Below are 72,089 nucleotides of genomic sequence, written 5' to 3' on the forward strand. Positions count from 1 at the left end.
CTTGGTCTAAACATTGGCAAAAGAAGTGAACTCAAGAGATGAGATGAGAGTGATGGCCCTCGACCTCGGTAGGAGTGTGGGAACCAGGAGATAATATCAGAGAGGAAAACCAAAGAGCATAAAATATTGGGAAAGATAGATAGGACTAGAGCAGGGAATGATATGTTAATAGGTGTTGTCAGAGAAAAAAAGAAAGCAATAGAGTCTAAATCAGACTTACTGTGCACGTATGTGAATGTGATTAATAAGATTGGTGAGTTACAGGTGCAGATTGCCATGTGGAAATATGATGTGACTATAACAGAGAAAAGGTAGGACTGGTGTTAAATTGCCCTGGATACAAGGTGTTCAGGAAAGATAAGAAGAAAAGGAGGAGGGATGGCGGTATTGGTAAAGGAGAATATTGCAATGCTTGAGAAAGAGGATGACCCCATCAAGGGCAGAATCCATTTGGCTACAGCTAAGGAGCACAAAAGGTGCAATTATATTGCTCGATGTAGTGTATAGGCCACCAACGAGTGGGAAGGATGTAGAGGAACTGATTTGCAAGGAAATTATTACAGAGCGGTGCAAAAATTATAGAGTACTTATAATTGGGGATTTTAATTATTTAAATAAAGACTGGGATAGTTTTAGTGTGAAAGGCAGAAAGGGGCAAGAGTTCCTAGTGTGTGTTCAGGAAAATGTTCTCAAGCAGTATGTTTCCAGTCCAATGAGGAAGGAGGCACTGCTAGACCTGGTTCCAGAAATGAGGTAGGCCAAGTAGATCAAGCGTCAGTAGGAGAACATTTAACAGACATTGCTGAAAAAAAGAGACATGGTGAAGCTTTCTGTCCTCATTGCCTGGCAAATTGAAGATGGTTGGGCCTAGTGCACTACTTTGAGGGACTCCGGGAACTACAATAATTGAACTCCAGTGACTGCAAACAATTTCCTTTATGATAGGTATGACTCTAACCAGTGGATAGTTACCCCCCACCCAAACCCCCGATTCCCATTGACTTCAATAAAAGCTAAATACTGCAGATGCTGGAAATCTGAAATAAAAATAGAAAGTGCTGGAAAAGAAACTCAGCAGCATGTATGAAGAGAGAACAGGGGTAATGTTTCAAGTCCAATATGACACTTCTACTGAACTTCCAAAGAGCCATATTGGACTCAAAACATTAACTCTGTTTTTCTCCACATATGTTGCCAGACGCAGAGATTTTTTCCCTGTACTTTCTTTTTCTATTGACTTTAATTTGCCAGGCAATAAGGGTGAAGAATTATGAACTGGGAGGCGGTGAAGAGAAAACCGCATCCACGACTTTCTGTTTATCATCACCCTCCCGGCTCCAAACGGCGAATTCAGCATTTGCTCGACAGTGTAAACGGAAATTCTAATGGCGGCCGCCCTGACCCAGAATGCGTCGCCGTCGTGAAATTGCCCTATCCACAGCAGCAGAGTGTTAGCGGCCTTGGCCAAATAAGCCGGCGGGACTGGATTCGGAGCGAGAGACAGCGGCTGATCAATGGTCGCGAATGCAGAGGCTTCAGAAAAACCGAATGCAGCCTCAGGACCCAAATAAAGAGATATATGTCACCCCCTGGGCTGGTCTCGCCACTCGACTTCTTTCCACCGTTTGCTCCCGCACAATCCACAGCCCAGGATGCAGTTGTGATATGGCGCATGCGCGTTCAGGAGACAATAGGGTGGAGTCTGATACGCAGGGTATCATGGACATCATAGCCACCATTACCGGTGTTTTATATCCGAGCGCAGAATCCGCACTTGGAGCTGAAGTAACGGAGTCAGTATGCAGTAAGTAACACAGAGTGACTGAGTGACAGTGTGAGAGAGTTGGATTAACAGTAACAGAGATATTGTAAATTACAGCGAATTAATGCGAGTGAAAAAAAACTAAAGGCTTACATTTATATAGTACCTTTCACGACCTCAGGGAGCCTCAAAGCGCTTTGACTACACATCAAAAGTGCGTTATTGGTTGCAATATTGTAATGTAGGAAACAGAAGAGCCAATCTTGTGCACAGCAAGCTCCCACAAACAGCACTGTGATAATGACCAGATAATCTGTTTTTTGTGATGTTGGTTGCAGCATAAATATTGGGGATATCTCCACTGCTCTTCTTCAAAATTGTCATGGAATCTTTTACACCCACCTCACTGGCTAGCCCTCAATTCAAGGAGGATGTCTACTCAGGGCCATGAGTTTCTGCCATTGCTCTTTATGTGATTGAACAAGACGATTCTCAATCCATAGATCTCTGGGGCACATGGAGCAGGATGTCCCATGAGGTAATGGGATCCAGAGTGCAGGATTTGCTTCCTTTTCTTCCCTTCTCTGCTGCTGCTCTGCCTCATCATTAAGGCATTGGGACTCAAAATGGGACAAGTTGTTACCATTTTGAAAGATTGATAGCAAGCTCCTCCCAGTCATTAAGGTTAGTGCTATTGTACTTCAAGAACTGAACAAAACCAAACCCATTTGGACCCGCAATCCAGATGATATCACGCAGGAGGAGTATGGCGAGTTCTACAAGAGTCTTACTAATGATTGGGAGGACCATCTTGCTGTGAAACATTTCTCTGTTGAGGGCCAGCTGGAATTCCGTGCTCTCCTGTTCATTCCCAGACGGGCTCCCTTTGTTCTCTTTGAGAACAAGAAGAAGAAGAACAACATTAAGCTGTATGTTCGCAGAGTCTTCATCATGGACAGCTGTGAAGAGCTGATCCCAGAGTACCTTAACTTTGTTCATGGTGTGGTGGACTCTGAGGACCTGCCCTTGAATGCTGCAACAGAGCAAAATCCTGAAGGTCATCCGCAAGAACATTGTCAAGAAGTGCATGGAGCTGTTCTCTGAGCTGGCAGAGGACAAGGAGAACTGCAAGAAATTCTATGAGCAGTTCTCAAAGAACCTTAAGCTTGGTATCCATGAGGATTCCCAGAATCGCAAGAAGTTGTCTGAACTGCTGCGTTACCACACCTCACAGTGTGGAGACGAGCTCACCCCATTGGCAGACTATGTCTCCCGAATGAAAGAGAACCAGAAGTGCATCTACTATATAACTGGTGAAAGCAAAGATCAAGTAGCTAACTCTGCCTTTGTGGAGCGTGTCAGGAAGTGGGGCTTTGAGGTGGTGTACATGACTGAGCCCATCGATGAGTACTGTGTGCAGCAGCTGAAGGAGTTTGATGGTAAGCAGCTTGTCTCTGTCACAAAGGAGGGCCTTGAGCTGCCTGAGGACGATGAGAAGAAAAAGCGTGAAGAAGACTGAGCTAAGTATGAAAACCTGTGCAAGCTCATGAAAGAGATCCTGGACAAGAAGGTGGAGAAGGTAACTGTTTCCAATCGGCTTGTCTCCTCCCCATGCTGCATTGTGACCAGCACCTATGGCTGGGCTGCAAACATGGAGAGGATCATGAAGGCTCAGGCCCTGAGGGACAATTCAACCATGGGCTACATGATGGCCAAGAAGCACCTGGAGATCAATCCTGACCACCCAATTGTGGACACACTGAGGCAGAAAGCTGAGCTAGACAAGAATGACAAAGCTGTTAAGGACCTTGTGATCCTGCTCTTCGAGACAGCACTCTTATCCTCAGGGTTTTCATTGGATGATCCACAGACGCACTCTAACCGTATCTACCGAATGATCAAGCTGGGTTTGGGCATTGATGACGATGAGGTGACTGTGGAAGAAACAACCCCACAAACTGTTGAAGAGATCCCACCCCTGGAGGGAGATGAGGATGCATCCCGTATGGAGGAAGTGGACTGAAGCTGCTCTCTTCCTTTCCTGCATTCTTTCTTGGTGTATTCAAATTGGAGTGCTGTATTTAATATGGACTTTCTAAAGGACCTGTTGTGTAGTGTGTGTAAAGTAATGATTATCTGACCTGTCTGATCAGATCAACATGAATTGGGCCTACTCCCTCTGAGGGAGAGAGTCTTGCACTACAGTCATTATCAGATGTTACTGTCCTTTTTTTATTTTCAAATGCATGTCATTTATACTTTTGCAGCGCTGTGGCTGTGAAAATAAATTCAGAAACCACTGGTGGAAAAAAAAGCTTCAGAGCGTCTTTGAAGTGTTTTCTTTGTCTTCCCCAGGAATGTCGCACATTTGAGAGGCGAGAGAACAGGACCTGGTGGGGATCTTTAACATCCACCTAAAAGGGCAGACAAAGCCTCAATTTAAAGTCTCATCCAAAAGATAGCACCACTGACAGTGCAGGGAGAACCAGCATTGATCTTTGCACACAAGTCCTGGAGGGGTATTTGAACTCACAAATGCCTGACTCAAGTGAAAGAGTGCAACCAGCTGAACCAGAACTGTACTAGAAATGACTGAGTGACTGGTGCAGATCAACTAGGGCTGTGGTAGAGAATTTAAACTAATTAGCTAATGGATGTACCATGATGCTACTGGTTGAGATTAATTTTGGCCAGTGTGACAGGTACCTTGAGTCAGCAAAATTCCTGAATTGTTGGACCCTCCTCAGTAAAAAGTGCCCTGAATTGCAAGATTTTTATTTTTTGGTGGTGGTGGTGCAGGATGAAGTCATGCCCACCGTGCCCTGAAGCGGATTCTAAGAAGATGCAGGTGGGTGCTGGGTGGGCTGGTTGGAAGATTTGATTATCATCTCTGGGTATTGTTTTAGAAGATGTTGTGCCCTCTAGCCATCACCCCTCACACACCTGACCCCCCACCCACCCTATTGACCACTCATACCCTCCATGCCAACTCAGTGCCACTTCACCCAGTATTTACCATGGACAGACCTCAGAAGCTACGTGGAGATGAAAAATATAAATTTCTAAAAATCAAATACAGCTCTTACTCTAGAGGCTTGATTGTGAAAAAAATGTCCATTCATTAATGCAGCCAAGATTTTAAATCTCCTCAAGTGGTTGATCTCTTATAAAAATAAACAAACTTATGTTCATACTTCTAATCCTTTAAAAGCCTCTTTAAGCTGTCAATAAAACTGAATTCAGAACCGCACCCCCCCCCCCCCCCCCCCCCCCCCCCCCAAAACCCTGCTGGGATAATTGTAGATTTTGAAACTCAGCCAAGCATTGATTATGAATAGCTCTTAGAGAAATCTCAACAAATAACTTGAAACTGCTTGAATGGATGCTACCCCAGCTGGTCTGTGAATCAAAGCAGTGCAGCAAAGTTTATTTTAAGCAATCACTAATAGCTGCGGCCAGTTTTTCTTTTCATGTTTAACTAGCAAGGGATTTAAAAAATTTCAAACCATGACAGTTAAACAAACCTTCATAAGGTTTACATCTACTCCATCAATTTATTACTCCCACACTACAGGCTAAGGCCCTTGGAACAACCAAAATGGGATCTGTTTGAACTCAGCACTAGGTTCAATTCAAGCTTCATCATCAGTTGAATTCAAGCTTCTCTCTTGTGTGAATCAGAGCTCACCACCTTCCCCGTACCAGCAAAAATGGGATCTGTTGGAAATGGGGGTGGGACTTCTGCATCCAGATCCTGCTCACCATTTTTCAAGGTCCCTCCATAAAAATTCAACCTGTTGTGTTTTATGGACCACCAGCTAGTGGGAAAGATATAGTGGGGCAAGTTTACAAGGAAATTACAAAGAGGAACAAGAGCTACAAAGTAGTTATAACGATGGATTTTAATTATCCTGATATAGACTGCAATAGTATTAATGTGAAGGGAAGAGAGGAGGAAAGGTTTCTTAAGTGTACTCAGGAGAATTTTCTAGATCACTATGATTCTGGTCCAACAAGGAAGGAGGCATTGCTGGATCTCGTTCTGGGGAATGAGGTGGGTCAAGTTGACCAAGTGTCAATTAGACACTTAGGCAATGGTGATCATAATAATATAAGGCTATGGAAAAGGATAAGGAGCAATCCAGAATAAAAATAATTAATTTTTGGAGGGCAGAATTGTAAAGTGATGCATTTTGGGAGGAAGAACGCAGAGAGACAATATAAATAAAGGATGGAATTCTAAAAGGGGTTGCAGAAGCAAAGGGACCTGGATGTATATGTGCACCAATCATTAAAGGTAGCAGGGCCGATTGAGAATGTGGTAATTAAGGCATATGGGATCCTGAGCATTATAAACAGCAGCATTGTGTACAAAATCAAGGAAATTATTCTGAGCCTTTATAAAATACTGTTTTTGCCTCAACTAGAGTATTGTGTCTAGTTCTAGGCACTACATTTGAAGACACCATGATTTAAAGGCATTGAAGAGTGATATGGGAAATTAATGGTTAATACAATTACTGTGAGTTACTCTTATGAAGCAGTTTCACTGTATTTTTCTATGACTCTTAGCTTACAGATCTGGCCTGTTTTTCTAGACACATTTTGATAGTGGTGCAGTCACTATAGCTGATAAGCCCAAGCTGCTTTCTATACTTTTACATTTTTGCATTTTCCCACTAGCTTGCTTGACTGTGAGAATGTGAAAGGACATGCTTGCCAGGCGCGCATGAGTAGACAAAATACACTTTGGGCATGTAGCCAGCTGAAGCTGTATGGTGTATACATGTATGGTATCATAACTGTTCTTTGAGAGATTTTCTAGCTTGAATCTTTCCCCTGCATTCTTGAAATAAAAATTTTCTGACTTTAATCATCTCCAGACTCTGAGTGACTTTTGTCCCACAACAGAATGCAGAAAAGATTTACTAGAATGGTTCCAGGCATGAAGGACTTCAGATATGTGGATAGATCAGAGAAGCTGGGGCTGTTCTCCTTGAAGCAGAGAAGGTTGAGAGAAGATTTGATTGAGGTGTTCAAAATCATGAGGCATCTGGACAGCGTAGAAAGGGAGAAACTGTCCCCATTAACATTACCGGAAGACACCAATTTAAAATTAATGGCAAAAGAACCAAAGGCAACATGAGGAAAAACTTCTATGAAGTGAGTGGTTAGGATCTGGAATGTACTGTTTGAAAATGTGGTGGAGGCAGATTCAATTGTGGCTTCCAAAAGGAAACTGGATTATTACCTGAAGAGAAAAACTTTGCATGGCTAGATGCAAAGGATGGGGGAGTGGGACTAGCTGAGCTACTCTTGCAGATAGCCAGCATGGACATGATGGGCTGAATGGCCACCTTCTGTGTTATAACTAATATATGATTCCATTGTAATTTTGTAGGGGAAGGGCCACCCAGGCATTAAAAAGCATTAGTGATGAGATACAAACAGCTTCAGGTTAGAGAGTAGTTCAGAATTAGGAAAGGATCAGACAGGGGTAAGATGGGCTTAAAGTGCACATGACTAAATGCACAGAGTATGATAAATAAGGTTGTTGAGCTACAGACATGTTTTTTCAAAGAATTTTGATACAATGGCAGTAATGGAGATCAGGCTCAAAAAAGGGAGGACTTAATATTCCTGGCTACAAATTTATTCAGAAAAAACTGGGATAGGAAAAAAGGAGGGGGGTTGTATTGTTGAAAGATACTGTTATAGCACTAAAAAGGGTGTTCAAGTAGAGAATATATTTGGATAGAATTAAGGAACAGTAGAAGAGCATTTATACTGCTGGATTTATACTATAGGTTAGCAAACAGTGGGAAGGAGATAGCACAGCAAATTTCAGAAAGATGCAAGAACAACAAAATAGTGATAATGGGGAACTTCAATTACGTTAATATAGATTGTGAGAGTAACAGAATATATGGGGAGAAATTCCTGAAATGAGCACAAGCAGACTTTTTTGATAAATGCATTTCTAGCCCAACATGGAAGGAAGCAGTACTGGATCTAGTTCTGGGGCAGAAGTGGGGCAGGTGGAGCATGTTTCAGTGGGGAGTATTTGGGGAACAGTGATCACAATATATTCAGTTTAAGGAAAGGACAGGGATAAAATGAAAGTGAAAATGCTCATCTGAGGGTGCCTAATTTCACAAAGTTGAAAGTGAATCTGACCCAGGTGTATTGGAAACAAAGATTGGTTGGCAAAACAGTAATGAGAAATGGAAAGCCTTCAAGCAGGGCACAAAAGCAAAATGCAGTGGAAGCTGGTAATATGAAATAAAAACAGAAAATGCTGGAAGCACTCAGCAGGTATGACAATATTTCTGGAGACAGAAACAAAGTTAACATTTACCATCTGTGACCTTTCATCAAAACTGAGAAAAGTTAGATTGTAATAGGTTTTGAGCAAGTGAAAGTGGAGGGTAGGAAGAAGAACAAAAGGGAAGAAGGTCTGTTTTAGGAGGAAAGGCAGGTCAGATTAAATGACAAAATGTTTTGCGGTAAAAAGCAAAAGGAAGTGGCAATGGGTCAAATAAAGAAACAAAAGATGTGTCTAGATAAGATGTGAACGGTAGGTAGCAGCTGTCCAAATGCAAAGTGAAAGGATGAGAAAGAAACAAGAGAAACAAAGATCTAACTAGCAAAAATGCTTGAAACAAATTGGAGGCAGGGATTATGATCTAAAATTGTTGAACTCAGTTTTGAGTCCAGAAGGCTGTAGAGTGCCAAGTTGAAAGATGAGGTTGTGTTCCTCGAGTTTGAATTGAGCTTTGTTGGAACACTGTAGCAGGCCATGAACAGAAAGGTCAGACTGGGAGCAAGGTAGTGACAGTGGTGTGGTGGTAATGTTGCTGGACTAGTAAGCCAGAGACTTGCTGCCAGGGAAGGAGTATTGAGGATGATTGAAGAGCAGGCCAAGGAGCTGTGGAGGGAATAGTCTCTTTGGAATGCTGAAAAGGGAGGAGAGAGGGAATATGTGTTTGGTTCTGGAATCATGCTTGAGGTGATGAAAATGACAAAGGATGATCTTTTGAATATGGAGGCTGGTGGGTTGGAAAGTGAGGACAAGAGGAATCCTATCATGTTTCTCAGAGGAGGGGAAAGGGTGAGAGTAGAAGTGTGTGAAATAGAATGGATACAGCCAAGGCCCTCTCAACTATAGACACCAAAAAGCTGTCTATCTCAGCCTTAAATATAAATTAAATATATAGTAGAGCAACCACAGCCTCTGAGGTAGACAGTTCCAAAGATTCACATCCCTCTGAGTGAATAAATTTCTCCTCTGAAAAACTGGGACCTCTTCCTGTACCTGTCTCCTCTCTGGGACTCTTCTTTTGTGACCTCTCCCTGTCCCCTCTCCCTTTGGGGCCTCTCCCCAGTCGTCTCTGCTTGTCCCCTGCCTGGGACATTAATCTTCCATGGCACTCCACTTCCAGCCACCTGGCCTGGGTTTGTCCGCTGTTTTTTTCTGGCACACGTGGCCTGGACCCAAAGAATGTCAATCTGCTCATGTGCAGCCTGGTCCTGATCTGTGCATGTGCAAAAGCTCTGAGGCCCATCGGGAGGTGAAGTTCTCAACCTCTGTGCTCAATGTTAAGTAAATTTGACTTCCATAACACCTGTTTTCCCTTGGAAGGAAGAAAGCTTCACTATACAATGGCGTTACAATTTCTTCACAAGAATTACTTAACATCACAAACTGCTAACAAATAGCTTATCACATACTATACAGATGTCATTTTGTTGCACAATTACAAATCTCCTATTATAAAGGTACCAAGGCTCAACCAAAACAAAAGCCATGCATGTAATAAGGAGGAATAGCAGGATTTAAACATAATAGAATTATCATAACTAAGAATCTGCCATTTTGCCAACACTCTTTCTTTAAACTCTGGACAGAGCATTTACATTATATTTCCACCAACATGCTCAATTTTCAGGTTAAAGAGCTGCAGCATTAAACTCCAGCAAAATAGCCGAAGATTTGTCACAGAACTTCTCTAAAAACACCACTGGATTATGATCAGTATAAATTAACCTTTCCTGGATTATTTGAAAGGTATACTTCAAAATGGTGAAGAGCTAAAACGAGGCTTAATGCTTCCTTCTTGATTGTTGACATGCATTAAGTTTTTTCAAGAAGTAACCAACTGGATACTCTACACCAGTGTTGTCCTCTTGCAACAGCACTGTTCCTACGCCTACATCACTGGCATCAACAGTTACTTTGAAAGGCTTATTGAAATCTGAAGCAGCCAAGACAGGTTCGTTCATTAATACACTAAGATAAAAGCAAAATACTGTGGATGCTGGAAATCTGAAACAAGAACAAAAACTGCTAGAAAAACTCAGCAGGTCTGACAGCATCTGTGGAGAGGAAGACAGAGTTAATGTTTCGAGTCCATATGACTCTTTCTTCCAGCAGTTTTTATTTTCATTCATTAATACAACCTTCGATCTCTCAAGGGCGGTCTGACAGGATTTGGTCCAGGTAAACCTCACACTTTTATTTAGCAAGCTAGTTAAGGAAGCAACTACCACACTGAAATTTGGGATTAATTTCCTGTAGAATCCTGACATTCCCAAGAAATGTAAGATCTCCTGTTTTGATTTAAGGACAGATAAGACTAGAATGACTTTAATTTTAGCCTCTTGAGGCAGCACTTTACCTTGTCCCATGACATACCTTAGATAGGTGACTTTAGTCCTGGCAAACTCACTTTGTCAAATTGATCACCAAGTTTGCCCCTTAAAGCTCATTGGATAGTGTACCTAGGTGCTCCACATGTTCTTCACATGTGTTACTATAGATCAATAGATTGTTGATATACACCAGACAAGTGTGTAATCCAGCAGTTACTTGGTTGGTTAGCCTTTGAAAAGTATCAGGAGCATTCTTCATCCCAAAGGTGATGACTTTGCATTGATACAGGCCATCTGGTATTACGGAAATTTCTTTTACCCGATCGGTTAATGAAACTTGCCAGTACCCTTTAAGCAAATCAATCGTACTAACAAAGCTTGAACTTCCTACTCTATTGATGCAATCCTCCAGTCAAGGAATTGGATATGAGTCAGCTTTTGTTGCAGCACTAATCATCCGTAGTCAGAACCTAAGGGATCCATCAGGTTTCAGCACCATTAAAATTGGAGAACTCCAGTTGCTCTGACTGGGTTCAATGATGTCATTGAATAAATTTAATTTTCTTTCATACTCGAGCCAATTTTCCAGGATTGAGTTGATAAGGGTTTTGCTGAATGGTGTAGCATTTCCCATATCTACATCATGCAGAGCTAAGGATGACCATCCTGGTTTATCACTACATATTGATGTAAGCAGTTCAGCTATGTCACTTTCATACTTCTCCGGAAGATCATGTAACATTGTTTAAATTTGCTAACACCATTGCATTGGCCAATTTTGCAAGGGGTGGGGGGAAGTCGATCTGAGAATCTTTTAGATCTGCTTCATCATGTGAACCCTTCATTGTGTCTATATTTTCTTTTTTCATTAGTGGAAGTACAATCACTGGTGGCTAGCTTCCCGGTCATTGCAAGGTTTTAGCGTATTTACATGACATACAAGTTGGTGTTTTCTCCTGTCTGGAGTACTAATTACATAATTTACCACACTGAGTCTCCTTTTAACATAATAAGGCCCACTAAACCTAGCCTTCAGCGTAGCCTTCAGTAGATCACCCAACAAAGGTAATAAAACCAACAACTTATCCCTGGATGGAAAAGATCGAGGTTCTGCTCTCTTAACCACTTAGTCTTTCATCATTCGTTAGGAAATCTTAAGATGTTCCTGAGCTATAGCACAAGTTTTTGACAGCCTCTCTTGAAAACTGGACACATAATATAAAAACATAATTTCTTCTTTCTGGACCATGATTCTTTCTTTAGTTAATTTGTGGGCCCCGCACTTCATGCCCATAGACTAACTCGAAGGGATTGATCCCAGTGCATCGCTGTTGGCAAATAATAAAAATCAAATTCCTTTATAATAATCTTCAGGATATTCCTCGCAATAGGCCCTCATCACGGTCCTTAGGGTTTGATGCAATCTCTCTAAAGCCTCTTGAGACTGGAGGTGATATGCAGATGAGCTAATCTGCTTCACTCTCAGACTATCTATGCATTGCCTCCTTGAACACTCAAGGCATAAAGGTTGATCCCTGATCAGATTGAATCTCTCTGGGCAACCCATACCTGGTTAAAAAAAACCCAATCAACTCATCAATTATCATCTTCGTAATGATTTTCCTCAAGGCGATTGCCTCTGAGAATTGGGTGGATAAAGCCATAATAGTTAAAAGATGTTGATACCATGTTTTAGTCTTGTCTAGCGGTCTCACTCAATCCACCAGAATTACTATATCATTCATCAAAAGCAGTATTGGGATCAATGACTCAGGTCTAGTCGATGGCTGGGGCTTTCCAACTAACTGACAGGTGTGACATGCCTTACAGTATTCAACCACATCTCCATGCTGCCTCATTATTTTGGCCTGAATTTTCTTTATTCCGAGGTGACCAGCCATCAGAATTTCATGGGCAATTCTTAAAAGTTCCCTGTGATGACCAGTTGGGATGGACTGGCAGGCAGTGCAAGAGAAGTGGTGGCCTTGGTAAGATTTAAAAGGAGTGGGAGCTGAGAGTCAGAGCGAAGATTTAAATAGAGCGGGAGCTGGACTTGGGGCTGAAAGTGGCATGAGGACAGAGTGAGAGTTCTAGGGAGAGTCAGGGCTGAAAGCAGCGCAAGGATAGAGCAATAGTTCCGGGGAGATTAGGGGCTGAAAGCAGAGCGAGGACGTCATGATTCAAAAAGTGATGCGACGTAGGGAAGGCAGCTGATTGATAAGTAGGGACAGGTGAGTACTTCTACTTTTTCTACCAATTAAACTGCTGTAGTCCATTAGCTTAAACAAAATAAGGTGAGGACTTTGGACTGTAGTCGGAGTGTTTGGAGTGGAAAAAGGCCCCTAGCATAATTAGTATTCTTTAAAGGGAGTAACTAATGAGTTTAATCTAAAGGGAAGTCATGGCAGCAGAGCTCACACCTGTGATATGTTCCTCCTGTGCTATGTGGGAAGTCATGGGCACTTCAAGTGTCCCTGGCGACCATGTATGCAGGAAGTGTGTCCAGCTGCAGCTATTGGCTAACCACATTTCGGAACTGGAGCTGCGGGTAGATTCACTGTGGAACATCTGCAATGCTGAGATTATCATGGACAGCACCTTCAGTGAGGTGGTCACACCACAGGTAAAGATTGAACAGGCAGAAGGGGAAGGCTGACAACTGGGCAAAGTAGGGGAAGGCAGGTAGTACAGGAGTCCCCTGTGGCCATCCCCCTCTCTAACAGGTATATCGTTTTGGATACTATTGGAAGAGACAACTTCTCAAGGAGAAGCAGCAGGAACCAAGTCCATGGCACCACGAGTGGCTCTGCTACACAAGAGGAGAGGAAGAAGAGTGGCAGGGCCAAAGTGATAGGGGATTCAATAGTAAGGTGAACAGACAGTTGTTTCTGCTGATGCAAAAGAGACTCCAGGATGGTATGCTGTCAGGGTCAAGGGTGTCTCAGAGAGGTAGCAGAACATTCTGAAGGGGGAGAGTGAACAGCCAGTGATCATTAATACTGGTCATTTGTGCACTGACACCAGAACACTAACCATGAAAGTGCTGCCTGCCCCCATCCCATCTGGCCTATGATTGACCCGAGTTCCGCAGTCTGTGGTTGATTCTTAATGCCCCTAAGGGTGCACGAACAGTAAATGTAGACTTGCCAATGTCATCCATATTCCAAGAATAATTAAAGAGGTCACTGACCAGCAGGAGTTTGTGGGTTCATTCCAGCCTCTCAGATAATTTTAGTATCAGTCAACTAAGCATGGACCAAGCAGTTTTCTGGGTCTGGTCTGTGTGGATCAGTAACCCACAACATGTTCCCTTTACTCACTGAGGCATTGGGAAAAAAATCCATAACCTCTGTTGGAAAATGCATGTGATGTTCCTTGTTGGTGTCAACACTCACCATCTGAGCTCACATGGTAATACTCAAGTCTTTGAACAGCATATTAGAGGACTGTAGAACTGCCCTTACCTATGACTGTCCAAGTAAAATAGTTTGCCCCCTTGCCTTATAAATACCTACATTTTAGAAGCTTCTACTAAATCTTGTCTATACTTTCTCTACTCCAGTGGAAGTAGTCTCAGGATCGCAAGTCGCTCCAGATCTAGTTTCTCAAACATGAAACCATCCTGAAGAATATATGCTGTGGATAGCTTTAATTCAGTTTATAATGGGATACCTAAAACTGAACACCATGCTCCAACTGTGACCGAAACAGTGTTTTGTGCAAATTACTCATAACCCCTGCTTTTATGCTCTATGTTGCACAGCAAAATGGGCTCTTGCCTACGTTGGTTTTTATAACTGTAATGCTAGAATCAGCGAGTAACAGATTAAATTCCAAAGTTACATGCAGTATGTCATGAGGCTATGCCTCTTTAATGTTGAAAGTATGATTTTCAAATTTTCAACTGATCGGAAATTTTGCACTTTGAAATGAGAGAGAACAAGCAACATAAAAATGCAAGGCCACTTTCAAAGGTGAAGGTGAAAAACAAACAAGTCCACTTCAGGGGAGTCACTCCTTCTCTCTTGGTCAGAACAAATATTGTTTTCAACAGAAAGTGATCAGCTTGAATTGGTCTGATTGTCTATCGGAGCCCTAAACAGTACTCAAGTCTCTTGCACTGTTGAGACCCTTTGTTGCTAATGTGTTGTTCTGTTTAATTCACACAGTCAGTGGAGAGCCAGGAAGATTGCTAGAGGGTCAGTCACACCAATGTAGAGACCCCACCCTGCCCATAGTCACTTGATTGCAACCTTTTTTATTTGAATCATTTAAACAAGGCACCAGTGCCTTGGAATGACTGCAATTTAGTTACTTGTAAGGTTTCCCTAATCTTCCACTAGAGAATTTTCACAGGAGGTGCTCAATGATCAGTGTGACCAACTGTCCCTTATTTTACAGGATCATCCCGTAACTGAGGCTACTGTCCCACATCAAATGCTGCTGGGATGCTGTTTTTATCGCAATTCAGTCCATTAAATCCTACGCAGGTACAGCACCTGCTCTCCTCCTGTTTGTATGCCCCCCAAAGTACTGGCCGCACCCTTGCTCCTCTCCCCTACACCCACTAAGAGCTCTGGCAGCACTTCAGCCCACCCCCTCAACACACCTCACTTTGGTAGCCCACCTCCCTCTTCCCCTTGCCCCGTCCTCCTCCCCCTCCCGACCCCACTCTCTCAACCTCCACCTCCCCACCCCATTCTCAACCTCCCCCTCCCCAACCCACCCTCTCAACATCCACCTCCCCACCCCACTCTCTCAACATCCGCCTCACCCTCCCGACCCCACCCCGCTCTCTCAACCTCCGCCTCCCCCTTCCGACCCCACCCCGCTCTCTCAACCCCCTCCTCCCCCTCCCCACCCCGCTCTCTCAACCCCTTCCTCCTCCTCTCACAACCCAATCCCCTCCCCTCCCACATCCCCCTCCTCTCCCTTCTCTTTCACAACCCCCTCCCCTCCCTCTCACAACCCCCTCCCCTCCCTCTCACACATCTGGCAGCAGGATCCCACATACCACAGGATCCCTTGATTTTCTTCGCAATAACTGGTCATCTTAACAGTAAATGTAGTCGATAGTCATATTAATTAAAAAAGTTCAAGAGATTTTCTTTAAATGAGATCTGAGAGGGGAATTTGGTAGTTCAGTGGAAGGAGACTAAAATCAGATTAAATTTTTGGTTAATTTTCAGCTTTAACTCAGCAGAGAGAGCGAGTTCCAAAACAAAAACAGAATTACCTGGAAAAACTCAGCAGGTCCGGCAGCATCGGCGGAGAAGAAAAGAGTTGACGTTTCGAGTCCTCATGACCCTTCGACAGAACTTGAGTTCGAGTCCAAGAAAGAGTTGAAATATAAGCTGGTTTAAGGTGTGTGTGTGGGGGGCGGAGAGATAGAGAGACAGAGAGGTGGAGGGGGGGTGGGGTGTGGTTGTAGGGACAAACAAGCAGTGATAGAAGCAGATCATCAAAAGATGTCAACGACAATAGTACAATAGAACACATAGGTGTTAAAGTTAAAGTTGGTGATATTATCTAAACGAATGTGCTAATTAAGAATGGATGGTAGGGCACTCAAGGTATAGCTCTAGTGGGTTTTTTTTTTATATAATGGAAATAGGTGGGAAAAGGAAAATCTTTATAATTTATTGGAAGAAAAAAAAGGGAAGGGGGAAACAGAAAGGGGGTGGGGATGGGGGAGGGAGCTCACGACCTAAAGTTGTTGAATTCAATATTCAGTCCGGAAGGCTGTAAAGTCCCTAGTCGTAAAATGAGGTGTTGTTCCTCCAGTTTGCGTTGGGCTTCACTGGAACAATGCAGCAAGCTAAGGACAGACATGTGGGCAAGAGAGCAGGGTGGAGTGTTAGAATGGCAAGCGACAGGGAGGTTTGGGTCATTCTTGCGGACAGACCGCAGGTGTTCTGCAAAGCGGTCGCCCAGTTTACGTTTGGTTTCTCCAATGTAGAGGAGACCACATTGGGAGCAACGAATGCAGTAGACTAAGTTGGGGGAAATGCAAGTGAAATGCTGCTTCACTTGAAAGGAGTGTTTGGGTCCTTGGACGGTGAGGAGAGAGGAAGTGAAGGGGCAGGTGTTGCATCTTTTGCGTGGGCATGGGGTGGTGCCATAGGAGGGGGTTGAGGAGTAGGGGGTGATGGAGGAGTGGACCAGGGTGTCCCGGAGGGAGCGATCCCTACGGAATGCCGATAAGGGGGGTGAAGGGAAGATGTGTTTGGTGGTGGCATCATGCTGGAGTTGGCGGAAATGGCGGAGGATGATCCTTTGAATGCGGAGGCTGGTGGGGTGATAAGTGAGGACAAGGGGGACCCTATCATGTTTCTGGGAGGGAGGAGAAGGCGTGAGGGCGGATGCGCGGGAGATGGGCTGGACACGGTTGAGGGCCCTGTCAACGACCGTGAGTGGAAAACCTCGGTTAAGGAAGAAGGAGGACATGTCAGAGGAACTGTTTTTGAATGTAGCATCATCGGAACAGATGCGACGGAGGCGAAGGAACTGAGAGAATGGGATGGAGTCCTTACAGGAAGCGGGGTGTGAGGAGCTGTAGTCGAGATAGCTGTGGGAGTTGGTGGGTTTGTAATGGATATTGGTGGACAGTCTATCACCAGAGATTGAGACAGAGAGGTCAAGGAAGGGAAGGGAAGTGTCAGAGATGGACCACGTGAAAATGATGGAGGGGTGGAGATTGGAAGCAAAATTAATAAATTTTTCCAAGTCCCGACGAGAGCATGAAGCGAGTTCCAGTTGATTTTAAAAAGTGTATTTTGAATCTCTATTTTAACTTGCTTTCAGATTAAAGTAAATATGAGAACTATTTTACAGATTGATGAAGTAAAGACCAGTAGGAAATTTAAAAACAAATTGAAAAACTAATTAAGTAAGCATTAAGCAAGATCCTGTAAACAGGATGGAGTGTCCCGCATGGTATGTTGCCTGCCTGGTGCCAGGGTGAGGGACATCCCTGACCGGCTCGAAAGGATATTGGAGAGGGAAAGGGAGGATCCAGTTGTTGTGGTCCACATCGGGACAAATAACACAGATAAGACTAGGAAAGAGGACCTGTTTGGGGATTATCAGGAACTAGGAACTAAATTAAAGAACAGGTCCTCAAGGGTTATAATCTCTGGATTATTACCCGAGCCACGTGCAAATTGGCATAGAGACGCGAGAATAAGGGAAGTAAACAGGTGGCTAAAGGACTGGTGCGGGAAAGAGGGGTTCCATTTCATGGGGCACTGACATCAGTATTGGAGCAGGAGGGATCTGTACCGTTGGGAGGATCTCCACCTGAACCGATCTGGGACCAATGTTCTAGCGAAAAGGGTAAATAGGATGATCAACAGGACTTTAAACTAGAGAGTGGAGGGGGAGGGAAGGGTAAAACTCCAAGAAGTATGACTAATGGGAAACAAAGCAGCAGGTTAGCGTGTGGGGGGTGAATTCAATTTCATGGAAAATTATGAAAAAACTGAAAAGAAAGGAGAGCCCAGGAGAGGATATTAAAGTCTCCAGAACACAAAATAGGACAGAGTGTTTGGAAAGGGCTAGGAATCTAACTTTAAGCACATCAGATAAAGAGATGACAATGAGAAATACAGGACTGAAGGTGTTGTATCTGAATGCACGCAGTATACGAAATAAGGTAAATGAGTTTGTGGCGCAGATTGAAATTGGCAGGTGTGATGTGGTGGGCATTACGGAGACATGGCTGCAAGGAGATCAGGACTGGGAGCTAAATATCCAAGAATATACATCCTATTGAAAAGATAGGCAAATTGGCAGAGGGGGTGGCGTTGCTTTATTAGTAAGAAATGAAATTAAATTGATAGCAAGAAACAACATAGGGTCAGATGATGTAGAATCTGTGTGGGTAGAGTTGAGGAACCGCAAAGGTAAAAAAACCATGATTGGAGTTATGTACAGGCCTCCGAACAGTAGTCAGGATGTGGGGCACAAGATACACCAGGAGATAGAAAAGGCATGTAAGAAAGGCAAGATTACAGTGATCATGGGAGAGTTCGATATGCAGGTAGACTGGGAAAATCAGGTTGGTAGTGGATTCCAAGAAAAGGAATTTGTGGAATGTCTATGAGATGGCTTTTTGGAGCAGCTTGTGGTGGAGCCCACTAGGGAACAGGCAATTCTAGATTTAGTGATGTGTAATGAGGCAGATTTGATAAGGGAGCTTAAGGTGAAGGAACCCTTAGGAGGAAGTGACCATAATATGATAGAATTTACCTTGCAATTTGAGAGGAAAAAGCTGGAATCAGATGTAACGGTATTAAAGTTGAATAAAGGCAACTACAGAGGCATGAGGGAGGAGCTGGCCAGAATTGACTGGGAGATGAGCCTAGCAGGAAAGACAGTGGAACAGCAATGGCAGGAGTTTCTGGGAGTAATTTGGGAGACACAGCAAAAATTCATCCCTAGGAAGAAGAAACATATTAAAGGGAGGGTGAGGCAACCATGGCTGACAAGGGAAGTCAGGGACAGCATAAAAGCTAAAGAGAAAGCATACAATGCAGTGAAGAGCAATGGGAAACCAGGGGATTGGGAAGCCTACAAAGAACAACAGAGGACAACTAAAAAAGAAATGAGGGAGAAGATTAAATATGAGAGTAAACTAGCCAGTAATATAAAAGAAGATTGCAAGAGTTTTTTTTAGATATATAAAGGGTAAGAGAGAGGCAAAAGTGGAGGTTGGGCCGCTGGAAAATGACACTGGAGAAGTAGTAGTGGTGAACAAAGAAATGGCGGAGGAAGTGAATAGGTACTTTGCATCAGTCTTCACGGTGGAAGACGCAAGTAACATCCCCAAAGCTCAAGAGAGTCGGGGGGCAGAGGTGAGTATGGTGCCCATTATCAAGGAGCAGGTGCTAGGAAAACTGAAAGGTCTGAAGGTGGATAAATCACCTGGACCAGATGGATTACACCCCAGAGTTCTGAAGGAGATAGCTGAAGAGATAGTGGAGGCGTTCGTGGTGATCTTTCAGGAATCACTGGAGTCAGGGAGGGTCCCAGAGGACTGGAAAATCGCTAATATAACCCCTCTGTTTAAGAAGGGAGTGAGGCAAAAGATGGGAAATTGCAGGCCGATTAGCCTGACCTTAGTTGTTGGTAAGATCTTAGAGTCCATTATTAAGGATGAGATTTCAGAATATTTGGAAGTGCATGGTAAAATAGGGCAAAGTCAGCATGGTTTCATCAAGGGGATGTCATGCCTGACAAATCTGTTAGAATTCTTTGAGGAGGTAACGAGTAGGTTACAAAAAGGAGAGCCAATAGGTGTTATCTACTTGGACTTCCAGAAGGCCTTTAACAAGGTGCCGCACAGGAGGCTGCTCAGTAAGATAAGAGCCCATGGTGTTAGGGGCAAAGGACTAGCATGGATAGAAGATTGGCTGCCTGGCAGGAGGCAGAGAGTGGGGATAAGTTTGGCGGCCGGTGACTAGTGGAGGTCCGCAGTGTTGGGACCACAACTTTTCACTTTATACATTAGTGATCTAGATGAAGGAACTGAGGGCATCCTGGCTAATTTTGCAGATGATACAAAGATAGGTGGAGGGACAGGTAGTATTGAGGAGGCAGGGAGGCTGCAGAAGGATTTGGACAGGTTAGGAGAATGGGCAAAGTAGTGGCAGATGAAATACAACGTGAGCAAGTGTGAGGTCATGCACTTTGGTAGGAAGAATAGAGGCATAGACTATTTTCTAAATGGGGAAAGAATTCAGAAATCTGGAGTGCAAAGAGACTTGGGAGTCCTAGTCCAGGATTCTCTTAAGGTTAACATGCAGGTTGCGTTGGTAGTTAGGAAGGCAAATGCAATGTTGGCATTTATTTCGAGAGGACTAGAATATAAAAGCAAGGATGTACTGCTGAGGCTTTATAAGGCTCTGTTTAGACCACATTTAGAATATTGAGAGCAATTTTGGGCCCTGTATCTCAGGAAGGATGTTCTGGCCCTGGAGAGGGTCCAGAGGAGGTTCACGAGAACGATCCCAGGAATGAAAGGCTTAACATATGAGGAACGTTTGAGAACTCTGGGTCTATACTCGATGGAGTTTAGAAAGATGAGGGGGGATCTGATTGAAACTTACAGAATACTGAAAGGCCTGGATAGAGTGGACGTGGGGAAGATGTTTCCATTAGTAGGAGAGACTAGGACCCGAGGGCACAGCCTCAGAGTAAAGGGAAGACCTTCACCAGAGTGGTGAATCTATGGAATTCATTGCCACAGAAGGCTGTGGAGGCCAGGTCATTGAGTGTATTTAAGATGGTGTTAGATAGTTTCTTGATTGGTAAGGGGATCAAAGGTTATGGGAAGAAGGTGGGAGAATGGGGTTGAGAAACTTATCAGCCATGATTGAATGGCAGAGCAGACCTGATGGGCCGAATGGCCTAATTTCTGCTCCTATGTCTTATGGTCTTATGGCCTAAATAAAATAGAGATGCAGGGCCAGGCAAATTGTTGTAGCTGCATTATGTGGGAGCTGGTGGACCCCATTGTGGTTCCTAGTGACCACGTTTGTAGCAAATGTTGGTTGCTCGAGGAACTCCTGCTCAGAGTTGATGAGCTGGAGTCTGAGCTTTGGACACTGCGACACATCAGGGAGGGGTAGAGTTACCTGGATGCTGTGTTTCAGGAGACAGTCACACCCCTTAGATTAACTACCTTAAATTCGGCCAGTGGTTAGGGACAGGAGGGTGTGACTATGAGTGAGGTAGGTAGAGAGATCCAGGAAGTAGCACTGCAGGAGCCTCAGGCTTTGCCCTTATCAAACAGGTTCAAGATGCTTGGTCCCTGTGTGGATGAGAGCGGGGACTGTAGGGAGGATGAGCAAACTGGCCATAGCACCCTTGTACAGGGAGCCATTCAAGTGGGGGGAGAAAGGAGAAATGTAGTTGTAATCAGGTATAGTATAGTTAGGGGAATAGATACTGTTTTCTGTAGCCAGGATTGAGAGTCCCGAAGGCTGTGTTGCCTACCTGGTGCCAGGGTTAACGATATCTCATCTGGGCTACAGAGGAACTTGAAGTGGGAGGAGAAAAATCCAGTTGTCGCAGCCAACGATGTAGGTAGAATGAGGAAAGAGGTTCTGCTGAGGGAATACGAGCAGCTAGGGGCTAAAATAAAAAGCAGAGCCAAAAAGGTAATAATCTCCAGATTACTGCTGAGCCGTGAGCTAATTGGCACAGGGTCAATAAGTTTAGAGGTAAATGCGTGGCTCAAAGATTGGTGTGGGAGAAATGGGTTTGAATTCATGGGACATTGGCACCAGTACCGGGGAAAGAGGGAGCTATTCCATTCGGATGGGCTCCACTTGAATCATGCTGGGACCAGTGTCTTGGCGAATCACATAAATAGGGTTGTAGATAGGGCTTTAAACTAAATAGTGGGGGGGAGGGTTCAGTTGCATGGAAATATAAAAAAACAAATTTTAAGGAGACGGTGAGAGTGCAGTTTAGTGATGAGGCTGATTGTTACCAGAAAGTGAAAGGAAGGGACAGAGTGTGTGAACGCCCTATTGCACCAAAGAATCATATAAGAGTAGGGAAAATTGACAATAGGGCAAACTTAAAGGCTTTATATCTGAATGTGCATTGCATTCGGAATAAAACTAATGAGTTAACAGCACAAATAGAGATAAATAGGTATGATTTGGTGGCGATTACTGAGACGTGGTTACAGGGAGAACAGGTTTGGGGGTTGAATATCCAAGGGTACTCAGTGTTTTGTTAGGATAGGCAGGAAGGAAAAGGAGGTGATGTAGCTTTGTTAGTAAAGGAAGAGGTCAGTGCTATAGTGAGGAATGATATAGGCACTGGAGAGCAACATGTAGTCTGGGTTGAAATAAGAAATAGCAAGGGGAAGAAGTCCTTCGTGGGACTAATCTATAGGTCCCAAACAGTAGTTCAGCAGTAGGGCACAGTATAAACCAGGAAATATTGGGAGCATGCAAGAAAGGCACGGCAATAATCATGGGTGATTTTAATATGCATATAGACAGAACTAAGCAAATTGGCAAGGGTAGCCTCGAGGAAGAGTTCATAGAGTGTATTAGAGATTGTTTCTTGGAGCAATATGTTGTGGAATCAACCAGGGAGCAGGCTATTCTGGATTTGGTTTTGTGTAATGAGATGGGATTAATTAATGATCTCATAGTAAAGGATCCTCTAAGGAAGAGTGATCATAGAATGCTAGAATTTCAAGTTCAGTTTGAGAGCGAGAAACTTGAGCCCCACACTAGTGTTCTGGAGTTTAAAAAAGGCTAACTACATAGGCATGAGGGCAGATTAGGCCTTAGTGGACTGGGCATGAAGACTACAAGGTAGGATAGCTGATGAACAGTGGCAGATATTTAAGGAGATATTCAATTCCTCCCAAGTGAAATATATTTCAAAGAGGAAGAAAGATGGTAAGTGAGGGGTAAAAACATTCATGGCTAAGCAAGGAAGTTAAAGATAACATAAAGGCAAAAACTAAGGCATACCAAATTGCAAAGATTAATGGCAGGCTGGAAGATTGGGAAACTTTTAAAAATCAACAAAGGGTTACTATAAAAATAATAAAAAGAGCAAAGGTAAATATGAAAGAAAAGTAGCGCAAAATGTAAAAACTGATAGCAAAAGCTTCTACAAGTATATAAAAGGAAAGAGAGTAGCTACAGTGAATGTTGGCCCTTGGAGGATGAGACTGGGTACTTAATAGTGGGGAACGCAGAAATAGCAGAGATCCTTAATCAATATTTTGCCTCAGTTTTCACGGTGGAGGACACTAGTGCCACCCCAATAGTAACAGGTAATGCAGAGGGTTTTGAGAAGGAGGAACTTAGAACAGTTACCATCACTAGAGAAAAAGTACTGAGCAAACTATTGCAATTAAAGAGTGGCAAGTCCCCAGGACCTGATGGCCTACATCCCAGGGTCTTAAAGGAAGTGGCAGTGGAGTTATTGGATGCATTGGCTATAATTTTCCGAAATTCCTTGGATTCTGGAAAGCTTCCAGTGGATTGGAAAAATGTTAATATTCAAAAAGGTGGAGGGAGGCAGAAAGTAGGAAAATATAGAGCAGCTAATTTAATGTCTGTACTTGGGAAATTGTTGGAATCTATTATTAAGGAGTAGTAATGGGGCATTTTGAAAGTCAAAATGCAATCCATCAGAGTCAGCATAGTTTTAAGAAGAGTAAATCATGTTTGACGAATTTACTAGAGCTCTTTGATGATATGACAAGCAAAGTAGATAATGGGGATCCTGTAGATGTAGTACATCTGGACTTCCAGAAGTCCTTTGATAAGGTGCCGCACAAAAGATTAATACACAGGATAAGATCACATGGAGTTAGGGGTAATATATTAGCTTGGATAGAGGATTGGCTAACCAATAGAAAGCAGAGAGTTAGGATAAATGGGTCTTTTTCTGGATGGCAAGCTGTAACTAGTGGGGTGCCACAGGGTTTGGTCCTTGGGCCCCAACTATTTACAATCTATGTTAATGAACTTGGATTCAGGGATAGAAGGTACTATAGCTAAATTTGCAATGACATCAAAATTGGTGGGAAAGTAAGTTGCAATGAAGAAATAAGAAATTTACAAATGGATATGGTCAGGTTAGGTGAATGGGCTAATATTTGGCAGAAGGAGTTTAACGTGGATAAGTGTGAGGTTATCCATTTTGGTCGGAAGAAATGAAAAGGCGACTTATTATTAAAATGGAGAGAAACTTCAGAATGCTTCAGTGCAGAGGGATCTGGGTGTCCTCGTGCATGAATCACTGAAAGCTAGTATGCAGGTACAGCAGGTAATAAGGAAGGCAAATGGGAATTTTGGCATTTATTGTGAAAGGAATAGAGTATAAAAATAAGGAAGTGTTGTTGCAACTGTACAAGGCATTGGTGAGACTGCACCTGGAATACTGTGCACAGTTTCGGTCTCCTTACTTGAGGAAGGATGTAGTTGCAGTGGAGGTGGTCAGAGGAGGTTCACTAGATTGATTCCAGAGATGTGGGGCTTGTCTTATGAGGAGAGATTGAGCAGTTTAGGCCTATACTTGCTAGAGTTTAGAAGGAGAGGAGATCTAATTGAGGTATATAAGATGCTAAAGGGGATAGACAAAGTAGAGGTGGAGCAGTTGTTTCCCCTTCTAGGGCATTTTAGAATGAGAGGCCTTAGTTTTAGGCTAAGAGGTGGTAGATTTAAATCAGAGATGAGGAGAATTACTTTTCTCAAAGGGTCCTGAATCTGGGACGCTGAATAAATTTAAGGAGGAGATCGACAGATTTTTAATTAGTAATGGGGTGAAAGGTTATGGGGAGAGAGCAGGAAGTTGGAGTTGAGGCCGAAATGAAATCAGCCATGATAATAAGAAAAAAACTGCGGATGCTGGAAATCCAAAACAAAACAAAAACAGAATTACCTGGAAAAACTCAGCAGGTCTGGCAGCATCGGCGGAGAAGAAAAGAGTTGACGTTTCGAGTCCTCATGACCCTTCAACAGAACTTGGAGCAAGTTCTGTCGAAGGGTCATGAGGACTCGAAACGTCAACTCTTTTCTTCTCCGCCGATGCTGCCAGACCTGCTGAGTTTTTCCAGGTAATTCTGTTTTTGTTTTGTTCAGCCATGATAATATTGAATGGCGAGCCTGAATTGCCTACTCCTACTCCTAATAACTCGGATTAATGACGACGTTGGACATCCGCCGAAGTCGGAAGTTAACAGATTTAGGAACCTGACCTCATTTGAATTGTGCGATGTGTCCTTCCGGGTGAGGGGCGGAGCCTGGCTACGTTCGCGCTGACCTTTTTCTTCAGGAGCTGAGGCGCCGCCATTTGCAGAGCCGCTTGGTGGAGGCAGAAGCACATCCAGAGCAGGAGCCGCAGAGCACATAAGCGCCGCCACCATGCTGTCTGCTCGCCTCGTAACCGCCTTCGCCCGGTCTCTGCCCAGGCAGCGAGCTCATGTAAGCAATCCCGAAAGTTCAATCCTGCTTTCGGAGGCTCTGGGAACCGCGAGCGGAGTCAAATAATCTGGAGCCTCCTTTCTCCGCCATTTTGGGAAATTAGTTTTGTGGGGCCCAGAGTGATTTTGAGTAGAAACTGGTTATGTTCTTTGGGGATTTCGTTTAGTGATTGTTGTTTTTTTACATGATTTTCGCACTTATTATAAGAGTTACTGTATTCGTCATACATGGAGGTTTCTAACAGCCCAATGTGTGTGTTTTTGAGAGGTGCACTGACAACGTCCTGTTGAAGGTCAGGTCCTTTAATGTCTCCTTTACTTCACGTCCACACCTTCAGTTGAATTGCAGTTCATACCCTTGATCATCAGATTTATTGTTACAGGTTTTAAAGTGTTTTTTTTATTTGCGAGTCTTATGTTGCGTTCACTAGATACATATTTTTATGGTTGGTTGAAAATTTGTGAAGAACATCGTCAAATTTAACATTTGATTTAGCAAGCTGCTATAGCTTAATTTCTTGTTTGCTGTTGTTGTAGTACCTAGTATTTATATAGAGTAACACTTAAATCAATGATTTTCTTTGTATTTTCAGTTAAATTAAATATTCAAAATGTTCTGTGCAAATGCTATAGTTAGCTACAATAATGTGAGTCTTGTGTTAAATTAACACTAAATTGTACAGTGACATTTGGTTAGTCACTAACAGTTTTTCAATAAAATATATAACAATTTAGATTTTGGCAATGGGTTACTGCTGTAAATGTATTTAACTGGCTGAGTGAAGGTCAGGATAGATGGATTTTACTTCTCTCCCATGCTAAATAGGGAATTGGGATAGTTGAGCAAATGCCTTTTTAATCTTATCCCATTTGTAGTATCAGCCATGGCTCAATTGGTACTACTTGTGTCAGAAGGTTGTGGGATTCATCCCACTGCAGGACTTGAACACTAAAATTAAGGCTGATAGTCCAGTGTAGTAGTATGGAAGGTGGCCTCTTTTGATGAGATGTTAAACCAAAGACCTCTGTCTGCTCGGGTGGACTTGCTCACTGATGCTCATTTTGGGTTCTGCCATGGCCGCTCAGCTCCTGACTTCGTTACAGCCTTGGTTCAAACATGGACAAAAAAGCTGAACTCCAGAGGTGAGTGTGACTGCCCTTGACATCAAGGCCGTATTTGACTGAGTGTGGCATCAAGGAGCCCTGGCAAAAACTGGAGTCAAGGGGAATCAGGGAGGCAGGGGGAAAATCTCCACTGGTTGGAGTCATACTAGCCCAAGGGAAGATGGTTGTGCTTGTTGGAGGTCAGTCATCTCAGTTCGAGGACATCACTGCAGGAACTGCTCAGGGTAGTGTCTTAGGCTCAGCCATCTTCTGCTGGTTCATCAATTACCTTCCTTCCATCATAAGGTCAGGACTGGGAATTTTTGCTGCTGATCACTGGGTCAAAATTCTGGAACACCCTTCCTAACAGCACTGTGGGTGTACCTACACCACATAGACTGCAGTGGTTCAAGAAGACAGCGCACCGCCACTTTCTTGAGGGCAGTTAGAGATGGGCAATAAATGCTGGCCTTGCCAGTGATGCCTACATCCCATGAATTAACTTTTAAAAAAACTTAAAATAACCCATTTAGCGTGGCTGAGCAGTCCAACATGCTGCGTTTAGGTTCCAGTCTCTTTGGAGACGTGAGTGGAGTCCCACTTCTGTCAAATTATCAGTCACTCTGCTTTGCGGACTCTTCAGTTCCTCTGTCCAAACCAGTGACAGGTCAAATTAAGGGAAAATGATGGTGTGGTGGTAATGTCACTGGACTAATAATTCAGAGGCCCAGGTTAATGCTGTGGGAAAATGGATTCAAATCCCACAGGGCAGCTGGTGCAATTTAAAACCTGGAATTAAAATAATGGTCATTATGACCATTTTTGTAAAAACCCATCTGGTTCACTAATGTCCTTTAGTGAAGGAAACCTGCCATTCTTACCTGGTTTGGCTTGTATGTGACTCCAGAACCACAGCAATGTGGGTGACTCTTAATGACTATCTGAAATGGTCCAGCACATCATTCAAGGGCATTTAAGGATGGGCAGCAAATGTTAACCTTGCCTGCGACACCCGCCTCCCATGAAAGAATTTTAAAAATTGCATTGTTCTGAAGAAGGGGGTAGTGACTCCAGTTATCCTGACCAAATTTATCCCTGAATCAATATCACAAAAGTGTATTATCTGGTCATTATCCCATTGCTGTTTGTGGGAGATTGCTGTGTGCAAATTGGCTGCTGCATTTCTTAGATTAAAACAGTGACTACACTTCAGAAGTGTGTCATTCATTGGCTGTGAAGTGCTTTGTACATCCTGTGATCATGAAAGGTGCTGTATAAGTACCAGTTTTTTTCTTTTTTTCCTATCCAGTGATTAAATCAGTGCATTTGACAGGGTTAGTTAAATAATATTTTATGGATAATGTTTTATGGATCATTCAAGGAGAAGCTTTATTGCTTTAGCAGATAGCTAGGCAATCTCGCTGCCTTCCATGTGCGGAGACCAAAGCATCTAACTTCTTAATCTGAGCCAGATTATCCACTGTAAAACTTGTCTACTGGCCCTGCCCAAAACCAAAGCTGAATGTCTCTCAAATTTACCAAGAGTAATTCAGCAGTGAGGTTGTCTACATACTTAATATGAAATCCACAAAGTATTTTGTAGTCAATTCTATTTTAGAGGCTGATTTCCTGCACTCTATAGAATATCAATAAACTTTCTGTTGTACTGGGTTTTTCTGGGGGGAGATATATTTATTTTGTTTTATTCTTTGTAGGTAGCAAGACATGTCCTTCCTGCAGCCTTTGTAGGCACCAAGAATCTTCACACTTCAAGGACATGGCTTCAAAAAACAGGTCAGCCTTTAGAGAAAGATCTGGGTTAATATTTGTAGACATTCATAATGCACTGTTTATAGATGAACATCTATAGAAGATGAAAGAAATCAATCATTTTGTGAGCAATGAGATGCACAATGGCAGCAGTGTATACCATCTATAAGATGCACTTCAGGAACTCAGCAAGGCTCCTTAGTCAGCACCTTCCAAACCCACGATCGCTACCATCTAGAAGGGCAAGGGCAACAAATAGTTGGGAGCACCACCACCTGGAAGTTCCCCTCCTAAACACACCATACTGACTTGGAAATAGATCGTCGTTCCTTCTGTTTTGGGTCAAAATCCTGGAACTCCCTCATGCATTGTGCTCGCCACCACCTCAAGGGCAGTAAGGGATGGGCAATAAATGCTGGCCTAGCCATTGACGCCCACATCCCATGAATGAATAAAAAAAACATTAGTATGGTGGGTGATTTGCTTCCTGTTTTGGTATCTGGTACAACTAACTGCCTGCCACAGATCAAGGAATTGCAGGTTTAATTTAACAAGGCAAGGGAATACACGATAAATGGTAGGATACTGAGAAGTATGGAGGAAAAGGGGAACCTTAGTGTGTATGCCCACAGGTCCCTGTAGGTAGCTGGACAGGTAAGTAAGGTGGCCAAGAAGGCACATGTGATACTTGCCTTTATTAGTCGAGGAAAAGAATATAAAAGCAAAGAGATTGTGCAAGATCTTTTTGAAAAACTGATGATGGGTCCAGATAGGGTGGATAGATAAACCCTATTCCTTATGATTTAGAGGTCCTTACCCTAAGTTTATTCCCCCTGGTTAAGAGAGGAATGAGGGGAAATCTCTTCATCCAGAGGGTGATGGGGACCTGGAACTGAAGGTGAGAGGTACAAACGCTCAAAATTTAAAAAGTGCTTGTATGTGCACTTGAAGTGCTGTAAGCAAAGCTTTGGACCAAGTGCTGGAAAGTGGGATTAGGCTGGGTGGCTATTAGTCAGCTGTTGCAGACATGATGGGCCAAATGGTCTCCTTCAGTGCTGTAAATTTCTATGATTCTATGACAAAAGCTCCGTGTTGGTATGCTAGTGTGTATATGATCACCTTGATGCTATTAATTGGTATCTTTATTTTTTCATGGGTGTCAGCGTCACTGGCAAGGCCAACATTTGTCCATCCCTAACTCTAATATTCCATTCTATGCCATTGCTCTAAATCTTTTGTATCCTGTGATAGTGTTTTGGAGTGGTTTTGCTTTAAGAATGTGGAAAACCCATAGCCGTGCTTAATTTTTAATTGTTTCACTTGTATTGGATGTGGTTTGTCAGTCAGGAAACTTGATATTTTTTCCCACATCAAATGTGTTTTGAATTAATGTGCTCAGTTGGTTATAGTAGATGACCAGAAATAGTGGTTTATCCAATTTCTATTAAGCTGACTAGTTACAGAAAATCTAGGTTACAGGAAAGCTAGCCATGATTTAACTAGCTTGGATTTACTTTGTTCTGGCAGGTAGAACCCTAAGTTTCTCTGCATCGAAGGAGCCCATTTGAGCCATTGACTCTGTCATCTCTTAGCCAGAGCAATCCAAAGTTTAAACCCATGGCTCTGCATTCTCCCAAAAATCTGTGCTTTGGACTCAAAATATATATCCAAGTTTCTCCTCACCCATCCAGTGATGGGTGACCTGTCAGCCCCTATCAGTGACTCCCTATTATCAAACTTAATATTATCTCACTATCAAGTTTTTTTCATAATTTCAAAAGCCTCGTCAAACCTTTCAGCCATCTCTGCTCAAGTGGAAATAGCCCCGGAATCGCCAATATCACAGTATAACTATAGTTTTATGGCTCTGATGTTTTCCATTAGGTACTGCAGAGGTTTCCTCCATTCTGGAAGAACGTATCCTGGGAGCTGACACTTCCGCTGACCTGGAGGAGACTGGTCGTGTGCTATCAATCGGTGATGGTATTGCTCGTGTGTATGGTCTGAGAAATGTACAGGCTGAAGAAATGGTGGAATTCTCCTCTGGCCTGAAGGTAACTAAACATTAAAGTGCTTGTGATGGGTTAATGGAAAGCCGGATTAAAAGAAAACTCTTAACTGTGTGTATGTGCGTAGAATCTTTGTGTCTATTAAATTAATGCAGTTGCAGCCAAGCATCATCAATAACTGTTAGTTTCCTTTCAAAATCCTTTGGCCTGAACAGTTAACAGGATAGCTTACTTTTTTTTTGTTCATGTGCAAATTGTAGCTCTTGCACCGCTCTTAAACTAAGGAATTTAATGTAATTAAGAATATTAATTTGATTATTCTGCCCTCTAACTATAGTGGTCTCTGCTCCCTTTTTTGTCATAGGCCCCAGGTTTGATTCCCAGAAGATGCCAAGTTAACTGGTCTCAGACAGGATTATGGCAGAAGCAGTACAGTTGGCTTAAGTACCTTGCCTAGATAATTTAGGCAGTGTTTCTGTTCCTAGCCATTATGCAGTTACTACTCCAAACACATGGATATAGGATGATGGCAAAATCAGGCTCAAGTATTTCTTTGCTGATCTGTCTGCCAAAAAGAATGGCCACTTGGGCTAACGGAGAACAGGCGTCATGTACAGACATCCTTAAGGAATAGTATCCCAAGAGAAGTCCCATGTTTTCAGAAGAAACTTTTTTTCCCTTGACACAGCTGTGAAGTAGCATAGTACGCAAAGGTGCACACACTGCTGTAAGCAAGAGAAAAATCTGCACGAGGATCATTTCAAGCAACTCCCATGTGTATACTGGTAATTGGCTAGAAGCTGTATTGACACCTATGAACAAGCCAATAATTTCTCCCTGTATGCCAGCCTGCTCATTTTAGTCATAAGGCTGTAGGATTCTTATTGCTTTCTAACTCAGTTTGTGTTTTTCAGGGAATGTCTCTGAACTTGGAACCTGACAATGTTGGTGTTGTCGTATTTGGTAATGACAAGCTTATCAAGGAAGGTGACATTGTGAAGAGAACTGGTGCCATTGTGGATGTCCCTGTAGGAGAGGAACTGCTTGGACGTGTTGTAGATGCTCTGGGTAATGCCATTGATGGAAAGGTAAGGAGTTTCAAAATTGTCCTGGTTTTGTATTTCAGGATTATTTCTGATTCTTGATAGTACTAGTCTGGTTATCTTGTTGTATGTTCATGGAGTAAAATATGTGCTTTAACTCTTTTGCAGTCATCTGCATCTCGTTTTAATTTTAGGTAAAAATATTTATTTAGAATTACATTTTTTGTAGCACAGATCCAGACCATTTGACCTAATTGCTCTATGCAGGGGTTTATGCTGCACACGAGCCTCCTTTTGCCTGTCCATCTAACCTTATTTGCATAGCCTTCTCTTTTCTCTCTCATGCTGATCTAGCTTCCCTTTAATTGCTTGTTTTCTGGGGCTGTGAGCTAGATTTCCAAAATTTGAACTCGGAACTGAAAACAAGCTCCAAAGGGCCATTCTGTACCTGGTTGGTAAAACTTAAGCTGGCTACGTCATGGGAGTGATCAAGACAAATTGCCCTTTTCTCCTTTTTTAGTTCCTTTTGCTTGTGAAAGTTTGAATCCTCCATCATAAAACTCAGCATTTTACCTTTCCCTAACAGGGCCCACTTGGCGCTAAGAGCCGTAGACGTGTGGGGCTGAAAGCCCCTGGTATTATTCCCAGGATCTCGGTGCGGGAGCCCATGCAGACTGGCATTAAAGCTGTAGATAGTCTTGTGCCCATTGGCCGTGGACAGCGAGAGCTTATCATTGGTGACAGACAGACTGGGTAAGACCCTTGTATTAAAACAGTTTTAGTAAAACTAGGTTCTTTGGTGTAAATTATATACAAATGTAGTGAGATTAGTGGTTTGATTAGCTGTCTTCCCTCGATGTTCTTTTGAAACATTTTTCAATATTGTCTTAGCAAGTGCTGATCAAGTATTTCAAGGCGGAATGTGATCTGAATGAAGTTAATTGATATAGAGTGAAGCCATAAAGAGTGTGTAGCATTGGATAATGAGTTAATGGATCATTTTAATGTTGACTTCCAGCCTGCCTTGCATGGCATTGCTGTGTTGCAAACTTAAAAATCCTCCATGTCCTTTCTTCTTCTTCCCCTTCCCCCAAGTTCTTTTTTCTTTACCTTCTAATATAGAGACATGGAAACCACTTAATGCTACTGCTACCCTGAGATTAGTTAGCCTGTCGTGGTGCAGTTAATGAGATATTTTAGATCTGTGTATGGCTTAGGCATTCCCATAAACTTGTTCTCACTCTGAAGTGATCTGTGTAATGTGTGAGATACCTTCTGTTTCAGCAAAACTGGTATTGCCATCGACACCATCATCAATCAAAAGAGATTCAATGATGGCACTGATGAGAAGAAAAAGCTGTACTGTATCTATGTTGCTATTGGTCAGAAGAGGTCCACTGTGGCTCAGCTAGTTAAGAGACTGACAGATGCAGGTGAGAGTTCATGTTGAGCAGTTAATTTTTGGAAGTGGCATTAGCTCTACACTTTGCACTGGCTCTCTTGGGTTGGGGGGAAGAAAATCACCCAGGATCCTGTGGAAAGTATGGGTTAAATCTGTGGGTAATGGTCGATGGATATTTTTGCAAATGGAAAACGGTTTCCAGTGGTGTTCCACAGGGGTCGGTGTTGGGGCCCTTGCTGTTTGTTGTATATATTAATGATTTAGACTTAAATGTGGGAGATGTGATTGGGAAATTTGCCGATGACTCATAAATTGGCTCTATAGTCGATACTGAAGAGGATAGCTATCGACTCCAAAATTAAATCAGTGGTTTGGTTGGCAGAGAAGTGGCAAATGGAATTCAATCTGGAAAGTTGTGAGGTAATGCATTTGGGGAGGGAAAACAAAGCAAGGAATATTCAATAAGTAGAAAGTTATTGAGAGGGGTTGAGGAAGTGAGAGACCTTGGAGTGCATGTCCACAGGTCCTCAAAGGTGGCAGGACAGGTGGGCAAGGTGGTCAAGAAGGCATATGGAATATTTTTCTTTATTGGGCGAGGTATTGAATACAAAAACAAGGATGTTATGCTGGAACTATAAAACGCTGGTTAGGCCACAGCTGGAATTTGTGTACAGTTCTGATCACCACATTACAAGGACATAACTGCACTGAAGAGAGTGCAGAGGAGATTTACAAGGATATTTCCAGGGCTTGAAAGTTGTAGCTATGAGGAGAGATTAGATAGGCAAGAGTTGTTTTCCTTAGAACAGAGGAGGCTAAGGGGTGACCTAATTGAGGTGCCTAGATAGGGTATACAGGAAAAACATGGTTTTCCCTCTAGCTGAGGGGCTAATTACCAGGGGGCATAGATTTAAGGTGGAAGGTCTAGAGGGGTCATGAAAAGCTTTTTCACCCAGAGGGTGGTGGGCATCTGGAATTCACTGCCTAAGTTGGTGACTGAGGCTGAAACACTCAACTCATTTAAAAGTTACCTGGATCTGCATCTGAAGTGCTGTAACCTGCAAGGCTACGGATGAGGTGCTGGAAAGTGGGATTAAAATGAGCAGCTAGTTTTTTCTCTTTTTGGCTGGCGCAGACACTGGTTGATTGGCCTCTTTCTGCACTGTAACATTTCTATGGGTGTTACTGATCATAAACTGAGTTACAAGCAGCATAAGTAACAGCTTCTATACTGATGTAAATCGTTATTGTCAATTTCTATGCACTTAATTTTACTTGTGTTTCTAACTTCTAGATGCCATGAAATACACCATTGTGGTCTCTGCCACAGCCTCTGATGCTGCCCCACTGCAGTACCTGGCCCCATATTCTGGCTGCTCTATGGGAGAGTATTTCAGGGACAATGGCAAACATGCACTAATCATCTACGATGACTTGTCTAAACAGGTCAGTGCTGTCTTGTTCTTCTGAGTGGCTTTGAACCACAGCTATTGCTTTAGCTTCCTTTTTTGTTAACCTGAGATTTCTGATCAGCTACTTGTTTTCTGCCACCTTAAAGGTATTTCTTCCATTCTATATATCTCTGGTTACGATGGAACAGACTGCTTGCCATTAATTTTCTGCCAGAACTGATCTTTTTATTATACTATCTTTTGGCAAGAATCCACTAACTTGGACAGAACTGCAAGTGCTGAGGTTCTTCCAGATCCTGGGTCTTGAGTCAGCTCTTTGTATGAATCGGCTGGATTTAAAATCCTTGTATCAGTTGGAAATGCCTCTTATTTTGTCTATCTGCAAGCTCTGCTGGTTATTTGATTTTTGAAACTTGGAACTATTCCCTTGAAGTAGGAACTTTATTCTTATCCTTTCAGAAAGATTTTTAATTTTGGTGGAAGGCTGGCAGCAATCCTGGCTGATTTTTTTTTTTTCCCTTTCTCCTTCCACTGCAACCCCCCCACCCCCCCCCCCAAAAAAAAACTATGGTATCAAAGCCATCTGTAGTGCCTGTACTGTGTTTTGATTAAACATAATATAAAAAATAGCAGGAGTAGGCCATGCTTCCCCTCAAGCAATTAGCTCCGCACAGACTAAGAACCAGACTTGGGATCTCAATGGGAACACTTTTTCTTGAGATTCAGCTGTTAGTCTTTTATTTGGCTCCAACCTCTAAGTTCTGCTTTGGGAACTGTACTGTGAATGGATTTTTCAAAAACTGTTAGACTTTGAACAAAAACTCTTAGGATTAATTAATTTTTGAAAGGCTGTTTGGGGCCAGACTTATTCTTGCATCGGAGTGACTTTGTAAAGTCACTTATTTAATCAGATCTTTAAAATAGTTACATATACATAATACCATCCACTCAAATCCTGTTCTTCCTTTACTACAGTGTAATGAGACTTGTAATAGCCATTGTCTTGATCTTGCTTAAACCTCTTTCAGGCTGTTGCCTACCGCCAGATGTCCCTGCTGCTGCGTCGTCCCCCAGGTCGCGAGGCCTACCCTGGTGATGTGTTCTACCTGCACTCACGTCTGCTGGAAAGAGCAGCCAAAATGAATGACAACTTTGGTGGTGGCTCCCTTACTGCTCTTCCTGTTATTGAGACCCAGGCTGGTGATGTGTCTGCTTACATTCCAACCAATGTCATCTCCATAACTGATGGTCAAGTAAGTTGTAAAAACACATTATTCTGTGCTGCTTTTGCAGCTAAGAGTTGAATGTTAGCCTTTGAATAATTTGTGGTTTGGGGAAAGTGGAACATGGATACAATCAGGAACACTAATTGATCACTTTTCAACAAAATTTTATCTCTATATACAATTAAAACTGGTCAATTACAGTAAACTGCATGGGGTTTATACTTGACTTTTGGGGCCCATGGATTGTTGGGAGGCACAGAATAGATGAAACTGCATCAGAACTTTAATGTTATAATGGATGAGTATTAATTTGAGTTTCATTGGAGAATAAAGCAATGTATTCAGGATTTTATTGCATATTCACACTGCAAAACTAATGTTGATGTAGCATTAGATCTGATGTGTAACCAAGTAAGCAGTACTGTCTTGCCATGCATTGAATTTCTTGTTCTGATGTCAGATTGGCTTTCACGTAACCCCTTTGTTTCCTAGATCTTCTTGGAAACTGAACTGTTCTACAAGGGTATCCGCCCAGCTATCAATGTGGGGTTGTCTGTGTCACGTGTAGGATCTGCTGCCCAGACCAAAGCCATGAAACAGGTATTCAATGCAAAGCTTTTATCTGCTTTTTTGATTGTTTCTTGATAAATAGTTCAACACTGCTCCCAATGACCTATATCCCACTCTGCTTTAGTAAATTTTTTAATCAATTTTGCAAACTCTCTGAAGTAGGCCTGCTTGTTGCCAAATTTTATTGAAACAGGAAGATTGCCCTTTGAACGGTATTCTAGATGTCAAATTAGGGAGCCTAAGACATTAAATCCAACAGTGTTTTATTTGTTTGTTGAATAGCCAAGTGATACAGACAGGAAGGTCCCAGGTAAGCACACCACAACTGACATCAGTGCAACTTAATTAGATAGGAAAAATAAGCTGTGGTCCTGATAACTATCCACTGTCTCTGCTGGAAGTATGTGTAGGTGGGAGTTGGCAAGGATAGGTCTGCCTTGACTCTGCTTCAATTCCATCCCCACCCCATTCAGATTTGCTAGCTAGTCAACTACCCTACTGACAGTTATGAATTGGGTAACATTGGAAAAAGAATGATATTTGTGGAACCAGTGTCAGCAAGAGTGCACATCAGAATGCTTGGGTTAATTATGTTCTTTACTCTTAAGCATTCTGAGGAGATGTTGAATAATGAGGCACCTCTAATTATTGATTCTTGGTTTTTACTGTTCATAGGTAGCTGGTACAATGAAGTTGGAGTTAGCCCAGTTCCGTGAGGTGGCAGCTTTTGCCCAGTTTGGGTCTGACTTGGATGCTGCTACGCAACAACTGTTGAATCGTGGTGTTCGTTTGACAGAGCTGCTCAAACAAGGACAGTATGGTGAGTGAGCGTACCCCCACCTTGAAAAAGGATGTGCATTTATTTAGAACCCTTTATGACTTCAGAGTGTCCCAAAACACGTTACAACTAATGAAGTGCTTTTGAAAAGTATGCAGTCACTATTGTAATGATGCAAGGAGATGGCTGGGTTTCTCTAATTTGGATTCTTACTTGTTCCACCATCAGTAGGCATGCAAATGAAGCAAACAAATCATTACCTGCAAGTCCTAGAAATATTTGCACATTAAATTTTGGCTGATTGTATTTTTGCTTTATGGATGATAACACATGTACCTAGGTGGTACTTGGTGCAGGTTATCAGTTCACTCTACAGTATGCTTATTAGGATGTACCATAATATAACTCTAAAGGGCCATGTTTTGTTAATTTCTAAAGCTCAAGAGAGCTTTTTAGCTAAAAGCCCAGCAAGCATAAAGAAAATCTGAAATGCAAACTAAGAGGCTAGTTAAAGGAATGGTGGGACCAGTTATGCACAAAATCTTGTGCAGACAGAGGCATGACTGGATACTTTGCATCTGCTTCCACGAAAGTATGAACTTACTGTTGTGGAAAGGAGGTGCAAGATGTGTTTTTGAGGTGGAAGATGGGAGGCTAATCATCTAGAACACTGAAGCTCTCTTGGTGTGGAAGTTGGTTCTCCAGCCGAGTAAGGAGTATCCCATCATATTTCTGACTTGTGCCTTTATATTTGGTGGACAGGCTTTGGGAATTGGGAGGTGAGGTACTTGCTGCAGAATATCCAGCCTCTGACCTCTTGTAGCCACAGTATTTGTGACAGGTCCAGTTAGGTTTCTGGTCAGTGGTGACTATGAGGATGTTGATATGGGGGATTCAACAATGGTAATGCCTTGTGTCAGATGGTTTGAATTTATCTTGTTGGAGATGGTCATTGCCTGACACTTGCCTCAATGTCAAGGGGAGTCACTTAGAATTTGGTTCTTCTATCCATGTTTGGACCAAGGCTGTAATGAGGTCTGGAGCCAAGTGTTTGTTGCAGAGCCCAAAATAAGCATCATAGAGCAGGTGGTTCCTGTGTAAGTGCCGCTTGATAGCACTGTTGACAACACTTTCCATCCATCACTTTGCTGATGATTGAAGGTAGACTGGGTTAGTAATTGCCCATATTCAATTTGTCTGCTTTTTGTGGACAGGACCTACCTACACGTTTCTGCATGATGTCAGGTTAATGCCAGTATTGTAAATGTATGAACAGTGTGGCTAATTCTGGAGCTCAGATCTTCACTATAGCTGGGATGTTTTTGGGACCCATAGCCCAGACATCTGTGATGGTGGGGTCCTCAGGAGGCCGAGATGGATCATCCACTTGGTACTTTTGGCTGAAGACAGTTGCAAATACTTGAGCCTTGTTTGCATGTGCCTGTTGTGAAGTAACTTGTGTGTTACCTTCCAGTTCCCATGGCTATCGAGGAGCAAGTAGCAGTTATTTACGCTGGTGTCCGAGGTCACTTGGACAAAATGGAGCCTAGCAAGATCACAAAATTTGAACCTGCTTTTTTGGCTCACGTGAAGAGTCAGCACCAGGATATCTTGGGCACAATTAGGTAAGGAGGGCAATCTGAATGTTTGTTCATCACTTAGAAAATTCAATTTGTCAGTTTATTTTCTGTCATTTTGAAACTTAGCTGAAAATTACTTTCAAGTCAAAAATTTATCCTGGAAGTGTTAAATATGACTCAAAAAATAAAGTTGTTGGGGCCTTCAAGACAATGTTTAAAGAACTGGTAACATCAGTTTATGTTGTGCATTGACCCCTTTAGCACATGCACCTTTTCCTTGTATCTTGTCTACTATGCCATCCCTAGCCAAGAAATTTTCTTGTTCCCAGTTAATCTTCATTGCTGTTCTGAAACTGGCTAATAAAATGTGTGGTGATAGTGTCTGAGGATGGTACTGCTTCGCTGTATCATGGAAGTTTGCTGAACAGGAGTTGTCTGTTCAGTCCACTTGTCTGTGATCGGAGAAATTATCAACAGGTCAGGCAGCATCTGGAGAAAGAAGCAGAGTTGATATTTCCTGTAGATGATCTTTCTAATGGGAGAAAGTTTTTAAAAAAAAAAAATTAAGCCAGTGCAGAAGCAGTGTTAAATCAAAAGGAAAGGACAAATCTGGGGTGGAAAGCAGCAGAAATTAAATGACGGGCAATGAGGCAAAAAAAAGGATGGCAATGAACAAAGAAACAAGAGCTCTAGAGGAGTTGTGAATGGTGATAGCAGAATCACTAGTAACAGCTGCTGTCTGAAAAATGGGAGCAGTGATTATGATTTGAATATTCAAGCATATTTGACATTTTGGCAGGGCAGCAAGAAAGGAAAAGGAATGTGGTAGCTCTGTTAATAAAGGATGAGATCAGCACAGTAGCAAGCAATGATCTTAGTTCAGAAGATCAAGATATAGAATTGGTTTGGGGTGGAGATAAGGCACAACAAAGGAAGCAAGTCAGTGGGGGTAGTAGTTTGTAGCCTCCTAACAATAGACACAATGGAAGGTTGTAAGAAAGGTACTACAATAAATCATGAACGATTTTAATCTTCTTGTAGATTGGACAAATCAAATTGGTAGCCTGGAGGATAAGCTCATGGAGTATGCGGGACAGTTCCTTAGAATAATAAGTTCTGGAACCAACTGGGCAGCAGGCTATTTTAGACCTTTGTAATGAGACAGGATTAATTAATGACCTCAAAGTTAAGAATCATCTTGGGGTTTTTAAAAATTTTTTAATCATTCATGGGATGTGGGCTTCACTGGCTGGGCCAGCATTTATTGTCCATCCCTAGTTTGCCCTTGAAGGTGATGGTGAACTGCCTACTTGAACTGCTGCAGCCCATGTGGTGTAGGTACATCCACAATGCTGTTAGGAAGGGATTTCCAGGATTTTGACCCAGCGACAGTGAAGGAACAGTGATATATTTCCAAGTCAGAATGGTGAGTGACTTGGAGGGGAACTTCCAAGTGGTGGTGTTCCCATCTATCTGCGGTCCTTGTCCTAGATGGTAGTGGTCATGGGTTTGGAAGGTGCTGTTGAGAAAGCCTTGGAAGCCTTGGTGAATTCCTGCACTGCATTTTGTAGATGGTGTACATTGCTGCTACTGTGTGTCGTTGGTGGAGGGAGTGAATGTGAATGTGGTGCCAATCAAGCGGGCTGCTTTGTCCAGGACGTTGTCAAACTTCTTGGGGTGTTGTGGGAGCTGCTCTCATCCAAGCCAGTGGGGAGTATTCCATCGCACTCCTGACTTGTGCCTTGTAGATGGTGGGCAGGCTTTGAGGAGTCAGGAGGTGAGTTATTTGTCAAGGATTCCTAGCCCCTGACCTCTTGTAGTATTTATATGGCTAGTCCAGTTCAGTTTCTGGTCAATGGTAACTCCCAGGATGTTGATAGTGGGGTATTCAGTGATGGTAATGCCAATGAACATCAAGGGGCAATGGCTGGATTCTCTCTTGTTGGAGATGGTCATTGTGTGGCGTGAATGTTACTTATCATTTGCCAGCCCAGGCCTGGACATTGTCCAGGTCTTGCTGCATTTGCACATGGACTGCTTCACTATCTGAGGATTCACGAATGGTGCTGAACATTGTGCAATCATCAATGAATGTCCCCACTTCTGACCTTGTGATGGAAGGAAGGTCATTGATGAAGCAGCTGAAGATAGTTGGGTCTAGGATACTACCCTGAGGAATGTGACCATGACATGATAGAATTTCATATTCGTTTTGAGCGTGAGAAATTTGGTTCTGAAACTAGTGTCTTACCCTTGTAAATGCCTTCATTTAAGTTTATGAAGGCCGAGTTGGTTAGAATGAAATGGGAAAATGAAAAGGAGTCGGTAGCGTAGTGGTTGCTGGAATAGTAATCTGGTGTAATTCTCTGGGACCTGGCAGAGGGTGAAATTTGAATTCAGCGAAACCTGAAATTAAAAGGCTAATGACCACGAAACAATTGTTGACTGTTGTAAAAACTCATCTGGTTCACAAATGTCCTTGAGGGAAGGAAATCTGCCATCCTTACTTGATCTGACTTACATGGGACTCCAGACCTACAGCCATACCTTGTTCAGAGGGTATTTAGGGATGGGCAATAAATGCTGGCCTAGTCAGCAACACCCACATCCCATGAATGAATTAAAAAATAGTTAAAAGATGGTAGAGAAGTGATGGCAGACATTTAGGGAGATATTTTCATAGTTCTCAACAAAGATTTATTTCATTGAGAAAGATTCGTGAATAACTAAGGAAGTTATGGATGCTATCCAATTGAAAGAAAAGATTTACAATTCTGCAAAGGACAGAAGATTGGGGAAAATTTTAGGAAGGGATGACTTAAATAGAGGGGGAAGTGTGAGTGAGAAAACTATCAAGAAATGTAAACGGCAAAAGCTTCCATGAGTATATAAAAAGTAGCTAAAGTGGGTGCTCATCCCTTAGAGGGTGAGGTTGGGGAATTAATAATGGGAAACAAGGAAATGGCAGAAACTTTGAACAAGTATTTTGTATCTAATCTTCACAGAAGACATCATCTCAAGAACAGTAGAAAAACAGGGGTGGGAGAAAAGGGTAGGAGGAACTTTAAGCAATCACAATCACTAAAGGAAAGAGTACTAGGAAAATTGTTGGGACTAAAGGCTGACAAGTTCCATGGGCCTGATGGCCTGTGTCCTAGGGCCTTTAAAGAGGTGGCTGCAGAGATAGTGGATGCATTGGATGTAATCTTCCAAAATTTCCTAGATTTTGGCAAGGTCCCAGTGGATTGGAAAACAGCAAATGCAGCTGCACTCTTCAAGAAAGGTTGGAGGCAGAATGCAGGAAACTAGGCCTGTTAGACTAGCATCTGTCATTGGGGAAAATGCTAGAATCCATTATTAAGGAGGTAGGAGCAGGATGTTTCAAAGATCATGGTACAATGAGGCAGAATCAACATGCTTTTGTGAAAAAGAAACCATGTTTGATAAATCCATTGGTTCTTTGTGAATGTAGTAAGCAAAGTGGATAGATGTAGCGTAGTTGGATCTCCAAAAGGCATTCAAGAAGGTAACACTTTTGCCTGTGGTTGGCTGTAATTTACTGGGAATAGTTGACTTGAACTGGGAATTACTGATGGCTGCAGACACACTTCAAATCCTGTGTCGTGCAGGTTGTATAGTTCCTGTCTGCCATGAGATTGGATAGAGTTTGTATATGTGCTGGCTATAGAATTATATCTGATAAGGGCCAGATATTCTCTAATTTCCTATAAACCTGAAATCCCTCATCCCTTCTATCAGTCTGGTGAACTACTTCTGCACCTTCCCCGAGCTTATTTTGGTGCTCAGAATGGGACTGTACTCCAGCTGAGGTCTAACCAGTGACTTAAAGGTTGAGCATAACTCCCTTGCTCCAAATCTCTTTTTATAAAGCCAAGCATTCTGTATGACTTTTTAACAGCCTTATCAGCCTATCTTGCCATCTTCAAAGATTGTAAGTACACATTGGTCTATTTGCTCATATATTTCTGTTAAAGAACTTAATTTAAAGAACTCTGTCAAGTTCATCAAACACTAATAACACTTAACAAATATGTTGACTTTTAATTTTTAACCCATACTTTTCCCAGTGTCATTCTTGTGTTATTGTGTTGAATTTTCCCAACTGCCTATATTTGGCAGGTGTATCCCCTTTTGACTGTACCATTTACTGCCCTTCATTCCTTTGGCACCAACCCATACCCAAGGAGGGTTGGAAAGTTGTGGTCAGAGCCACGACTTGTTTCCCTCAGTAACCTTGGACCTGTTCCTTCTGGACTTGGTGATTTTAAAGGTTGGTAGCCCTCAGAAGTAAAATATCTTTGCTTCATCTATTTTTATTCTATCCAATATTACTACCTGCTCTTTTATTGCCTCAATTGCAGCATCCTCTTCTCCTGTGAAGATGGGTGCAAGAAGTCCTCATTTAGTACTTTGGTCACGTCCACTACTGCCACAAGAAAATATACTCTTATACAAGACAGTTTCCATTTTGGGTTCCCAATCAGCTCCATGCTTTTTAATGTTTATAAGCACATGAGTTAGGAGCAGGAGGAGGCCACTTGGCCCCTTGAGCCTGCTGCACCATTTAATAAGATCATGGCTGATCTGATTATAACCCAATTCCACATTCCTGCCTATCCTGATAAACTTTCATTCCCTTGTTTATCAAGAGTCTATCTAGCTCTGCCTTAAAAATATTCAAAGACTTCACTCCCTCAAAAGGCAGTGGAAGCAAGTCCCAAAGATGTACAACCCTCTGAGAAGATTTCTCCCCATCTGTCTTTAAGTGAGTGACCCCTTATTTTCAAAGTGACCACCTAGTTATAGGTTCTCCCAGAAGAGGAAACATCCTCTCCATATCCACTCTGTCAAGACTCCTCATGATCTTAAACTTCAGTCAAGTCACCTCTTACCCTCAACTCCAGTGGATACAAGCGTAACCTGTCCAACCTTTCCTCAAAGGACAGCCTGTCCATTCCAGTCTCGTAAACCTTCTCTGAACTGTTTCTAACACCCATATATCCTCCCTTAAATGAGACCGGTACTGTACAGAGTACTTCAGATGTGGTCTCACCAATGCTTTGTATAACTGAAGCATAATCTCCCTCCTTTTGTAATCAATTCCCTCACAATAACGATAACATTCTCTTAGCTTTCCTAATTACTTGCTGTACCTGCATACTAGCCTTTTGTGATTCATGTGCTAGGACACCCAGATCCCTCTGAATCTCAGAGCTCTGCAACCTCTCGCCATTTAGATAAATGGTTTTTTTATTCTTCCTGCCAAAATTGACAATTTTACATTTGCCTACGTTATACTGAATTTGCTAGATCTTTGCTCACGCCCTTAACCTGTGTCACCTTGTAGCCTGCTTACGTCCTCTTCGCAGCTTACTTTCCTAGCTATCTTTGTGTCATCAGCAAAATTAGCTACCGTACCTTCAGTCAGTCCCTTCATCCGAGTCAATTATATAAATTGTGCAAAGTTGAGGCCACAGCACTGATTCCTGTGGCACACAACTCGTTGCATCCCACCAACCAGGAAAAGATGTATTCATGGCTACCCTCTGTTTCTTGTTAGCTAGCCAGTCTTCTATCCATATCAATATGTTATCCCCTACGCCATAAGATTATATTTTCTGCAATAACCTTCGATGTGGCACCTTAACTTATCAAATGCATTCTAGAAATCTAAGTACAGTACATCCACTGGTTCACAGAATCTCACAGTGCAGAAAAGGCTCTTCGGCCAATCAAGTCTGCACCTACACGTGAGAAACACTTGACCGACCTACCTACCTACCTACCTAATCCCATTTACCAGCACTTGGCCCATAGCCTTGAATGTTATGACATGCCAAGTGCTCATCCACGTACTTTTCAAAGGATGTGAGGCAACCCACCTCCACCACTCTCCCAGGCAGTGCATTCCAATCCATCACCACCCTGTGGGTAAAAACATTTTTCCTCACAACCCCCCATAAACCTCCTGCCCCTCACCTTGAACTTATGTCCTCTTGTGACTGACCCTTCAACGAAGGGGAACAGCTGCTCCCTATCCACCCTGTCCATGCACCTCATAATCTTGTACACCTCAATCAGGTTGCCCCTCAGTCTTCTCTGCTCCAACAAAAACAGCCCAAGTCTATCCAACCTCTCTTCATAACTTAAAAGTTTCATCCCAGGCAACATCCTGGTGAATCTCCTCTGCACCCCTTCCAGTGCAATCACATCCTTCCTACAATGAGGTGACCAGAACTGCACACAGTACTCCAGCTGTGGCCTCACCAAGGTTCTATACAACTCCAACATGACCTCTCTACTTTTGTAATCTGTGCCTTGATTGAGAAAGGCAAGTGTCCCATATACCTTTTTCACCACCCCACTAACATGCCCCTCCGCCTTCAGAGATCTATGGACACACACGCCAAGGTCCCTTTGTTCCTCAGAACTTCCTAGTGTCATGCCGTACATCAAGTACTTCCTTGTCAAATTACTCCTTCCAAAGAGTATCACCTCATACTTTTCAGGGTTAAATTCCATCTGCCACTTATCTGCCCATTTGACCATCCTGTAGCCCAAGACACTCAACCTCACTGTTAACCGCCCAGCCAATCTTTGTGTCATCTGCAAACTTACTAATCCTAACCCGCACATAGTCATCTGTGTCGTTTCTATAAATGACAAATAATAGGGGACTGAGCACAGATCCATGTGGTACGCCACTGGACACTGGTTTCCAGTCACCAAAGCATCCTTTTGTCTTCACCCTCTGTCTCCTACAACTAAGCTAATTTTGAATCCACCGTATCAAATTACCCTGTATCCCATGTGCATTTGCCTTCTTTCTAAGTCTCCCATGTGGGACCTTGTCAAAGGCTTTGCTGAAATCCATATAACCTACATCAACTGCACTACCGTCATCTACACACCTGGTCACCGCCTCAAAAAATTCAATCAAATTTGTTAGGCATGACCTTCCTCTGACAAAGCCATGCTGACCATCCCTGATCAAACCTTGCTTCTCCAAGTGGAGATAGATTCTCTCCTTAAGAAATTTCTCCAATAGTTTCCCTACCACTGACATGAGACTCACTGGTCTGTAATTCCCTGGCTTATCTCTACAACCCTTCTTAAATAGCAGAACCACATTAGCTGTTCTCCAGTCCTCTGGCACCTCCCCCAGGGCCAGAAAGAAATTAAAAATTTGGGTCAGAGCCCCTGCGATCTCCTCCCTTGCCTCCCTCAGCAGATGGGGAAATAAATCATCTGGACCTGGAGATTTGTCCACTTTTAAGCCTGCCAACACCTCCAATTCCTTGTCACTCCTTATATCAATTTGCTCAAGAACCTCACAGTCTCTCTCCCCGAGTTCCATACCTTCATCGTCATTCTCTTGGGTGAAGACGGATGTGAAGTATTCATTCAACACCGATGTCCTCTGGCTCCACCCATAGATTGCCCCCTTGGTCCCTTATGGGCCTTACTCTTTCCCTGGTTATCTTTTCCCATTGATATACTGAGAATTTCTTGGGATTTTTCCTACTTTTACCAGCCAGAACTTTCTCATATCCCCTCTTTGCTCTCCTCATTGCTTTCTTAAGCTCCACCCTGCACTTTCTATACTCCACTAACACCTCCGATGATTTGCTTCCCTTCCCCTTTATTCACAGCACAGAGACATGGGAGATGGAATTTAATGGTAATGTCACTGGACTAGTCACCCAGACACCCGGTTTAATGCTCTGGGGACGTGGGTTCAAATCGCAGCAATGCAGCTTGTGGAATTTGAATTCAGTTAATAAATCTGGAATTGAAAGTTAGTCTCGGTAATGGTGACTGTGAAACAATCATCAATTGTTGTAAAGATTGGAGTGAGTGGACTTAATCTATTCTGGTTTACTAATGTCCTTTAGCGAAGGAAATCTGCCATCCTTACCTGGTGGGGCCTACATGTGACTCCAGACCCACAGCAGTGTGGTTGACTTTTAACTGCCCTCTGAAATGGCCTAGCAAGCCATCCAAGGGCAGTTAGAAATGGGCAACAAATGCTGGCCTTGCCAGCAACACCCATGTCCCATGAAAGAACGAAGAAAAACATGTGACTCCTTCAAAGAGCTCCAATAAATTGGTTAAACATGATTTCCCCTTTACAAAACCGTGTTGACTCTGCCTGATTGCCTTGAATGTTTCTAAGTACCCTACGTGTTTATAAGATTGTATTTGAGCTTTCTTTTATGTTGACAGCTGATCTACATCTCTACTACTTATTGCTGTTTTTAGATCTCCTTTATACTTCCTGTATTCAGCTTGGTTTTCTATTGGGAGCCTTTCTTTTGCCATAAGCCTTCCATTTTTTTTGTTTAATTTTAATCTCTATATATTTAGTCATTCGGGGATTTCTTTGGATGTCCTCCCTTTCCCCTTTGTGGGAATATGCCTATTCAGTACCTTGATCATGTCCTGTGTAAAACCTAACTCTCAATTATTGATTCCAATCCACCTAGGCAAGAAACATTTTCAACTCACTGAAATTAGTTCTCCTTCTGTTGAATGTTTTTAGCTTTGGTTGTCCCTTGTCCTTTTCTGTACCTATTTTAAAGCTTAAACTTCTCCAAATGTTCCCCTACTGAAACATGCTCCACTTGGCACACATCATTCCCCAGAACTAGACCCAGCATTGCTTCCTTCGTTGTTGGATTGGAAACATACTGAAGAAAGCATTAAGAATTCCTCCCCCATTTTGCTCCTTGTACTGTTATCTGAAGTTTCTTATCACCTGTATATAGTTCTTGATTCTTACTGTAAATTTGCTCTTAACCTTCCTACCTTTTGGCCTATATTGTGTAGCCAGTCGTAGAATAATTGCTCTGTTCCTTGGTTCTAACCAAATAGTTTTTTCTGACTTTGATCTCCTCAGTTGCAATACATGGTTCAAGTGATACAATTGAATCAATACTTGCACTCCACTTTTTTTTTTTGTCCTTCTCCATCTTTCCAGAGGACCCTGTAATCTTAAGTTCGCAATCATCTCCTTTTGAGAGCAGTCTCTGTTTTTGTCACCATGTTATAGTCTCACAGTCATCTGTGCCTGCAGCTCACAAACCTTATTTACCATACCATATTCATTTATGCACAGTTTAAGCTCATCTTAGTCTGCCTCGCATTTGTCTGAACCTTTTGAATCTTTTTCTTGCAGGGCTGAGGGACAGATAAATAATGAGGTGGAAGCCAAGCTGAAGAAGATTGTAGTGGACTTCTTGTCCACCTTTGAGGCATAAGCTCACTCCAGTGTCTACCCAACCTCGTCTTGTTAATGTTTGGCTGAGTGCTCCGATTCCTCATCACATGAACTGTTGGAAATCAGTTTATGCTTTTGTTTAAAATGTACAGAAGGTTTTCGCTTAAGAATAAAATGTTCCACTCTATGCCTTGTGTTTGGCTTTTTTTTCTGCGTGTTAATTTACATTGAAGAACATTAGTTGGATGCAATATGGGCATTAATATTTTCTTTCCAATTCGGAATTTTATTGGAGCTAGTGCCTGGCGTTGCCAATATGAATGGTGGCGTTGTCCTTTTAATGTTAATCCCCATTTAAATGCAGCTCTTTAATCCCCATGCATTTCACACTTTGCAAATTTAATTGCCTATGTCAAATATGAAATCGAGCAAAAATAAGCTGCAAATCTAAGCACATTAAATGATTTCTTTACAGAAATACACTTCATCAAGGATACAATGTTGTATAGTGTTTTTAACATAGAAAAATATTCTAGGGAGTTTCACAAAAACATAATCAGACAAAGATGGATGCTGAACCAAAGGAGGATGTACTGAGGTTGATTTGTAATTTGTTTTCACCAAGCTGCAGCAAATGGCCTGCCTTTTTAATATCCAGCCTTCAATGGAAGGGTGTAAAATTATGGTTGATCTCCTGTGTGGGGTCAGGGATGGGGATGTGGCAGGACCAGCTAAAAGTGGACCTCAGTAGGATCGATGGGTTTGAGGAGGAGAGGCAGATGAGAGATTAGAGGGGGAATTAGGTTGTGCCTCAAGGATGGCTGGTGTAAGAAATATGAATATCAGATGCTTCTGAGGGTAGATACTAATTCTGAGCTCGATACCAACACTAGATACTTGAAAAATATTCTGGTTAAATGCAGATAAACCTCCCTCTGCCATCAAATACAACAAAATCCTGGTGGTATGGGGTTTGATGCACGTAAAACTCCTTTACACAATGCCATCAACAATCAGATGTCAGGTATAGCCTGGGCTAGACTGAGCTAAGCTGCCTTCAAGGTAACGCCATCTTCAATCTAAACACTACAAAATGAAATATCTTGCTGAATAAACTTCAGTTGAATGCCAGCTAGTGTCTGTTTACAAGCGGCTCTTGTTTTCATTTTCCAACAAAGCAATTTAAAATAGCAACAGTGATTTATTAAAATAACCTCTGCTTCTGGATGCCTGCAAAATTAGGTGAGACAAGTCAAGATGCACAAATTGTGATTTGTAATAATTATTAGTTATAACAAATGATTATTAGAGCATTTATTCTTTGCTACAGCCCTGCTGAAATGTTTTTTATTCATTTATGGGATGTGGGTGTTGCTGGTAAGGCCAGCACTTATTGCCCATCCCTAATTGCCTTTGAGAAGATGGTGGTGAGTTGCCTTCTTGAACTGCTGCAGTACCTGTCGGGTAGGTAAACCCACAGTATTTTTAGGGAGGAAGTTCCAGGATTTGACCAACAGTGAAGAAATGGCAATATAGTTCCAAGTCAGGATGATGAGTGGCTTGGGGGGGGAAACTTCGTGGTGGTGTTCCCATGTGTTGCTGCGCTTGTCCTCTAGATGTTAGTGGCTTTGGGTTTGGAAGGTGCTGTGTAAGGAGCCTTTGTGAGTTCCTGCAGTGCATCTTGTAGGTGGTACATAATACTGCTACTGTTGTTGGTGGAGCGAGTGCCTGTTTGTGGATGAGGTGCCAATCAAGTGGGCTGCTTTGTTCTCGGTGGTTTTGAGCTGTTGGAGCTGCATTCATCCAGGCAAATGGAGAGTATTCCATCACACTCTTGACGTGCCTTGTAGATGATGGACAGGCTTTGGGGAGTTAGGTGAGTTACTCGCTGCAGGATTTCTAGCTTCTGACTTACTCTTGTAGCCACAGCATTTATATGGCTAGTCTGGTTCAGTTTCTGGTAAATGGTAACCACCACCCCCAAGGTTGTAGATAGTGGGGGATTCAGTGATGAAAATGCCACTGAATGTCAGGGGGCTGTGGCTAGATTCTCTCTTGTTGAAGATGGTCATTGCCTGAAATTTGTGTGACTTGAAGTTTATTTGCCATTTGTCAGCCCAAGCCTGGATATTATCCAGGTCTTGCTGCATTTGGACATAGACTGCTTCAATATCTGAGGAATTGCAAATAGTGTTGAACATTGTGCAGTGATCAGCAAACATCCCCACTTCTGATCTTATGATGGAAGGAAGGTCATTGAAGAAGCAGCTGAAGATGGTTGGGCCTAGGACATTACCCTGAGGAACTCCTGCTGTGATGCCCTGGAACTGAGATGGTTGACTTCCAACAACCACAACCATCTACCTTTATGCTAGGTATGACGCCAACCAGCAGAGAGTTTTCCCCTGGATTCCCATTGACTCCAGTTTTGCTGGTACTCCTTGATGCCGAGGGCAGTCACTCTCATCTCACCTCTTGGCTCTTTTGTCCATATTTATACCAAGGCTGTATGGAGGTCAGGAGCTGAGTGACCCTAGCAGAGCTCAAACCATCCAGGCCATGTAGTGTAGGTACACCTACAGGGCTGTTAGGAAGGGAGTTCTAGGATTTTGACCCAGTAACAGTGAAGGAAGGGCAATATATTTCCAAGTCAGGGTAGTGTGACTTGGAGGGGAACGTCCAGGTGGTGGTGTTCCCATCTATCTGCTGCCCTTGTCCTTCTAGATGGTGGTAGTTGTGGGTTTGGAAGGTGCTGTCAAAGGAGCCTTGGTGAATTCTTGCAGTGCATCTTGTAGATTGTACGCACTGCTGCTACTGTGCGTCGGTGGTGGAGGGAATTAATGTTTGTGGATGTGGTGCCAATCAAGTGGGTTGCTTTGTCCTGGATGGTGTCAAGCTTCTTGAGTGTGTGATATGTTGAGTGTGCCATAGGGATAAATGTCGGGGCTTCAGCTTTTTATAATTTATATAAATGACTTGGATGAAGGGACTGAAGGTATTGTTGCTAAATTTGCTGGTGATATAAAGAAAAGTTGGAAAGTAAGATGTGAACAAGAGGTTAGAAAAGGATATAGATAGGTTAAGTGAGTGGCAAAGATCTGGCAAATGGACTATAAGGTGGGAAAATGTGAAATTGTCCATTTTGGCAGGAAAAATAAAAAAGCATATATAACTGGTGAAAGATTGCAGAGCTCTGAGATTCAGGGGATCTGGGTGCCCTAGTGCATGAATCGCAAAAAGTTAGTATGCAGGTTCAGCAAGTAATTAGGAAAGCTAATAGAATGTTGTTTATTATGAGGTGAATTGAATACAAAAGTAAGGAGGTTATGTTTCAGTTATACAGGGCAGTAGTGAGACCCCATCTGGAGTGCTGTATACAGTATTGGTGGTCTTATTTAATGAAGGATGTAAATGCATTGGAAGCAGTTCAAAGCAGGTTTACTAGACTAATACCCGGAATGGGAGGGTTGTCTTACGAGGAAAAGGAGGACAGGCTAGGCTTGTATCTGCTGGAGTTTAGATGAGTTAAGAAGTGACTTACTTGATACTTATGAGATCCTGAGGGGTGGACATGGAAGGATATTTCCTCTTGGAGAACTTAGAACTAGGGGTCACTGTTTAAAAATAAGGGGTTGCCCTGTTAAGTCAGATGAGTGTTTTTTTCCTGTTAGAGGGTAGTGAATCTTTGGAACGCTTCCTCAAAAGATGGTGGAAGCAGAGCTAGATAGATTCTTGATCAGCAAAGGGTGAAAGGTTATTAGGGGTAGGTGGGAATGTGGAGATGAGGTACAATCAGATCAGTCTTAATCTTATTGAATGGCGGAGCTGGCTCGAGCAGCCGAGTGGCCTACTCCAGTTCCTAATGTGTATATTCATGAGATCATGGAACAGGTGATCAGAAGCTTGGTCAAAGACGTAGGTTTTAAAGGAGAGCAACAGATTTAGGGAGAGAATTTAAGAGCTTAAACAGCTGAAGGCACAGCAATCAATGAAGTGATCAAAATTGGTTAATATCAAATTGAGATGACTCAATTACTGAATATTAAATACCCTCCTTCTGAAATACCCTCCTCTGTACAAGATTATAAGATTATGATGGGTATGGACAAGATGGATAGGGAGCAGCTGTTCCCCATGGTTGAAGGTTAGGTCACGAGTGGACACAAGCTCAAGATGAGGGGCAGGAGGTTTAGGGGGATGAGAGGAAAAACTTTTTTACCCAGAGGGTGGTGACAGTCTGGAATATACTGCCTGGGAGGGCGGTGGAGGTGGGTTGCCTCACATCCTTTAAAAAGTACCTGGATGAGCATTTGGCATGACATAACATTCAAGGCTATGGGCCAAGTGCTGGTAAATGGGATTAGTTAGGTAGGTCAGGTGTTTTACACATGTCGGTGCAGACTTGATGGGCCGAAGGGCCTCTTCTGCACTGTGATTCTGTGCTCCTTGCTGTCTGCGGTAAATCTCCCTTTAGGCTTACTGGCAGTTTTTGCAGCTTTTCACCCCATTCTGGTATCTAGCTCTCTCTCTCTCATATCCACCTTTGATATAGAAAGAGGAACTTTGATTTACAAAGCCCCTTACACAAGCTCAGGATGAAATTGCCGATGGAGTACTTTTGAAGTGTAATCTCTATTGTAATGTGAGAAACACTGCAGCCAATTTGTGTAAAATCTCACAAGCAGCGAAGTGATTGTGAGTTATCTGCTTTAGTGAAGTTGATTGAGTTTTAAAAATTAGCTAGGATGTAGGTTAAGACTGAAGGTCACTTGGAAAGACAGGTGCAGGAGAGAAAACATGGCAAAGTGGCAACCATGTATTTGTGGTGACAGTAGTGGGGAAAAAAAGGAGGCACTTAAAACAGAAACTGGTAAAGGGCAGGTCCAATAGGAAGTGGAGCAACAACCTGGAAGGAGGTAATGGGGTTGGGTTGGGGAGGGGAGAGAAGCAGTTTCAGAATGGGAGCTGGGACTCTGGGAATCTTTTGAAATGTACAGGAAACGTCAATGGAAATTGGGTGGCTTGTAAAATTGGTGATGCAGTAAGTTAGGTTGAAATTATCCTTCCAGTTGTGCAAATTAGTTATTTTCCCCCCTACCTCTTCCAATGATGCTAGGTGTCTTTTTAAATCCATTCTGGGCTGTAGGTGTGGTTGCTAAGATCGGCATTTATTCTCATCTCTTGATGCCCTGAGGAGATGGTGGTGACATGTAACAGTTTGACATAATTGAACAGCTTCAGGAGCGGTAAGGACGGCAAATTTCCATCCATAAAGAACATTAGCAAATCAGTTGGGATTTTATTGATTATTGGATTATTAGTTCAATTTGATTCACTTCACATGATATCAAGAAACGGCTGAAGGCACTGGATACCGCAAAGGCTATAGGCCCTAACAATATTCTGGCAATAGCACTGAAGACCTGTGCTCCAGAACTGGCTGCACCCTGAGCAAGCTGTTCCAGTACAACTACAACATTGACATCTACCTGGCTAGGTGGAAAATTGCCCAGGTATGTCCTGGTCATAAAAAGCAGGACAAATCCAACTGGCCAATTACCACCCCATCAATGTACTCTTGATCATCAGTAAAGTGATGAAAGGGATCATCAACAGTGCTATCAAGTGGCACTCAGCAATAACCTGTTCACTGACACTTAGTTTGGGTTCCGCCAGGGCGACTCAGCTTCTGATGTCATCACAGCCTGAGTTCAAACAAGGACATAGGAGCTGAAAGAAGTGAGGTGAGAGTGACTGCTCTTGACATCAAGGCCGGATTTGACTGAGTGTGGCATCAAGGAGCCGTGGCAAAACTGGAGTCAATGGGAATCGGTGGGAAAGCTCTCCAATGGTTGGAGTCATACCTAGCACAAAGGAAGATGGTTGTTGGAGGTCAATATCCTAATGACATCGCTGCACCATTTACAACTCCTCAGATACTGTGCCCATATGCAACAAGACCAGGACAACATTCAGTCTTGGGCTGGTAAGTGGCAAGTAACATTCTCACCACACGTGCCAGACAATGACCATCTCCAACAAAGGAGAATCCAACCATATCCACTTGACATTCAATGGCATTGCAATCACTGAATCACCCACTATCAACATCCTGGGGGTTACCATTGAACAGAAACTGAACTGGGTTAGGCATATAAATACTGTGGCTACAAGAGCAGGTCAGAGGCTGGGAAATCTGTAGCAAGTAACTCACCTCCTGACTCCCCAAAGCCTGTCCATCACTTACAAGTTACAAGTCAGTAGTGTAATGGAATACTCTCCACTTGCCTGGATGAGTGCAGATCAATGCTCAAGAAGCTTGACACCATCCAGGACCAAGCAGTCTGTTTGAGTGGCAACCCATCCCTACCTCCAACATCCATTCCCTCCACCACTGACACATAGTGGCTGCAGTGTGTACCATCTACAAGATGCATTGCAGCTGCTCACCAAAGCTCCTTCAACAACACCTTCCAAACCCATGATAAAAACAAAAAACTGCGGATGCTGGAAATCCAAAACAACAACAGAAGTACCTGGAAAAACTCAGCAGGTCTGGCAGCATCGGCGGAGAAGAACAAAGTTGACATTTCGAGTCCTCATGACCCTTCAACAGAGTTCTGTTGAAGGGTCATGAGGACTCGAAACGTCAACTTTGTTCTTCTCCACTGATGCTGCCAGACCTTCCAAACCCATGGCCTCTACCACCTAGATGGACAAGGGCAGCAGATGCATGGGAACACAGCCACCTGCAAGTTCCCCTCCAAGTCACTCACCATCCTGACTTGGAAATATATCGCCGTTCCTTCACTGTCGCTGGGTCAAAATCCTGGAACTCACTCCCTAACCACATCCTGTGGATGTACCTGCACCACATGGACTGCAGTGGTTCGCGAAGGTGGCTCACCACCGCCTTCTCAAGAGCAACTAGGGATAGGCAATAAATTCTGGCCCAGCCAGCGATGCCCACAACCCATGAAAGAATTTTTAAAAACTGTGATACCCCCATACCCAAAAAGGAATATTCACTCTCTTCAGGCAGCAGAAATAACATTGTTTCTGTAGTGTACCTTGTTCACCAGCAGATGGAAATCTTCTACTTGCTTTAATGTCCTCCCCCTTCCCCCACCCTGAATGGAAGTAATTTTGAGAGAAATAAATAGCTTTCAAGCTGTCCCCCCTTTCACTAAAGGGAGTGAGAATTCAGGTTGGTCACTCGCCTGCAGCCATCACAGGAGGTCATTGAGATGGCGTCTCTCTGGGAAACATTTAGCTGCAATGCAGTACTCCCTGTGTCTCATAAAAATGCTATTTGACCTTTCTATGTTAATTCGGAATAGTGTATTTCACTGGTGTTACTAAAGAGCTAAACCCATTATTTTTTTTATCAAGTGAACCATCGTTGGAAATAATGGTTCCAAGGTATTTGAAGCAATCGACACTCTTCAGCTTTGTATCATTGATGGAGATGTCTGGTTGATCAATGCTGGAATTTGACAAGGGCTGGTATAGAATCTTGACCTTTCCAAGACTGATGGTTAATCCAAATAGCATTGAAGCCCCTGAAAATCTGTAATCTATAATCTACAAATCTCTTGTTTAATGAGCCATTAAAGCACAATCATCAGCGAGAAGGACTTCCTGAACATGTTTCTCAGGAGTCTTGGTTTTTGCACTGAGACAGCATGGGTCAAAGAGTGAGCCAACAATATGGTATTGGAGATACACTACCTTCTCGAGGTACTTGACAGCATGGCTAAAGACACAGGTAAAGAACAGGTTAAAGAGGACTCGTAAAACAGGGTAAGCAACCCTGCTTACTCCATTCGAGATTTCAAAGGGAGCTGATGGTTCACCATTTAAAAGGCGTTAACCCATCATTCCACTGGGGAACTGCTGTATGATCTTGACAAATTTTTTGGGCCACCATGCAGATCCAGGATTATTCAGAGGGCGTCCCCATTGAATTTGTCAAAGGCTGTTGTGTAGTCAACGAAAATGAAATAAAGGTCCATGATCTGCTCGAGGCATTTTTCTTGGATTTGTCTCACAGTGAACATCATATCCATTGTGTTACAACCTGATCACAGTGAACATCATATCCACTGTGTTACAACCTGATCACAGTGAACATCATATCCATTGTGTTACAACCTGATCACAGTGAACATCATATCCACTGTGTTACAACCTGATCACAGTGAACATCATATCCACTGCGCTGCGACCTGCTCACAGTGAACATCATATCCACTGTGCAGTGACCAGGTCACAGTGAACATCATATCCACTGTGCAGTGACCTGGTCACAGTGAACATCATATCCACTGTGCAGTGACCTGGTCACAGTGAACATCATATCCACTGTGCAGTGACCAGGTCACAGTGAACGTCATATCCACTGTGCAGTGACCTGGTCACAGTGAACATCATATCCACTGTGTAGTGACCAGGTCACAGTGAACATCATATCCACTGTGCAGTGACCAGGTCACAGTGAACATCATATCCACTGTGCAGTGACCTGGTCACAGTGAACATCATATCCACTGTGCAGTGACCAGGTCACAGTGAACATCATATCCACTGTGTAGTGACCAGGTCACAGTGCACATCATATCCACTGTGTTACAACCTGGTCACAGGGAACATCAGATCCACTGTGCAGCGACCTTGTAAAAGTGAAAATCATATCCACTGTGCTGCGACTTGTCACAGTGCACATCGTATCCACTGTGCTGTGAGTTGGTCACAGTGAGCAGCATATCCACTGTGCTACATATTCACAGTGAACATCATTGCCACTGTGCTGCAACCTGGTCACGGTGAATACTATATCCACAGTGTAGTGAGCTGGTCACAGTAAGTATCATATCCACGGTGCTGCGACCTGGTCCCAGAGAACATTATAACCACTGTGCTATGACCTGGTCACACTGAACATCATAACTACTGTGCAGCAATCTGGTCACAGTGAACATCGTATCCACTGTGCTGTGACCTGGTCCCAGTGAACATTATTTCTACTGTACAGTGACCCGGTCACAGTGAACATCGTATTCAATGTGCAGCGATCTGGTCACAGTGAACACCGTGTCATCTGTGCTGCGATCTGCGCACAGTGAACATTATAGCCACTGTGTTACGAATTGGTCATAGTGACCATCATATCCACTGTGTTATGACCCAGGCACAGTGAACATCATATCTACAGTGCTGCGATCTGGTCATAATGACCGTCATATCCACCATGTTATGACCCAGTCACAGTGAACAACATATCCAATACGTTATGAGCTGGTCACAGTGAACATCATATCCAATGTACTGGGACCTGGTCACAGTGAATATCATATCCACTGTTGAAGGGTCATGAGGACTCGAAACGTCAGCTTTGTTCTTCTCCGCCGATGCTGCCAGACCTGCTGAGTTTTTCCAGGTATTTCTGTTTTTATTTTGTATCATATCCACTGTGTTACGACCTGGTCACAGTGAACACATATCCACTGTGCTGTGATCTGGTTACAGTGAACATCATATCCACTGTTTTATGACCTGGTTGCAGTGAACATCATGTCCTCAGCCCAACCATCTTCAGCTCCTTCATTAGTGACCTACCTTCCATCCTAAGGTCAGAAGTGGGAATGTTCACTGATGATTGCACAATGTTCAGCATCATTCACGTCTCCTCAGATACTGAAGCCGACCATGTCCAACTGCAGCAGGACCTGGACAATATCCAGGTTGGGATGACAAGTGGCAAGTAGCTGCCGCATCACACATGTGTCAGGCAGTGACCATCTCCAACAAGAGAGAATCCAGCCATTGCCCCTTGATGTTCAATGGCATTACCAACACTGAATCCCCTACTATCAACATCCTGGGGGTTATCATTGACCAGAAACTGAACTGGACTAGCCATATAAATACTGTGGCTTATAACAGCAAGTCGGAGGCTAGGAATCGTGCGACGAGTAACCCATTTCCTGACTCCCCAAAGCCTGTCCACCATCTACAAGGCACAAGTCAGGAGTGTGATGAAACACTCCCCCACTTGCCTAGATGAGTACAGCTCTCACAACACTCAAGAAGCTGAACACTGTCCATGACAAAGCAAGCCACTTGATTGGCACCACATCCACAAACATTCACTCCCTCCACCACCGATACACAGCAGCAGCAGTGTGTACCATCTAAAAGATGCACTGCAGGAATTCACCAAGGCTCCTTACGCAGCACCTTCCAAACCCATGACCACTACCATCTAGAAGGACAAGGGCAGCAGATAGATGGGAACATCACCACATGGAAGTTCACCTCCAAGTCAGTCACCATTCTGACTTGGAAATATATTGCCGTTCCTTCAGTGTCACTGCGTCAAAATCCAGAAGCTCGCTTCCTAAGAGCGCTGTGGGTGTACCCACACCACATGGACTGCAGTGGTTCAAGAAGGCAGCTCACCACCACCTTCTCAAGAGGAACTAGGGATGGGCAATAAATGCTGGCCCAGTCAGCGATGCCCACATCCCATGAATGAATAAAAAAAAATCCACTGTACCGCGACCCAATCACATTGAACACCATATCCATTGTCCTCATAATGAGGTTTTCTGCCTCTCTCCCTTCTTTGAATAGGGGTTTATATTTGCTACTTTCCAGTCTGATGGAAACTTTCCAGAATCTAGGGAATTTTGGAAATTTTGCAAAAATGCATCTACTACCTCATTAGTCACATTTTCTAAGATCCTAGGATGAAGCCCATCTGGACCTGGACACTTGTCAGCCCGCAGCTCTATCAGTTTGCTCAGTATTACTTCCCTAGTGATTGTAATATCACTAAGTTCCTCTCTCCCTTCCACTTCCTGATTTACACTGTTACTGGAATATGTTTTGAATCCTCTGTAGTGAAGACAGAAGCAAAACATTTGTGCATTTCATCCGCCATTCCCTTATTATCTGCTACTAACTCCCCATTCTCACTCTTTAGAGGACCAACACTCACTTTACCTACTCTTTTCCTTTTTAAATACCTGTAGAAACTCTTGCTATCTGTTTTTACATTTCTAGCTAGCTTCCTCTCATACTCTAATTTCTTTGTCCTGATTAACCTTTTAGTCATTCTCTGCTGTTCTTTATGTTCTGACTAATCATCTGTCCTGCCACTCATCTTTGCACAGTTATATGCTTTTTCCATAAGTTTGATGCTTTCCCTAACTTCTTTAGTTAATCACAGATGGTGAGTCCTCCTTTTAGAATTTTTCTTTATTGTGGGAATGCACTTATTCTGAATACTCTGAAATATCCCATTAAATGTCTGCCATTGCTTCCCTAGTGACCTATCCCCCAGCCTAATATCCCAGTTCACTTCAGCTAGCTCAGCTATACCCACATAGTTGCCCTTATTTAAGTTTAAGATATTACTCTTCTCCCTTTCACACTGGATGTGAAATTCAATCATATTGTAGTCGCTGCTCCCTAGTGGTGCCTTTACTCTGAGGTCATTAATTAATCCTATCACATTACACTATACCCAAGTCTAATATAACCTGCTCTCTGGTTGGTTCCAGAATGTGCTACTCTACGAAACTAACTCGAAAACATTCTATGAATTCTTCATTCAGACTACTACTGCCAATCTGATTTTTCCAGTTTATATGTACATTAAAGTCACCTTTTCACAAGCACCCAATATTTCTTCTTGTATACTTTGTCCTCCATTGTGGTTACTGTTAGGGGGCCTGTAGACCACTCCCACTTCTATCCCCTACTATTCCTCATCTCCGTCCAAACTGATTCTACATCCTGATGTCCTGAACCAAGGTCACCTTTAACTATTGCACCAATGCACTCTTTGATTAACAGTGCTTACAGAAACAGTAAGGCCATTCAGCACTTTATAAGAAAGGCCATTCAGCCCTTTGAGCCTGCACTGGTTCTTTTTGTGGTATGTTGGTTGCGATTGGCTAAGGAACGGTTGGGGAGACATGGATATGTCTGAACAAGAACTGTTTATTGTATGAACATAGCTGTTTACAGATATACAAGACTCCGGATACACGAAACTACAGGTATACTCAGTCTAAACCATGAGCTTTCTCCTTCTAGACTCCTAGTCATATGACTCTCTTACATCATCACATGGGTGGTACTTTTTCTCCAGTCACACACATTAACCCTTTAAGCCCTGAACTCCCTAATACTCAATGTTTGAAGAGCAATTCAGTTAGTCCCACCCTCTCAGCTCTTTCCCTAGATCCCTGCAATTTTTTCACTTTCAAGTATTTATCCAATTCCCTTTTGAAAGCTATTATTGAATCTATATCCACCACCCAATCAGGCAGTGCATTCCAAAACCTAATCACTCGTCGTGCAAAAATGCTTCTGCTGGTGATGCCTCTGGTCCTTTTGCCAAACACCATAAATCGGTGTCCTCTGGCTATCGGTCCCACAGCCATTACAAACAGTTCTCTTTATTTACCTAACTGAACCCTCATGATTTTAAAAATCTTTATCAGGTCTCCTTTTCGCCTTCTCTGCCCCAAGGAGAACGACTCCAGTTTCTCTACTCATTTATGATTACGTTTTGATGGGAGCCAGCAGGCCAAGAGCAGAGTATACCGGGCACTCACAGCTGTTTCATTCGCAGCCAATACTGTGCTGACGTCTGTTAATGTGTTCCTCAAATGCTTACTCTAATGGTGGAAGTACCACTTAGAGAAACGTTGCACATGCTTCCTATCATTTGAATTTGGAAGAAAATAAAAACCACCGGAGAAAAATTTGTCGAGAAGATGGAAGGAAACATTACAGCAGCACAAATACCCGAATAAATAAATGGGCTACTGAAACTCGAAGCAAATAGGTAAACTTGCTGCCATTAGAAAAAAGGAGTTGATGACTGGCCAAGAATAACTTAACAGGTTGTCTAGTCGTCTGGATGAGGAATAGAAGGACTGAGCCATAGGTCGGGACCCAGATTTCACTTGGGGTGGCAGGGTGTTAGAGATCACCTAAGGTAATACCGTATTAGGAATGGTAAAGTAAAGAAGTTAAATCAAATAGGCCTGGTTCTTGAGTCTCTCTGCTCCTGAGTCATACTGAAACCTAAACAAATGCTGAGGCAGACTGAGATATACGAACCTACAGTTTGCAAAACCATTAATATGATAATTCAAGACGTGTTCCAATTAACTCAGACTAAACTGGACCAGCCATATAAATACTGTAGCTCAAAGAGTCACTGTGTCTCCTGCCAACGCAAGGTGGCCACCAACACCCGACCCCGCATGCGCAGAAAACCTAAAGCTGAATCTTGTCCACAATGGAAAACAGATGCACAAATTTAACACTGTGTCTCCTGCCTCTCATTGAATTTTTTAAAAATTGGTGCAGATTTTTGTGTTCCTAACTTGAGCAAATTGAATCATTCAGGTACAGACCATCAAAAAACATCGGGTGAGAAGGATCACACACCCACAAGGGGAGCCAGCCAATTTCCCAACCGCTTTTTAATCTTTGTGGCTGTGTCCAGGTGGTTCAGCAGCTCCAGAAGCAGAAACATGGAGTGGAATCATCCCAGATTGGCACTAAATGCTGTAGCGAGCAGGTAAAACAACATTTTACCTGCCGGCCGCAATGTCGGGTTTTCACATCGTATTGTCCCAAACCCACTACATTACATATTCCCGGGAAACACGCCATTTTACTGGCAGGTGGGCTGTCATTCAGCTGCCACATCAGCATCTCACTATTACGTCACGCTGGGCACCATTTTTAAAGTCCAGACACATGCATGTATCTCAATACCTCCAGCCCAGGACAACAGCAGGGAAGATGTCCATGAAAAGCAAAAAGACTGCAGCCCCCTGGTTTAGTGACACGTCACTGGAATGTGTTTTGGACGTCGTGGATCCTGCCGCGCTGTCTGGTTGCAGGATGACCAGCCAGGCTTGGGAGGCGGTGGCAGTGGGGATCAGTGCCAATGTTACACAGAAGAGGTTGGCCATCCAATGCAGATAGAGGATGGATGATCTCATCCATGCAGCCAGGGTATGGGAACCATCTCATCACTCTAAACTCACACACTCAAGCCCATCACAGATTCACTGGCATCTCATTCACTGCCAACTCAAGGGACATCACCACGCATTCTCACACACATACCCTCACATCTCCATCTGGCCTCACCTACTCTAGAGACTGCCTCCTCAGCCCTCACCATCTTGAGGCCCCTTGCACAAATCAACATGTGCCCCCACACACACCCTGGGACACTCTCCTTCCCCGGTACAGCTCTCGTCCTGTAGCCTCTTCCCTTGCCTAAGGCCATTTCTCCCCCTTTGCCAATTTTTCTCTCCCTAGCCCTGCAGCCATTGAAAAGCCACCCACATATGGCTGATCTGGTAGGTAGAGACCTGCCCGTGAGCCCCCTGTAAAAGTGATGTGGTGCCATGTGGGAAGCCTGGCACTGATGACTGTAAGTGCTGACCGAAGTAAGGTCGGCAAACAAACCTTCAAGTCCCAAGTGAAATGCAGCTTGCCAGGTGCACAACGCTTATCTACTGTTGTGAAACAGGTTGGCGTGTTTTCCCAGTAACATGGGTGAACGATCCAGCAGGGGTGGGGGACGGTTCCGGCAGGCTGGTCTAATAATGATAGGTGCATTACAATGAGGTTCCGACGTCCGATGGCAGGAAACGGGCTGAGTGGACAATCTCAAAATGGCTTCACACCATCATGAAACCGATTGCACCATACTGTCGCTCACGCTACCGGATATGCCCGACACCGGCAGGCACAGAAAATCATGGCCATTTAAATCTGCTTTATTGCGTTTTAAAGAGAATTTGAAGTCTCCAGCCTGTGAGGATGTAAATGCATTGGTGGCGGTTCAAAGGAGGTTTACTAGATTGATACCTGGAATGAGTGGGTTGTCTTATGGGAAAAGGTTGGACAGGCTGGGCTTGTTTCCACTGCAGTTTAGAAGAGTGAGAGGTGATTTGATTGAAGTATACAAGATTCTGAACGGCCTTGGCAAGGTGGATGTTGAAAAGATGTTTCCTCTCATGGGTGAATCCAGAGCTGGGGGGAGCACTGTTTTAAAATTAGGGGTCATCCTTTTAGGACAGAGATGAGGAGAATTTTTTTTCTCAGAGGTTGTGTGATTTTGGAACTCTCTGCCTCAGAAGGTGGTGGAGGTGGGGTCATTGAATATTTTAAGGCAGAGGTAGATAGATTCTTGTTAGGCAAGGGAATCAAAGGTTATCGGGGTTAGATGGGAATGTGGAAATTGAAACACCAGAAGATCAACCATGATCTTATTGAATGGCGAAGCAGGCTAGACTGGCCGAATGGTCTACTCCTGTTCCTATTTCTTATGTTCTTATGTTCTTACATGATCACTTGTTTGAAATGAGTACATGCCATAGAAAAAGATAGAGCTAGAGGAAGTTACCTAGACAAAAATGTGTTGTATTTTGTTCTGAATAAAATAGCCCTTTCTGCTTCCAAAATCCTAATAAAATGAGAAACTAAATTTAGAAGATGAATATCACACTGAAGTTGCAGGGATGAGCAGAGTTCTGATCTCCGCCACTCGCAATGATGTCACAGAGTGAAGCATACAACTGCACATGCATTGCACTGGCAACAAATGCAGCCCCAAACAGCAGGTCAAAAGCAGAGTCTTTGTCAAGTGATTCATTTCCTGAATCCCCAAAGACTTTCCACCATCTACAAGGCATAAGTAGCCTAACGACTCAACACTAAGATCAAAGCAGCCCGCTTGATTGGCACTCCTTCCACCACCTTAAAAATTCGCTCCCTCCACCACCGATGCACAGTGGCAGCAGCGTGTATCATCTACAAGATGCACTGCAACAATTTGCCAAACCTCCATCGACAGCACCTGCCAAAACCCCAACCTTTACTACCTAGAAGGACAAGGTCATCAAACACATGGGAATGCCACCACCTAGAAGTCACGCACCATCCTGACTTGGAAATATATCACTGTTCCTTCACTGTCATTGGGTCAAAATCCTGGAACTCCCTTCCTAACAGCACTGTGGGTGTACCTACACCTCATGGGCTGCAGCGCCTCCTAAAGGGCAATGATACATGGCAGTAAATGCTGACCTTACTAACGAGGCCCAGGTCCCATGAATGAACAAAGAGAAACAAAGTGACACTTTGATTTGGAGTTGTTTGGAACAATATAGTTATCTGGATTTGTCAGATCTAGTTGATTTCTTGGGGTTGAGATTTATTTAGGCACATCAATGCCTAATAGTCATTGGTGTTTAACTTCTGAGAATTGGGTGAGTTTCTTTTTGGATCGTTCAGGCAAATACTTGAGACTCCTAGGAGAAGGTAAGTAACAAGCATGTTGTATAATGCAGAAGTCTTCAACTACATTGGAACTGCAGTGGTCTTTTGACATTCCCTTATGGAGAGTAATGACGTTTTTGCTTTTTCCAGTATTTTCCTAAGCAAAGTCTAGACACAGACCCTCAAAGCAGGCTAAATGGGCATTCTTCAAAATGGAAGACTAGATTAATTAAGATGGAATAAAAAAAAGCTATGTAAAGCATCCAGAATACAGGAGGGAGTAAACATTAGGAGGAGGATAATCATTTGCAAGATAAAAGGGAGATTAGAAGTACAAGTAGTGTCTTTAAATCTGAAACCAGAACAGAAAACGCTGAAAGCAACAACTGGTTCATCATAATGGAAAAGACAATATGGCCATTTTCACTGTGTAAAACAGGTGATAGTAAATAGGTTTTTATCTGGTTTTTCCCCTTCCCCCTCAGGGTTTTGGGTGGGTTAGGGAGTGTATATATTGTGGCACACAAGGTGTGTCAATTGTGTGGTTTTGCCAGTTCTTTTGTCATCTTTTTGTATGAATTGGCAGCCTTTCTTTACCTTTTAGGTCCTTCCAATACAGCAAAGTCATCAAACAGAGACGGGGGAATCACCACAGGGCTAAAGCTCCTAGGTATCACATGACATAGAGATCTATAAGCTATAGAATGTAAATATAAAATATGGAATATAAATTTGGAAAAAAAAACAGAAATGACAATGAAGGGGAAATCCAGTTTGAAGAATAAAAGCTAACCTAACGTGAAATATGCACAGACAAGAAGGCTGGAGTGACAATTGCTAACAGAAGGAGAGGAATAAGGAAATAGACTCCTCATAAAGGGGACCGACTCGGGTCCTTTTTGAAACATTAGTTGTGGCTCATTAGTTTGTCACCTAGACAAATGAAAATTTGTTTCTCCATTTCAGTACCCCTCACCCAGCCACACAACCACACTCATTCCCACCTGAGGCAGGCGAGTGCCTCCATCTTATTCCTTTACTATCATTCTTCATGAACATGCTTGTTTTCCCTTTTCTTCCACCTATTTGCTTGGCACCCCACAAACCTTTATCAGCCCTTTCTGAAGCAAACTTTCAGTGGCACTCAGTCATCCTTGGTCATGGAACAGCAGCGCAAGGTATTTATAGGGAAGACCCTCAAACCTTGCCACCTGGCTGGCATGTTGAGTTACAACACTCTCAATTATTCAAATGCTGCTGACATATTTTAAACCCAGCTTCAATAAACCGTTAATAAACTGGTTATATTTGGCATGGGGACTTAAGCCGAACTTGCTTTTTTGAGGCACTGGTGCCCTAGACAAATTTTCTTGGCACTTGGCCAAGCACTGTGCCTCCACATGCACCCAGAGGGTGCCAGTCAGCCTGCCAGGAAGCCCAGATACTGAGGTTGTGCTCCTACTAGTGCATTGCACCGAATTGCCCCTGACCAGTGCAGAGGGAGGATTATTTGGACTCTAAGCTAAGTTTGAATTGTTATATATAATTGACCTTTGCAACACAAGCATCTAACAACACATGCTGGATTCTGCAGCTCACTGGTGCGTTCCTGCAAATGTTCACATGATAAGTTCTGACCAATTTCATTCCTTCAGAAGTTTCACTTTTGTGGTCACACAAGTATAAAAAGGAAGTTTGTAGAACAACCAGCCTGTTCGGGGAGACACATAAGAAAACCAATCCACAGAGTTGAGAAATCCTGCAAGAACTCTATGAATGTTATACAGAAGCTGACTCAACACACCAAGCTCTTGAATATCCACCATAAGCCCGGCAAATCCAGACTCAGGGGGATTTCCTCTTTATGAACATGCTGAAAGTAATTTCTGCTTTGTTTGTGATTTCAGCAGTTGTAAATAATTTCAAGACTCCAATACCAATAGTACATTTTCAAAATGTTTTTTTCATTCATTCATGGGATGTGGGCTTCGCTGGCTGGGCCAGCATTTATTGCCCATCCCTAGCTGCCCTTGAGAAGGTGGTGGTGAGCTGCCTTCTTGAACCACTGCAGTCCAGGTGGTGTAGGTACACCCACAGTGCTGTTAGGAAGGGAGTTCCAGGATTTTGACCCAGTGACAGTGAAGGAACAGCGATATATTTTCAAATCAGGATGGTGAGTGACTTGGAGCAGAACTTCCAGGTGGTGGAGTTCCCATCTATCTGCTGCCCTTGTCCTTCTAGATGGTGGAGGCCGTGGGTTTGGAAGGTGCTGTCTAAGGAGCTTTGGTGAATTCCTGCAGTGCATCTTGTAGATGGTACACACTGTTGTTACTGTGCATCGGTAGTGGAGGGAGTGAATGTTTGTGGATAGGGTGCCAATCAAGCAGGCTGCTTTGTCCTGGACAGTGTCAAGCTTCTTGAGTGTTGTTGGAGCTGCATCATCCAGGCAAGTGGGGAGTATTCCTTCACACTCCTGACTTGTGCCTTGTAGATGGTGGACAGGCTTTGGGGAGTCGGGAGGTGAGTTGCTCATCGCAGGATTCCTAACCTCTGACCTGATTTTGTAGCCACAGTATTTATATGGCTAGTCCAGTTCAGTTTCTGGTCAATGGTATCCCCCAGGATGTTGATAGAGGATGATAATACCATTGAACATCAAGATGGTTAGATTCTCTCTTGTTGGAGATGGTCATTGCCTGGCACTTGTGTGGCACAAATGTTACTTGCCACTTGCTCAGCCCAAGCCTGGATAATGTTCAAGTCTTGCTGAATTTCAGTACCTGAGGAGTCACGAATGGTGCTGGACACAGTGAAATTTTTAGCGAAAATCCCCACTTCTGTCCTTATGATGGAAGGAAGGTTATTGATGAAGCAGCTGAAGATGGTTGGGCCAAGGACACTACCCTGAGGAATTCCTGCAGTGATGTCCTGGAGCTGAGATGATTGACCTCCAACAACTACAACCATCTTCCTTTGTGCTAAGTATGACTCCAAACAGCGGAGAGTTTGCCCCCTGATTCCCATTGACTCCAGTTTTGCTAGGGCTCCTTGATGCCACATTTGGTCAAATGCGTCCTTGATGTCAAGGGCAGCCATTCTCACTTCACTTTTGGAGTTCAACGTTTTTGTCCATATTTGGACCAAGGCTGTAGTGAGGTCAGGAGCTGAGTGGCCCTGGCAGAACCCAAACTAAGAGTCAGTGAGCAGGTTATTGCTAACCATTTGCTGCTTGATAGCACTGTTGATGACTCCTTCCATTATTTTACTGATAATCAAGAGCAGGCTGAAGGGGCGGTAATCGGCCACATTGGATTTGTCTTGCTTTTTGTGTACAGGACGTACCTGGGCAATTTTCCACATAACCGGGTAGATGCCTGTGTTGTAGCTTGGCTAGGGGTGCAGTGAGTTCTAGAGCACAAGTCTTTAGTACTATTGTCAGTTTATTTTCAGGGCCTATAGCCTTTGCAGTGTCCAGTGTTTTCAGCCATTTCTTGATATCACGTGGAGTGAATCGAATTGGCTGAAGACTGGCATCTGTGATGTTTGGGACCTCCGGAGGAGGCCGAGATGGATCAGGCACTCGGCACTTCTGGCTGAAGATTGTTGCAAATGGTTCAGCCTTATCTTTTGCACTGATGCGCTAGGCTACCCCATCATTGAGGATGGGGATATTTGTTGAATCTCCTCCAGTGAGTTGTTTAATTATCCACCACGATTTGTGACTAGATGCAGCAAGACTGCAGAGCTTAGATCTGATCCATTGATAGGAATTATGGGAGGGATGTGACTGCACGGGAGGGGGTGCAGGATGTTGCCTGGGATGAAGCATTTAAGTTATGAAGAGAGGTTGGATAGACTTGGGTTGTTTTCTTTGGAGCAGAGGAAACTGAGGGGCGACCTAATGGAAGTGTACAAGATTATGAGGGGCATGGACAGGGTGGATAGGGAGCAGCTGTTCCCCTTAGTTGAAGGGTCAGTCACAAGGGGACGTAAGTTCAAGGTGAGGGGCAGGAGGTTTATTGGGGGATGTGAGGAAAAACATTTTTACCCAGAGGGTGGTGACAGTCTGGAATGCACTGCCTGGGAGGGTGGTGGAGGTGGTTGCCTCACACCCTTTAAAACGTACGTGGATGAGCACTTGGCACATCATAACATTCAAGGCTATGGGCCAAGTACTGGTAAATGGGATTAGGTAGGTAGGTCAGGTGTTTCTCACGTGTTGGTGCAGACTCGATGGGCTGAAGGGCCTCTTCTGCACTGTGATTCTGTGATTGTGGGATTGTCTATCACTTGCTGCTTACACTGTTTGGCATGGTAGAGTGAGGGATTTGCCAGGCCATGAGGTAACAGATTGTATCCGAACACAATTCTCCTGCTGCTGATGGCCCACAGCGCTTCACGGATACCCAGTCTTGAGTTGCTAAATCTGGTTGAAATCTATCCGATTTCTGTGCCTTCACTACCCTCAGTGCTTCTTCCAAATGGTGTTCAACATGGAGGAGCACTGATTCATCAACTGAGGGAGGGTGGTACATGGTAACCAGCAGGATGTTTTATTGCCCATGTTTGACGTGATGCCATGAGACATCATGGGGTCCAACGTTGATGTTGAGGCCTCCCAGGACAACTCCCTCCTGACTGTATACCACTGTGCCGCCACCTCTGCTGGGACTGTCCTGCCAGAGGGACAGGACATACCCAGGGACGGTGATGGTGGTGTCTGGAACATTATCTGTAACGTATGATTCCATGAGGATGACTATGTCAGGCTGATGCTTGACTATTCTGTGAGACTGCTCTCCCAATTTTGGCACTAGCTCCCAGATGTTAGTAAGGAGGACTGCAGACTTTGCAGGGTCAACAGGGCTGAATTTGCCATTGTCGTTTCCGGTGCCTGGGTCGATGCCAGGTGGTCCGTCCAGTTTCATTCCTTTTTTTGAGGCTTTGTAGCGGTTTGTTACAACTGATTGGCTCGCTAGGTGATTGTAGAGTCAACCACATTGCTGTGGGTCTGGAGTCACATGTAGACCAGAAAAGGTGAGGACGACAGATTTCCTTCCCTATAGGGCATTCGTAATCAGATGGGTTTTTACAACAATTGACAATGGTTTCATGGTCGCCATTAGTCTTTTAATTCCAGATTTTTATAGGATTTAGGAAGCCGGGTCCCCAGAGCATACCCCTGGGTCTCCGGATTACTTTGGTCTGAAGAAGAGTCATACAGGCTCGAAACTTTAACTCTGTTTTTCTCTCCACAGATATTGCTAGACAAGCTGAGTTTTTCCAGCATTTTCTGTTTTTGTCTCTGGATTACTAGTCCAGTGACAATACCACTACGCCATCACCTCCCCTCTAGCTTAGCCCTCTATGGATGTCTGCTTTAAAAAGTGCTATGAAGCAACATTAATAAAAAAAACTTCACATTTGTTTCTGTTTTAAGACTGCCAGCCTGTTCTGTTGAACATGCTGAGCCAGCCCACACCACTTCACTTCATGGCTTAGGGGGCAGCACTCTCACCTCTGGATTAAGGTTGTGGATTTAAGTCCCACTCCAAGAAGCTCAAGCCCTGCTCTAGGCTGACATTTTGTGCAGTGCTGAGGTGTTAGAGGTGTTGTTAAACCGAGAACCTGTCGAATATAAAAGTTCCCACGTCAATATTTCACAGAAGTTATACGCAGTGTTCCGGCCCAGATATATTATTTAAACAACGTTACAAAATAGATTGTATCACATTTCTGTTTGCAGTTGGGGCAGGGGTGCAGGTGGGCTTGCTTCTTGCAAATCGGCTGCTGTGTTTCCAACACTGTAACAGCGATCACATTTTGAAGGTACTCAGTCACCTGTAAAACACTTCTGGGCATCCTGAGGTTGTGAAAGTTTCTATTTCCATGCTGCAGCTGCCCACTTCCTCTCATATTCCCTGCTCATGTTGAGTTAACCCTCACCCCACACCACATCGTATGGCTTTCCCCTGTGCTATCCTGCATTGCCTTCCTTTGCCTCAAGTCACACTTCTTTTTGCTTAAAAGCAGTTTTACCAGGCTGGAGCCTGAGTCGGGTCTGCAGGCACCACAACAATGACAGATTCTGGGGTCTCTGTTTTAATGGAGGTTATAGCCCTGGTACTTCCCCTTTAGCACCATTTGCCTTGCAAAGTGGAGATGGAAATCCAAAGAGCAATAATGTTTAATTGTTTCAAAAGTTTCATTTGGACCAGGAGAAACATAGCTGTGCGAGGTCCTTCCAAAATATTGCAAGATATGTTATAAAATAGAGCCACTGCAGTGTAACCTAGCAACTCATTGGCAGCAGAACTTTGAATCTGATTCGCTCAAAATGAATTTAAAGTGGAATGGGGCAGAGCAACAAGCTCAAAGGAAGAGATTGTCTCTTAGACGGAATGGTAACTGGAGATTTCAGTATTTATAATATTTTATTGTTTCTTTGAACAAGGATGTGACGATCAAAGGGTAAAAAAGTCCATTCATCACTTATTTTACATGCACCTTGTTACATTAGTGTCCTTTCACACAGGAGTCTGAGCGATAGTAAACCTATCTAAATGCAGCTGTGACCTAGTTTTAGAATTGGTAAGTTAAAACATGGGCAGAATTTTCTGGATGGCGGGGAATGCGGAGCGGGAGCAGGCGCGGGGGCAGACCTGATCACCGCTCGCGATCAGGGCCAATCAAGGCCCACCCAGCATACTTAGCCACTCCCGTGCATCGCGGGAATGGGCAGGCGCACTCAGCCCGCTGGGTCCAATGGCGACCCAACGGCCTGTATAAAGGAAGGCCCAGCAGCCTTGGAAAGGCTGTTCGCAATGGCTGGGTGAAGGGCTCTGCAGAGGGGCAATGGAGGTTATGCAAGTCCAGAGGGTAGGCCATTTGGGCAGGCCAGGCCGGAGGGTAGGCCATTGGGGCAGGCCAGGCCGGGGTTTAGGGTGGGGAGGGCCAGTGTACTCCTCGTTTTTCCGATGAGTGCCTTGCTGCCCTCCTCGAGGAGGTGGTAGCATGGTGGGAGGTGCTGGTTCCCCAGGACAGGAGGAGGAGGCCCCCCTACATAACGAAACTTGCCTGGGAGGAGGTGGCGGAGGTGGTGAGCTCCCGCGATGTGGTGCGACGCAGCTGGATCCAGTGTGGCAAGTGCTTCAATGACCTGTTGCACTTTGGAAGGGTGAGGACAATATTGACATTGGTCACTTAACCCAGCAGGTCGGCTTACATCCCTGTTGACCCCCCACCCACACCCCCACTCCCCCAAGTCTGAGTGTAGTGACTGCACTGAATCATTGACAGCATGTGTCCTTCGCTGGGTGGACCAGCAGATATTTTCCATGCCAAGGTCAGCCTGAGAGGGTGGTGAAGGGATGGGTTCTGCGCCCGCAGCTTGTGGTACACTGAAACCCACATTAATGTTTTGGGGGCAACCTGGAGGAGCTGCACCTAGGCACAGTGCTGGAATTGCAGGACATGTCCAAGTCAGGGTGATGAGTTTCAAGGTGGTGTGGCAACAAACCATCTGCTGCCCTCTGTGACCCACGTGCTTGCGTCTCCTTGCTATGATAGGACATACTGCGTGGTGCCGAATGTGATGTATGCAGCATGTGTCCAAGGGGAGGGTGGGGAACAGGCCTAGCATGTTTGTGTGAGTGCTGAATGTTCAGTGATTTAATTTTGTAACATGGCTTGACCATTGCTTATGGAAGGATGAGCGCATAATGATCCGGGGGACAGGGATGCACTTTATCATTGTTCCCACATTAACTGATCCACTGTCCTTGTTGTTTCTTTCAGCATCATCGGAGTAGGGCCGGGGGGAGGAGCAGCAGAGGCCCCCTTCATACCTGAGGGCCCTGAAGTCTCACCAGTGTCACACCATCTCTGCCAGGCAGGCACCAGCGCAGATACTAGCACCTCGGTGGGAGTTAGAACATCGGCTAGTGTCGCAGGGCACAGTGGTGAGGGCACTTCACAGCCGCTGCAGGAACGAGCTGAGACAGAGAATGTCCACGGCGCCAGCAGTCAGAGGACTGTAGGGGACCAGGCACATGCTCAGCTGATGCCTGATGATGTGCCTCTGGAGTCGTCCGCAGTGCAGCAAATGCAGGAAATGCAGCCGGGTGTGTGGGAGCATCTGGGGAAGATACAGGAGGTTATGCTTGGCTTGTTGTCCGTGGTGGAGTAGTCTACGCAGACGATCGCTGATGCAATGAGACTCACGGCCGAGTGCTATGCATCCT

The 72,089-nt window shown here is 43.6% G+C and overlaps 2 protein-coding genes and 1 pseudogene across 2 annotated transcripts in view; 2 read left to right on the top strand and 1 right to left on the bottom strand.

Moving 5' to 3' along the window:
- The window catches only part of LOC121279630 (zinc finger protein 239-like), a 4,169-nt gene extending 2,531 nt beyond the window's left edge, over positions 1-1,638 (bottom strand). Inside the window, exon 1 of the mRNA XM_041190818.1 lies at positions 1,587-1,638. The gene's annotated coding sequence lies outside the window, so the exon portion shown is untranslated. The remainder of the gene's footprint in view (positions 1-1,586) is intronic.
- Positions 1,639-2,413: 775 nt separating this feature from the next.
- Positions 2,414-4,076, top strand: LOC121279635 (annotated as a pseudogene).
- A 21,152-nt stretch (positions 4,077-25,228) lies between these two features.
- atp5fa1 (ATP synthase F1 subunit alpha) lies at positions 25,229-47,704 on the top strand. Its single transcript, XM_041192456.1, has 12 exons — positions 25,229-25,383; positions 28,202-28,280; positions 30,141-30,310; positions 31,180-31,353; positions 31,895-32,061; positions 32,593-32,741; positions 34,005-34,156; positions 35,151-35,375; positions 35,841-35,948; positions 36,594-36,738; positions 38,171-38,321; positions 47,476-47,704. Exons 1-12 carry the CDS (start codon positions 25,324-25,326, stop codon positions 47,555-47,557), a joined length of 1,662 nt encoding a protein of 553 aa, XP_041048390.1. The 5' UTR covers positions 25,229-25,323; the 3' UTR covers positions 47,558-47,704.
- The last annotated feature ends 24,385 nt before the right edge of the window (positions 47,705-72,089 follow it).

The sequence above is a fragment of the Carcharodon carcharias genome, chromosome 1 (assembly GCF_017639515.1).
Source record: "Carcharodon carcharias isolate sCarCar2 chromosome 1, sCarCar2.pri, whole genome shotgun sequence".
NCBI lineage: Eukaryota > Metazoa > Chordata > Chondrichthyes > Lamniformes > Lamnidae > Carcharodon > Carcharodon carcharias.

What these genes read in the sequence shown, in the direction of transcription:
- atp5fa1 (XM_041192456.1), top strand. Translation starts at nt 25,324, where the DNA reads ATGCTGTCTGCTCGCCTCGTAACCGCCTTCGCCCGGTCTCTGCCCAGG. An exon ending in GTAATGCCATTGATGGAAAG is followed by an intron (nt 31,354 to 31,894) that starts GTAAGGAGTTTC and finishes TTTCCCTAACAG; the next exon opens with GGCCCACTTGGCGCTAAGAG. An exon ending in TCTCCATAACTGATGGTCAA is followed by an intron (nt 35,376 to 35,840) that starts GTAAGTTGTAAA and finishes TTTGTTTCCTAG; the next exon opens with ATCTTCTTGGAAACTGAACT.